The sequence below is a fragment of the Scyliorhinus torazame genome, chromosome 5, assembly GCF_047496885.1.
Source record: "Scyliorhinus torazame isolate Kashiwa2021f chromosome 5, sScyTor2.1, whole genome shotgun sequence".
Lineage (NCBI taxonomy): Eukaryota > Metazoa > Chordata > Chondrichthyes > Carcharhiniformes > Scyliorhinidae > Scyliorhinus > Scyliorhinus torazame.
The window spans coordinates 80,299,835-80,360,782 of NC_092711.1; the positions used below are offsets into that span (position 1 = coordinate 80,299,835).

Genomic DNA, 60,948 nt, shown 5'->3' on the forward strand with positions numbered 1-60,948 from the left:
CCCCTTCACCCCACGTAATCACCCCACCACTTTGTCCCAAACGTTCTTTTTCTTGCCCGCCTACTCCAGCTTCTCGTCCACAATAAATGTCCACGCCTCTTCTGCCGTCTCAAAGTAGTGGTGCTTCCCTTGGTGTGTGACCCACAATCTTGCTGGCTGCAACATTCCGAATTTGACCTTCCTTTTGTGAAGCACCGCCTTAGTCCGATTAAAACTTGCCCTCCTTCTCACCACCTCTGCACTCCAATCTTGATATATGCGGATCACCGCGTTCTCCCACCTACAGCTCCGAGTTTTCTTCGCCCATCTGAGGCCCATCTCTCTGTCATTATAGCGGAGAAATCTCACCACTATGGCTCGAGGTATTTCTCCAGCCCTCGGTCTTCGCGCCATAACTCGATACGCTCCCTCCACCTCCAACGGGCCCGTCGGTGCCTCCGATCCCATTAACGAGTGAAGCATCGTGCTCACATATGCCCTGACGTCCGCCACTTCTGCGCCTTCGCGAAGACCAAGAATCCTTAAATTCTTCCTCCTCGTATTATTCTCCAGCACCTCCAGCCTTTCCACACACCTTTTGTGTTGTGCCTCGTGCATCTCTGTCTTCACCACCAGGCCCTGTATTTCGTCTTCATTTTCAGCGGCCTTTGCCTTCACGACCCGAAGCTCCTGCTCCTGGGTCTTTTGCTCCTCCTTTAGCCCTTCAATCGCCTGTAATATCGGGGCCAGCAGCTCCTTCTTCATCTCCTTTTTTAGTTCTTCCACACAGCGCCGCAGGAACTCTTGTTGGTCAGGGCCCCATACCAAACGGCCACCTTCCGACGCCATCTTGCTTTGTGCTTGCCTTCCTTGCCGCTGCTCTAGAGGATCCTCCGCAATCCGGCCGCTTTCCTCTCCTTTTTCCATCCGTATCTAGGGAGGATTCCCTCCTGGTTTACCACACAGTGTTTTTAGCCGTTAAAATTGCCGTTAGGGCTCCTATTAAGAGCCCAAAAGTCTGTTCCACCGGGAGCTGCCGAAACGTGCGACTTAGCTGGTCATCGCCGCAGCCGGAAGTCTCCCCGGATGCCATCCTTAAACAACAAAGCTACACCACCGCCCTTACCGTCCATTGTATCCTTTCGTATAGTCTGATACCCTTGGATATTTAACTCCCAGTCGTGACCATCTTTTAACCATGTTTCAGTAATGGCCACTAAATCATAGTTATTCACGATGATTTGCGCCATCAACTCATTTACCTTATTTTGTATACTACGAGCATTCAGGGAAAGTACACTTATGCTGTTTTTTATGTCTTTGTTATGGATCCTAACACCTTGATCAGTAACTTCTCGCAATTTATTTTTCCTCTTACCCTTTCTCCTAATTTTCCTTGTCTTTGAACCCATATCTCGACAGAATAACCTCTACTATAATTAACCATTATACTGTCCATAGCTTTACATTTCCCTTCCCCCCCAACTTGCTAGTTTAAAGTCCTTGTGACCAACCTATTTATCCTATTCGCTCGAACACTGGTCCCAGAATGGTTCAGGTGAAGACCGTCCCAACAAAAAGGAAGGACGGTAAAAAGAGGGAAAATCGACCGTGGATATCTAAGGAAATAAGGGAGAGTATCAAATTGAAGGAAAAAACATACAAAGTAGCAAAGATCAGTGGGAGACTAGAGGACTGGGAAATCTTTAGGGGGCAACAGAAAGCTACTAAAAAAGCTATAAAGAAGAGCAAGATAGATTATGAGAGTAAACTTGCTCAGAATATAAAAACAGATAGTAAAAGTTTCTACAAATACATAAAACAAAAAAGAGTGGCTAAGGTAAATATTGGTCCTTTAGAGGATGAGAAGGGAGATTTAATAATGGGAGATGAGGAAATGGCTGAGGAACTGAACAGGTTTTTTGGGTCGGTCTTCACAGTGGAAGACACAAATAACATGCCAGTGACTGATGGAAATGAGGCTATGAGGACCTTGAGAGGATTGACATCACCAAGGACGTAGTGATGGGCAAGCTAATGGGGCTAAAGGTAGACAAGTCTCCTGGCCCTGATGGAATGCATCCCAGAGTGCTAAAAGAGATGGCTAGGGAAATTGCAAATGCACTAGTGATAATTTACCAAAATTCACTAGACTCTGGGGTGGTGCCAGCGGATTGGAAATTAGCAAACGTGACACCACTGTTTAAAAAAGGAGGTAGGCAGAAAGTGGGTAATTATAGGCCAGTGAGCTTAACTTCGGTAGTAGGGAAGATGCTGGAATCTATCATCAAGGAAGAAACGGTAGCACGGTAGCCTTGTGGATAGCACAATTGCTTCACAGATCCAGGGTCCCAGGTTCGATTCTGGCTTGGGTCACTGTCTGTGCGGAGTCTGCACATCCTCCCCGTGTGTGCGTGGGTTTCCTCCGGGTGCTCCGGTTTCCTCCCACAGTCCAAAGATGTGCGGGTTAGGTGGATTGGCCATGATAAATTGCCCTTAGTGTCCAAAATTGTCCTCAGTGTTGGGTGGGGTTACTGGGTTATGGGGATAGGGTGGCGGTGTTGACCTTGGGTAGGGTGCTCTTTCCAAGAGCCGGTGCAGACTCGATGGGCTGAATGGCCTCCTTCTGCTCTGTAAATTCTATGATAAATAGCGAGGCATCTGGATGGAAATTGTCCCATAGGACAGACGCAGCATGGGTTCATAAAGGGCAGGTCGTGCCTAACTAATTTAGTGGAATTTTTGAGGACATTAACAGTGCGGTAGATAACGGGGAGCCAATGGATGTGGTATATCTGGATTTCCAGAAAGCCTTTGACAAGGTGCCACACAAAAGGTTGTTGCATAAGATAAAGATGCATGGCATTAAGGGGAAAGTAGGAGCATAGATAGAGGATTGGTTAATTAATAGAAAGCAAAGAGTGGGGATTAATGGGTGTTTCTCTGGTTGGCAATCAGTAGCTATTGGTGTCCCTCAGGCATCAGTGTTGGGCCCACAACTGTTCACAATTAACATAGATGATTTGGAGTTGGGGACCAAGGGCAATGTGTCCAAGTTTGCAGACGACACCAAGATAAGTGGTAAAGCAAAAAGTGCAGAGGATACTGGAAGTCTGCAGAGGGATTTGGACAGGCTAAGTGAATGGGCTAGGGTCTGGCAGATGGAATACAATGTTGACAAATGTGAGGTTATCCATTTTGGTAAGAATAACGGCAAAAGGGATTATTATTTAAATGATAAAAAATTAAAACATGCTGCTGTGCAGAGAGATCTGGGTGTGCTAGTGCATGAGTCGCAGAAAGTTGGTTTTCAGGTGCAACAGGTGATTAAGAAGGCAAATGGAATTTTGTCCTTCATTGCTAGAGGGATGGAGTTTAAGACTAGGGAGGTTATGCTGCAATTGTATAAGGTGTTAGTGAGGCCACACCTGGAGTATTGTGTTCACTTTTGGTCTCCTTACTTGAGAAAGGACGTACTGGCACTGGAGGGTGTGCAGAGGAGATTCACTAGGTTAATCCCAGAGCTGAAGGGGTTGGATTACGAGGAGAGGTTGAGTAGACTGGGACTGTACTCGTTGGAATTTAGAAGGATGAGGGAGGATCTTATAGAAACATACAAGATTATGAAGGGAATAGATAGGATAGATGCGGGCAGGTTGTTTCCACTGGCGGGTGAAAGCAGAACTAGGGGGCATAGCCTCAAAATAAGGGGAAGTAGATTTAGGACTGAGTTTAGGAGGAGCTTCTTCACCCAAAGGGTTGTGAATCTATGGAATTCCTTGCCCAGTGAAGCAGTAGAGGCTCCTTCATTAAATGTTTTTAAGGTAAAGATAGATAGTTTTTTGAAGAATAAAGGGATTAAGGGTTATGGTGTTCGGGCCGGAAAGTGGAGCTGAGTCAACAAAAGATCAGCCATGATCTCATTGAATGGCGGAGCAGGCTCGAGGGGCCAGATGGCCTACTCCTGCTCCTAGTTCTTATGTTCTTATTTTCTTATGTAGGTCCCTCCTGCCCCAGTGCTGATGCCAATGCCCCATGAAATGGAATCCCTCTTTCTCGCACCACTCCTTTAGCCACGTCTTAACTTCTCTAATTTTCTCAACCCTATGCAAATTGGCACGTGGCTCGGATAGTAATCCAGAGATTATAGCCCTGGAGGACCTGTTCTTTAATTTAGTCCCTAGTGTTTGATAATCCCCAAACAGGTCCTCTTTCCTAGTCTTACCTATGTTGTTAGTCCCAACGTGGACCACAACAACTGGATCCTCCCCCTCCCTCTCCAAAATCCTTTCAAGCCGATCAGAGATGTCCCTCACCCTGGCACCGGGCAGGCAACATACCATGCGGGACTCTCGATCTGGCTTACAAAGGATGCCATCAATCCCCCTAATTATAGAATCCCCTACAACTACCACTTGTCTTTTTGCTCCCCCCTCTTGAATGGCTTCCTGTACCACGGTGCAGTGGTCAGTCAACGCATCCTCCCTACAGCCCACTTCCTGATCCACACAGGGAGCAAGTACCTCATACCTGTTGTACAAGGTCAAGGGCTGAGCCTCCTCAACCCCTAAACTCAGGATCCCCCTACCTGCCTCCCTTGCAGTCACACCACTCTGTCCCTGACCACTGTCCGAATTAACAGAACTTATTCTACCGGGTGTGACTGCCTCCTGAAACAAAGCGTCCAGGTAATGTTCCCCCTCCCTGATGTGTCGCAGTGTGTGCAGCTCGGTCTCCAGCTCATCAATTCTGAGCCGAAGTTCCTCGAGCAGCCAACACTTGCTGCAGATGTGGTCACTGACGGTCTCAATGGGATCCACCAGTTCCATCATCATACAGCAACAGCACATCACCTGTCCAGCCATATTCAACGAGTTAATTAATTTAAATATTTTTCTTTCTTTATAGAACCTCAAGGATAAACCCGAACACAGCCCTCTCTCGCCACTCACCCGAACTCAGTCACTCACCTAAACTCAGATGCACTCTGTTCCAATCAGCACTCAGTCACTCACCTAAACTCAGATGCACTCTGTTCCAATCAGCACTCAGTCACTCACCTAAACTCAGATGCACTCTGTTCCAATCAGCACTCCGTGACTAAAGGCACTCCTGCCACACCTTTTGTGCACTCACCTCTCCCAGCACTCTCCTCCCGCGCTTTTTAAATCTCCCGGCTCTCTCCTCCAGCGCTGTGTTCTCTGTCCCAGCTCTCTACTCCCGCACTTTTTAAATCTCCCGGCTCTCTCCTCCAGCGCTGTCTTCGCTGTCCCGGCTCTCTCCCCCCACACTTTTTAAATCTCCCGGCTCTCTCCTCCAGCACTGTTTTCGCTGTCCCAGATCTCTCCTCCCGTGCTTTTTAAATCTCCCGGCTCTCTCCTCCGGCGCTGTTTTCGGGGCATATACATTCACCAGTACCACCCACACCCCCTGCAACCTACCACTCACCATCACATATCGACCTCCATTATCCGCCACAATACTCAGCACCTCAAACGACACCCGCTTCCCCACCAGTATTGCACCCGCCAGTGGAAACAACCTGCCCGCATCTATCCTACCTATTCCCTTCATAATCTTATATGTTTCTATAAGATCCCCCCTCATCCTTCTAAATTCCAACGAGTACAGTCCCAGTCTACTCAACCTCTCCTCGTAATATAACCCTTTCAGCTCTGGGATTAATCTAGTGAATCTCCTCTGCACACCCTCCAGTGCTAATATGTCCTTTCTCAAGCCTGGAGACCAAAACTGAACACAATACCCCAGGTGTGGCCTCACTAACACCTTATACAATAGCAGCATTACCTCCCTAGCCTTAAACTCCATCCCTCTAGCAATGAAGGACAACATTCCATTTGCACTCTCTGTCCATAAATCGGTGGAAACTCACCGCTACAGCCCTTGGCGGCTCGTTGGCTTTGGGTCTCCTTGCCAGGACCCGATGAGCCCCATCCAGCTCCAGGGGCTCCGGGAAAGCTCCCGTTCCCATCAGCGAATTGAGCATCGTGCCCATATATGCCCCGGCATCCGACCCCTCCACTCCTTCAGGTAGACACAAAATCCGAAGATTCTTTCTCCTCGACCTATTCTCCAGGTCGTCAAATTGTTCCTGTCACCTCTTGTGCAGCCCCTCGTGCGCCTCCACCTTCACCACCAGGCCCAAGATCTCGTCCTCGTTCTCCAAGGCTTTTTGCCGCACGTCCCGGATCGCCGCCCCTTGGGCCCTCTGGGTCTCCACCAGCTTCTCAATCGACGCCTTCATTGGCGCCAGCATTTCTGCCTTCAGCTCCGCAAAACAGCGTTTGAGGAACTCCTGCTGCTCCTGCGACCACTGCGCCCACGCTGCTTGGTGTGCCCACTCTCCAACCGCCGCCATCTTGCTTCTCCTCCCTCGCACTTTCCGCTGCACCAAACTTACTTTCTTAACCGCTCCACTCCTGGTCCAATCCATACAGTGCTAGGGGAACTTTACTGTCACCTTCCCACACTGGGAGACGTCGAACAATTGCCATTGGGTCCCCTCTAAAGAGCCAAAAGTCCGTTCCTGGCGGGAGCTGCTGAACGTGCGACCTACCTCGGCAGAGCCGCAACCGGAAGTCGCTCAGTGCATTTCTGAACGTGACTGCACCTATTGGTTAAAGTAGAAAACACAGGCGGCATGTGGCACAGTGGTTAGCACTGCTGCCTACGGCCCTGAGGATTCGGGTTCGAATCCCGGCCCTGGGTCACTGTCCATGTGGAATTTGCACATTCTCCCCATGTCTGAGTGGGTTTCACAGATACAAAGGTAAAACGAAACATGGCCAGTACAATCGTTACAAAGACAAGACCTAGGGTAATAAAAGATGTTACACGGTTAAGTACAATGATAATTGAAGCAGAGCTCAGTGTAATACTGCAGAACACAATGTGTCATAAAATATAAATAAAGACGCAGTCTAACTACAGTAAAAACTCAAGTAGAGTAAATTACAGGGGGCACAGATGAATGATCTAGTGTATTAATAACTGTTATAATATCAAAAGATATAAACTCTGAGAGGGTATAATTTAGAGAGAAGTGAGAAAGGACCTATTTTATTTCAAACCGAGAAATGGGGGAGTGCGGTAATAAATGAAATGCAACCCATTGCACTCTTAATAATGGCATTGTCTCGCACAGTAATAACTAAAACAATCTGTGGCGCAACATTTACAGGCACAGAACTGGCATTAAATAAACAGAGCCGGAGGTGTACAGGAAGTACCATAACTGGGGGTTGGTTAATACAAGTGGAGACAGTGTAGTGCAGTGTATACCGACAAACCGGGATGCATTATAACTGGGAAAGTGTTCTAATGCAGTGGTTACGATTGCAGGGTGTATATTCATAATAACTGAGACAGTGTGTGCAGCAATGATTAATGGAGGGAAGTCCAGAATAAGGGGTACAGTCTAAGGATATCGGGCATACCATTTAGGACTGAGATGGGGAGAAATTCTCGATCACAGAAAGCAGTTGAGACCAAAACATTGTATGGTTACAAGAAGGAATTATATATAGCTCTTGTAGCTATATGGATCATAGGATATGGAGGGAAAGCGAGAACAGTATGTTGAGTTGGATGATCAGCCATGTGATCATAATGAATAGAAGAGGAGGCCGAATGGCCTACTCTCGCACCCATTGATTATGCTTCTATGTTTCTATGTAATGCCACAAATCCTAAAATATATCGAAACTGAAACAGGGACTAGTGCAGTAATTCCTCATACAGGGTCTACATTAATTTAAACTGAGACAGGGCCGAGTTCAGTGATTACTGATGGGGGAAGGGTAGATTTAGACAGGGGAATAATGCACTAATTGCTGGTACAGGGTCTAGATTAATATAAACTGAGTCAGGACTTGTTTCAGTGATTACTGATGGCGGTGGGAGGGGGGGGGTCTAGATTAATGTAAATTTAGACAGGGGTCTAATGCACTAATTGCTAATGCAGGGTCGAGATTAATACAAAGTGAGTCATATTCTATGTGGTAATTACTGCTACAGGATCAAGATTAACGAAAACCGAGATGAGGTCTAATGCAGTGATTACTGATTCCCGGTATAGATTCGCACAAAACGAGACATGGTTGATTCAAGTGTCGGCCCAAGATTAATGTTGATCAATATAAGGCTGAGTGTTGTGTTCACCCTTACAGGGTTGAGATTATATATATGAAAACATATGTCCGTCTTTTTCTGTGTGTTTGTGTGTGTGTGTGTGGACATTTTCACACCAAACCCCTGTACAAACACACAAATAATTCCTTTGTTTACACGCCAACTAATGGGACGGAGTATGGGGAAATTTACTCTCTACATAACCCCGCGTTTTCCTGCCCTGCACGTATCTGATGGTGCGGCAAAGAGGAAGCTTTACTATGTTCGTTACATGTACTTTACCTGTCCTTCACATGTTATATAGCGGATGTTGCGAAGAGTGCTTTCCTCTGTACTGTACCTGTTCTTCGCGTGTTTGAGGGGAGACTGTCAAGGACAGTTTGCTCGGTAACTAAATTTTTACTGTTGGTGCCCTGGGAGTGTATAATGGGACAGGTTTCAGGAAGCGTTATTTTTTTATCGAATCCTGTGATGTATCTGGCCTGAGAGTGTTTGCTGGTTCAGTGTGCAGGAAACTTTGCTCTGTATACAACCGCGTGCTGTACCTGACTTGCGAGAATTTGACGCGATATTTTAGACAAGAAAAGCGTTACTAAATCTGCCCTTGGAATTTTGATGGGCGCAGGAAGTGGAGAAGTCTGGGACCATTGCCTTAATGTCCGTGTCATATTTGAAAAGTGAGCAAAATTGATGTTCATGCGATTAAATGGGCAGTGGAAGAATATGTACAAAAGTGGCAGGTATCCAACTTCGGGCACAGCAGAAAAGAGGACAAGGTGAGAAGGGTCAACGCAGGACAGAAGGCGTTGTACCTAAATGTGTGCATCATATGGAATAAGGTAAATGAACTCATTGCACACATTGCAATTAGCTGGTACGGTGTTGTGGACATCACAGAGACGTGGCTGCGAGGGGATCAGGGCTGGGATCTAAATATACAAGGATAGGTGTCCAAACGAAAGAATAGGGAGACGGACAGAAGGAGCAGGTTGCATTGTTAGTATGGAATGAAATTAACTCAATAGCAAGAAGCAATATAGGGTCAGAAGGTATAGAATCTCTGTGAGTGGCGTTGAGGAATCGCAAAGGAAAAAATACCCTGTTAGGTGTTATGTACAGGTCCCCGAGCAGTAATCAGAATGTGGGGCAGAAAATAAATCAGGAGACAGAAAATGCATGTAAGAAAGGCAATATTACAATCATCATGGGGGACTTCAATATGCAGTTGGATTGGGGAAATTCAGGTCGGTAGCGGATCCCAAGGAAAGGAATTTTTGGAATGCGAAATAGATGGTTTTTTGGAGTAGCTTGAGACAGAGCCTACTAGGGAACAAGGAATTCTGGATTTGGCATTATGTAATGAGGCGGATTTTATTGGGGAACTTAAGGTGAATGAACCTTTCGGGACAGTGCCCACAATATGATAGAATCTACCCTCCGGTTTGAGAGGGAGAAGTTGGAATCAGATGATTAAAGGTAACTACGAAGTTCTGAGGGAGGAGCTGACCAGAGTTGATTGGAAAATGAGCCAAGCAGGGAAGACAGTTGAACAGCAATGAGAGGAGTTTGGGGGTATTATTAGCAAGGACAACATAAATTAATCCTAAAGCGGAGGAAACATGGCTGACGAGGGAAGTTAATGACAGCATGAAAGCAAACGAAAAAGCATGCAATGTGGCGAAGATTATTGGGAAGCCAGAGGATTGGGAAGCTTTTCAAAGCAAGCAGAGGACAACTAAAAATCAATAAGGGGGGTGCGGAGATTAAATATGAGTGTAAGCTAGCTAACAATATATAATAATATTGCTGAGAGATTTTTTTCCAATACATAAAAGGTAGAAGCGAGGCACGAATGGACCACTGAGGCTGCAGATGTAGTAATAGGGAAAAAATAAATGTCAGGGGAACTGACATATGTTTTAATGCAAGAAGTATTACGGGTAAGGCAGATGAACTTAGAGCTTGGATTAGTACTTGGAACTATGATGTTGTTGCCATTACAGAGACCTGGTTGAGGGAAGGGCAGGATTAGCAGCTAAACGTTCCAGGATTTAGATGTTTCAGACGGGATAGAGGGGGATGTAAAAGGGGAGGCGGAGTTGCGCTACTGGTTCGGGAGAATATCACAGCTGTACAGCGGTAGGACACCTCCGAGGGCAGTGAGGCTATATGGGTAGAGATCAGGAATAAGAAGGTTGCAGTCACAATGTTGGGGGTTTACTACAGGCCTCCCAACAGCCAGCGGGAGATAGAGGAGCAGATAGGTAGACAGATTTTGGAAAAGAGCAAAAACAACAGGGTTGTGGTGATGGGAGACTTCAACTTCCCCAATATTGACTGGGACTCACTTAGTGCCAGGGGCTTAGACGGGGCGGAGCTTGTAAGGAGCATCCAGGAGGGCTTCTTAAAACAATATGTAGACAGTCCAACTAGGGAAGGGGCGGTACTGGACCTGGTATTGGGGAATGAGCCCGGCCAGGTGGTAGATGTTTCAGTAGGGGAGCATTTCGGTAACAGTGACCACAATTCAGTAAGTTTTAAAGTACTGGTGGACAAGGATAAGAGTGGTCCGAGGATGAATGTGCTAAATTGGGGGAAGGCTAAATATAACAACATTCGGCGGGAACTGAAGAACATAGATTGGGGGCGGATGTTTGAGGGCAAATCAACATCTGACATGTGGGAGGCTTTCAAGTGGCAGTTGAAAGGAATTCAGGACCGGCATGTTCCTGTGAGGAAGAAGGATAAATACGGCAATTTTCGGGAACCTTGGATGACGAGAAATATTGTAGGCCTCGTCAAAAAGAAAAAGGAGGCATTTGTCAGGGTTAAAAGGCTGGGAACAGACGAAGCCTGCGTGGAATATCAGGAAAGGAGGAAGGAACTTAAGCAAGGAGTCAGGAGGGCAAGAAGAGGTCACGAAAAGTCATTGGCAAATAGGGTTAAGGAAAATCCCAAGGCTTTTTACACGTACATAAAAAGCAAGAGGGTAGCCAGGGAAAGGGTTGGCCCACTGAAGGATAGGCAAGGGAATCTATGTGTGGAGCCAGAGGAAATGGGTGAGGTACTAAATGAATACTTTGCATCAGTATTCACCAAAGAGAAGAAATTGGTAGATGTTGAGTCTGGAGAAGGGTGTGTAGATAGTCTGGGTCACATTGAGATCCAAAAAGACGAGGTGTTGGGTGTCTTAAAAAATATTAAGGTAGATAAGTCCCCAGGGCCTGATGGGATCTACCCCAGAATACTGAAGGAGGCTGGAGAGGAAATTGCTGAGGCCTTGACAGAAATCTTTGGATCCTCGCTGTCTTCAGGGGATGTCCCGGAGGACTGGAGAATAGCCAATGTTGTTCCTCTGTTTAAGAAGGGTAGCAAGGATAATCCCGGGAACTACAGGCCGGTGAGCCTTACTTCAGTGGTAGGGAAATTACTGGAGAAAATTCTTCGAGACAGGATCTACTCCCATTTGGAAGCAAATGGACATATTAGTGAGAGGCAGCACGGTTTTGTGAAGGGAAGGTCGTGTCTCACTAACTTGATAGAGTTTTTCGAGGAGGTCACTAAGATGATTGATGCAGGTAGGGCAGTGGATGTTGTCTATATGGACTTCAGTAAGGCATTTGACAAGGTCCCTCATGGTAGACTAGTACAAAAGGTGAAGTCACACGGGATCAGGGGTGAGCTGGCAAGGTGGATACAGAACTGGCTAGGCCATAGAAGGCAGAGAGTAGCAATGGAAGGATGCTTTTCTAATTGGAGGGCTGTGACCAGTGGTGTTCCACAGGGATCAGTGCTGGGACCTTTGCTGTTTGTAGTATATATAAATGATTTGGAGGAAAATGTAACTGGTCTGATTAGTAAGTTTGCAGACGACACAAAGGTTGGTGGAATTGCAGATAGCGATGAGGACTGTCGGAGGATACAGCAGGATTTAGATTGTTTGGAGACTTGGGCGGAGAGATGGCAGATGGAGTTTAATCCGGACAAATGTGAGGTAATGCATTTTGGGAGGTCTAATGCAGGTAGGGAATATACAGTGAATGGTAGAACCCTCAAGAGTATTGAAAGTCAAAGAGATCTAGGAGTACAGGTCCACAGGTCATTGAAAGGGGCAACACAGGTGGAGAAGGTAGTCAAGAAGGCATACGGCATGCTTGCCTTCATTGGCCGGGGCATTGAGTATAAGAATTGGCAAGTCATGTTGCAGCTGTATAGAACCTTAGTTAGGCCACACTTGGAGTATAGTGTTCAATTCTGGTCGCCACACTACCAGAAGGATGTGGAGGCTTTAGAGAGGGTGCAGAAGAGATTTACCAGAATGTTGCCTGGTATGGAGGGCATTAGCTATGAGGAGTGGTTGAATAAACTCGGTTTGTTCTCACTGGAACGAAGGAGGTTGAGGGGAGACCTGATAGAGGTATACAAAATTATGAGGGGCATAGACAGAGTGGATAGTCAGAGGCTTTTCCCCAGGGTAGAGGGGTCAATTACTAGGGGGCATAGGTTTAAGGTGAGAGGGGCAAGGTTTAGAGTAGATGTACGAGGCAAAGTTTTTAGGCTGAGGGTAGTGGGTGCCTGGAACTCGCTACCGCAGGAGGTGGTGGAAGCAGGGACGATAGTGACATTTCAGGGGCATCTTGACAAATACATGAATAGGATGGGAATAGAGGGATACGGACCCAGGAAGTGTAGAAGGTTGTAGTTTATTCGGGCAGTATGGTCGGCACGGGCTTGGAGGGCCGAAGGGCCTGTTCCTGTGCTGTACATTTCTTTGTTCTTTGTTCTTTGAATAGGTACTTTGCATTTTCCTTTACAGTGGAAGACACCAGTGGGATACCAGATCTTCAGCAGTCAGGAGACAGGGGTGAATGAAGGAGCCATCACTAAGGAGAAGGTGCTGGGGAACTGAAAGGTCTGAAAGTGGATACTTCACACCCACCGAATGGACTACTGCCCAGGGTTCTAAAATAGATCGCTGAGGACATCGTGGAGGCATTGGTGGTAAACTTTCAGGATTAACTGGCGGTAGGGATGGTCCCAGAGGATTAGAAAATGGTAATGTAACACCCCTGTTTAAGAAGGGAGGGAGGCAGGAGACAGGATATTATAGGATGGTTAGCTTGAGTTCGGTTGTTGGTAAGATTTTAGAGTCTATTATTAAGGATGAGAGTGGGGGAACCACTGTGGTGCAGTGGTTAGCACTGCTGTCTCACGGCACCAAGGACCCGTGTTCGATCCTGGCCCCGGGTTACAGTCCGCGTGGAGTTTGCACATACTCCCCATTTCTGTATGGGTCTCACCCCTATAAACCAAAGAGATGTGCACGGTAGGTGAATTGGCCAAGCTAAATTGCCACTCAATTGGAAAGAAGGAATTGATACTCTAAATTTATTATTTTTAAATATTAGGGATGAGATTTCGGAGCATTGTGAAATGCATGATAAAATATGATTGAGTGAGCATGGATTCTTCAATGGGAGATCATGCCTCACAAATCAATTAGAATTCTTTGATAGGTAACAAGGAAGATCAACAAAGGAGAACCAGTGGACGTGATCAATTGGGATTTCCAAAGGGCCTTTGACAATATGATACAGGAGACTGTTAAATAGGGTAAGAGCCCATAGTGTTATGGGAAAGATACTGGCATGGAGAGAGGGTTGGATGATGACAGAAGGTAGAGAGTGTGGATACAGGGGTCTTTTTCAAGGAGGGTCAGTGTTAGAACCACAGCTATTCATAGTATGCATTAATGATCTGGATAAATGAACAGGGCGACATGGTAGCACAGTGGTTAGCACTGTTGCTTCACAGCGCCAGGGAACCGGTTTCAATTCCCGGCTTGGGTCACTGTCTGAGCGGAGTCTGCACGTTCCCCGCATGTCTGCGTGGGTTTCCTCCGGCTGCTCCGGTTTCCTCCCGCAAGTTCTGAAAGATATCCTGTTAGGTGAATTGGACATTCTGAATTATCCCTCAGTGTATCCGAACAGGCGCCTTACTATGGCGACTAGAAGATTTGCACCATAACTTCATGTGTGAATGGAAACCTACTTGTAACACAAATAAATATTTTTATTATTATTGAACTGAGGTATGTAGAGGGACAGGTTGTGTTGAGGAAGCAGGGAGGCTGCAGAAGGACCTGGACGGGCTAAGAAAGTGGGCAAAGAACTGGCAGATGGAATGCAACGTAGAAAAGTGTGGGATTGAGGTTGTGCACTTTGGTTGGAAAAATAGGAGCATAGACTATTTTTCAATTGGGAAAAGGCTCAGCAAATCAGAAGCACAAAGGGACTTAGGAGTTCTAGGTCAGGATTCTCTAAGGTTTGCCAAAGAGTCATTGGGCTCGAAACGTTAGCTCTTTTCTCTCCCTACAGATGCTGCCAGACCTGCTGAGATTTTCCAGCATTTTCTCTTTCGTTTCAGATCCCAGCCTCCGCAGTAATTTGCTTTTAAATTCTTAAGGTTAACATGGAGGTTCAATTGGCAGTTTTAAAGGAAAATGCATGTTGGCATTCATGTTGAGTGGGCTAGAAAACAAGGGCAGGGATGCACTTCTGATGTATAAGGCTCGGGACACATCCCATTTGGAAGATTGTGAGCAGTTTTGGTCCCCGAATCTAAGGAAGGATGTGATGACCTTTGAGACGCTCCAGAGGAGATTCACAAGAATGATCCCCAAAAGAAGGACTTGTTATATGAGGAACGGCTGAGAACTCTGGGTCTGTACTGGATGGAGTTTCGAAGAATGAGGTTGATGACAGAAGGTAGAGAGTGTGGATACAGGGGTCTTTTGGGCGGGGGTGGGGGGAGGGGGGTGGCGTGGGGGGGTGGGGTGGAGGGCGGGGAGTGATCTGATTGAAACTTAGAGAATACCAAAATGTCTAGTAGGAGAAACGAGAACCCTAGGGCACGGCCTCAGAGTTAAGGGACGATCCTATAAACAGAGATGGGGATACATTTCTGCAGCCAGAATCTGTGAAACTCATTCCCGCAGAAGGCCGTGGAGGCCAAATCACTGAGTGTCTTTAAGACAAAGATAGATAGGTTCTTGATCAGTAAGGGGATCAGCGGCTCTGGGAAGAAGGCAGGAGAATGGGGATTAAAAACGTAACAATCATGATTGAATGCCGAGCAGACTCGACGGGCCGAATGGCCTAGTTCAGTTCCTATGTCTTATGGTTTTATGGTAGGAATACCATAACTGGATGATCTTAGAACAGATAGATGCTTGATTGCCATTGCAGATACGGTGGGTGGAAGGGCATCTTTCTGTACTGTAAAACTCTAAGAATCCATGACTCTCTGACAGGGTCTAAAGCAATGATAACTAATGCAGGGTGTAGATTAACCTAAACTAAGATTGGATCTAGTGCAGTGATTACTGATAAGTGGTCTCTATTAACATAAACTGAGACAGGTTCCAGTGCAGCGATTACTGATACAAAGTTTGATTAACCTGAAATGAGATAGGATCGAGAGCAGTGATTATTGTTGCAGGGTCTAGAATATTATAAACTGAGGCAGGGTCTATTACAGTCATTCCTGCTGCAGAGTCTCGATTAATGTATGTGTACAGAGTTATTAGAACAGATGATTAAAAACGTAGTCGACGAGGCAGGTTATGGAATGATTTTAATAAGGGAATTGAGCTAAAGAGGAGTAGGGAGAGAATACTAGAGCTTAGGACCGAGACATATGAAGACATCGCAAAGTGAAACAAATAATTCTGAACATAACATTACGTCTTGATCGATTACAGTTGCAAACATTTAGAACAATGTTTTGTATATACACCTACACGAACGGTCAATGCGTTTTTGCAGTGATTTTAGTTCTTCTTAACCAGATGATGTTTTATAGTTGGGCGGACATATATCCTATGTGTGCCCATCTGGCGATACTGTGAGAGCACTGTTCTGTCTAACACTGCCAGTGCATCAGGTGTTTGGTTAACATAAAACGAGGCAGGAAAAAATCTTCACCGTGAAAAAAACTTTCCAATTGATAGTGTATAACATAAGAGTAAATTTTTAATTTTGAACAAAACAGAGATTTCCATTAACGTTTGGAAATTGCAGTGCACCGGTGTTCCCATGTAGACATGTCCCTCAAGCCCAGTTCATTACTAGGACGTTGGTAAAATATTCAACTCAATATTGTCCACATGATAGCAGAGCAAATACAAATGTCATACAACTGATTATCAAGAATTAACATAATCTCCAAATCAACAATGATTGTCCTTGCACAAACAAGCAAATATATACAATCATTTATAATATCGAGACCGGCAACAGAAACATGGTCCGGTGTAATATAAACAGAGACAGGCCCTGGTGTTTCTTTAAAAGTATTTGATGTATTAAATGTATTTAAAAGTTTCTTTAAATACATTAAAAACACACGGGAGGCAAAAGTTGACATTGGGCCGCTCCAAAATGACGCTGGTAATTTTGTGATGGGAGACAAGGAAATAGCTGAGGAACTGAATAAGTACTTTGCGTCAGTCTTCACAGTAGAAGACATGAGTAATATCCCAACAATTCCGGAGAGTCAGGGGCAGAGTTGAATATGGTAGCCATCACAAAGGAGAAAGTGCTAGAGAAACTAAGAGGTCTAAAAATTGATAAATCCCCGGGCCCAGATGGGCTACGTCCTAGAGTTCTAAAGGAGATAGCTGAAGAAATAGTGGAGGCGGTAGTTATGATCTTTCAAAAGTCACTGGAGTCAGGGAAAGTCCCTGAGGATTGGAAAATCGCTGTTGTAACCCCCCTGTTCAAGAAGGGAACAAGGAAAAAGATGGAAAATTATAAGCCAATTAGCCTAACCTCGGTGTTGGCAAGATTCTAGAATCCATTGTTAAGGATGAGATTTCTAAATTCTTGGAAGTGCAGGGTCGGACTAGGACAAGTCAGCATGGATTTAGTAAGGGGAGGTCGTGCCTGACAAACCTGTTAGAGTTCTTTGAAGAGATAACAAATAGGTTAGACCAAGGAGAGCCAATGGATGTTATCTATCATGACTTCCAAAAGGCCTTTGATAAGGTGCCTCAGGGGAGACTGCTGAGTAAAATAAGGGCCCATGGTATTCGAGGCAAGGTACTAACATGGATTGACGATTGGCTGTCAGGCAGAAGGCAGAGAGTTGGGATAAAAGGTTATTTTTCGGAATGGCAACCAGTGACGAGTGGTGTCCCGCAGGGTTCAGTGTTGGGGCCACAGCTGTTCTCTTTATATATTAACGAACTAGATGACGGGACTGGGGGCATTCTGACAAATCTTGCCGATGATACAAAGATAGGTGGAGGGACAGGTAGTATGGAGGAGGTGGAGAGGGTGCAGAAAGATTTAGACAGTTTAGGAGAGTGGTCCAAGAAATGGCTGATGAAATTCAACGTGGGCAAGTGCGAGGTCTTGCACTTTGGAAAAAAGAATAGAGGCATGACAAAATTCATCATGCTGAAGTGCAAAGGGACTTGTGAGTCCTAGTCCAGGATTCTCTAAAGGTAAACTTGCAGGTTGAGTCCGTAATTAAGAAAGCAAATGCAATGTTGTCATTCATCTCAAGAGGCTTGGAATATAAAAGCAGGGATGTACTTCTGAAGCTTTATAAAGCATTAGTTAGGCCCCATTTAGAATACTGTGAGCATTTTGGGCCCCACACCTCAGGAAGGACATACTGGCACTGGAGCGGGTCCAGCGGAGATTCACACGGATGATCCCAGGAATGGTAGGCCTAACATATGATGAACGTCTGAGGATCCTGGGATTATATTCATTGGAGTTTAGGAGGTTGAGGGGAGATCTAATAGAAACTTACAAGATAATGAATGGCTTAGATAGGGTGGATGTAGGGAAGTTGTTTCAATTAGCAGGGGAGACTAGGACCCGGAGGCACAGCCTTAGAATAAAAGGGAGTCACTTTAGAACAGGATGTGGAGATGCCGGCGTTGGACTGGGGTGAGCACAGTACGAAGTCTTACAACACCAGGTTGAAGTCCAACAGGTTTGTTTCGATGTCACTAGGTTTTGGAGCGCTGCTCCTTCCTTAGGTGAATGAAGAGGTCTGTTCCAGAAACACATATATAGACAAATTCAAAGTTGCCAAACAATGCTAGGAATGCGAGCATTAGCAGGTGATTAAATCTTTACAGATCCAGAGATGGGGTAACCCCAGGCTAAAGAGGTGTGAATTGTCTCAAGCCAGGACAGTTGGTAGGATTTTGCAGGCCAGATGGTGGGGGATGAATGTAATGTGACATGAATCCCAGGTCCCGGTTGAGGCCACACTCATGTGTGCGGAACTTGGCTATAAGTTTCTGCTCGGCGATTCTGCGTTGTCGCGGGTCCTGAAGGCCGCCTTGGAGGACGCTTACCCGGAGATCAGAGGCTGAATGCCCTTGACTGCTGAAGTGTTCCCCGACTGGAAGGGAACATTCCTGCCTGGTGATTGTTGCGCGATGTCCGTTCATTCGTTGTCGCAGCATCTGCATGGTCTCGCCAATGTACCACGCTTCGGGGCATCCTTTCCTGCAGCGTATGAGGTAGACAACGTTGGCCGAGTCGCACGAGTATGTACCGCGTACCTGGTGGGTGGTGTTCTCACGTGTAACGTCAGGAGTCGCGTCAATGCCAGATTCATCAGTCGCATTCACAAGACAACCCAGAACGTCACCCAAGCACAACGCAATGCCATCCGCGCTCTCAAGACCAACCACAGCATCGTCATCAAACCAGCAGACAAAGGGGGGGCCACTGTCGTACTGAACAGAACGGACTATTGCAAAGAAGTATACCGACAACTGAACAACCAAGAACACTACAGACAGTTACCCGCAGATCCGACCAAGGAACACATCCGCCAACTTAACAGACTGATCAAGACCTTGGATCCAGATCTTCAGAGCACCCTACGTGCTCTCATACCACGTACTCCCCGCATTGGAGATCTCTACTGCCTCCCAAAAATACATAAGGCCAACACACCAGGCCGCCCTATCGTTTCAGGCAATGGGACCCTGTGTGAGAACCTCTCTGACTACATCGAGGGCATCTTGAAACCCATCGTACAAGGTACACCCAGCTTATGTCGCGACACGACGGACTTCCTACAGAAACTCAGCACCCATGGACCAGTTGAACCAGGAACATTCCTCGTCACAATGGACGTCTCAACCAGCATCCCCCATGACAACGGCATTGCTGCAACAGCCTCAGTACTCAACACCGACAACTGCCAATCTCCAGATGCAATTCTGCAACTCATCCGCTTCATTCTGGATCACAACGTCTTCACCTTCGACAACAAGTTCTTCATTCAGACGCACGGAACAGCCATGGGGACCAAATTCGCACCCCAATACGCCAACATCTTCATGCACAAGTGTGAACAGGACCTACTCACCGCACAGGACCTTCAACCGATGTTATACACCAGATACATCGATGACATTTTTTTCCTTTGGACCCACGGCGAAGAATCACTGAAACGACTACACAATGACATTAATAAGTTCCATCCAACCATCAGACTCACCATGGACTACTCTCCAAAATCAGTTGCATTCTTGGACACACTCGTCTCCATCAAGGAAGGTCACCTCAGCACTTCGCTTTACCGCAAACCCACGGATAACCTCATGATGCTCCACTTCTCCAGCTTCCACCCTAAACACATTAAAGAAGCCATCCCCTATGGACAAGCGCTCCGTATACACAGGATCTGCTCAGACGAGGAGGAGCGTAACAGACATCTACAGACGTTGAAAGATGCCCTCGTACGAATGGGATATGGCACTCGACTCATCGATCGACAGTTCCAACGCGCCACAGCGAAAAACCGGACCGACTTCCTCAGAAGACAAACATGGGACACAACCGACAGAATACCCTTCGTCGTCCAGTACTTCCCCGGAGCGGAGAAACTACGTCATCTTCTTCACAGCCTTCAACACGCCATTGATGACGATGAACATCTTGCCAAGGTCATCCCCACACCCCCACTACTTGCCTTCAAACAACCGCGCAACCTCAAACGAACCATTGTTTGCAGCAAACTACCCAGTCTCAGAACAGTGACCACAACACCACACAACCCTGTCATGGTAATCTCTGCAAGACGTGCCAGATCATCGACATGGATACCACTATTACACGTGAGAACACCACCCACCAGGTACGCGTTACATACTCGTGCGACTCGGCCAATGTTGTCTACCTCATCCGCTGCAGGAAAGGATGTCCCGAAGCGTGGTACATTGGCGAGACCATGCAGACGCTGCGACAACGAATGAACGGACATCGTGCAACAACCACCAGGCAGGAATGTTCCCTTCCAGTCGGGGAACACTTCAGCAGTCAAGGGCATTCAGCCTCTGATCTCCGGGTAAGCGTTCTCCAAGGCGGCCTTCAGGACCCGCGACAACGCAGAATCGCCGAGCAGAAACTTCCAGCCAAGTTCCACACACATGAGTGCGGCCTCAACCGGGACCTGGGATTCATGTCACATTACATTCACCCCCCACCATCTGGCCTGCGAAATCCTACCAACTGTCCTGGCTTGAGACAATTCACACCTCTTTAACCTGGGGTTACCCCATCACTGGATCTGTAAAGATTTAATCACCTGCTGATGCTCGCATTCCTAGCATTGTTTGGCATCTTTGAATTTGTCTATATATGTGTCTCTGGAACAGACCTCTTCATTCACCTGAGGAAGGAGCAGCGCTCCGAAAGCTAGTGACATCGAAACAACCCTGTTGGACTTTAACCTGGTGTTGTAAGGCTTCGTACTTTAGAACAGAGATGAGGAGAAATTTCTTCAGCCAGAGAGTGGTGGGTCTGTGGAATTCATTGCCACAGAGGGCGGTGGAGGCCGGGACGTTGAGTGTCTTTAAGACAGAAGTTGATAAATTCTTGATTTCTCAAGGAATTAAGGGCTATGGAGAGAGAGCGGGTAAATGGAGTTGAAATCAGCCATGATTGAATGGCGGAGTGGACTCTATGGGCCGAATGGCCTTACTTCCACTCCTATGTCTTATGGTCTTATGGTCTTATAATGCAAAGAGACAAATTCCTGTGGTATATAAAAGAGGTGGAACTTAATGTAATATAATCCTATGTATGGTCTTAATGTAGTTTTAATTGAGTGCAGCACAAACAGCGCAGTGTAGCATAATTAGGGACAGGGTTTACTTACATATAAATAAAGACAGGGTCTCGTTCAACATGGGAAGAAACAGATTTGATGTAATTCAGTGACATAGAAAATAAAGCAGGAGTAGACCATTCTGCCCTTCGAGCCTGCTCCGCTATTCATTATGATCAGGGCTGATCATCCACCTCAGTAACCTGTTCCCACTTTCCCCAATATCGTTTGGTCCCTTCAGAATTTTGATCCCCAAGAGCTTTATCTAACTCCTTCTTGAAAACTTACAATACTTTGGACATAACTTTGTTCTGTGTTGGAGAATTCCACAGGTTCACAACTCCCAGGGTGAAGATATTGCTCCTCATCTCAGTCCTAAATGTTTTACCCGTATCCTCAGACTGTGACCTCGGGTTCTAGCTTCCCCCACCATCGGGAACATCGTTTCTGCATCCGCTCTGTCTCGTCCTGTTACAATTTGATAGGGTTATAATCAGAGGGGGAAATTAATATTTCATAAATTAGTGTCTTCTGATTTCTGCCCCTCCTGCCAGTGAATGAAGTTTCTTCCGAATTAATCAAACAAAACCCTTCATAATTTTGAACATTGTTACCACGCCTGCTCATAACCTGCTCCATTCTTAGGAAAATAATCCCAGCTTCCAACCGCTCTGACCGGAAGGCCCAGTTGTACATATGCTTCTGCCTTGCTTGTGTTCAGATGCAATTTTTGGAACTACTGACATTTTATATGGAGCCAGTGGAATCCCCATTCACCATTACCATTGTGTCAGAACAAGACTAATTAAAGACCAGCCTCTGAAAACTAAATTAAAGAGTTTGAACTTTAGATACACGGAGCAATATTTCAGAATGTAATGTCAAAATGCAAACCATTATAGGTTAACAATGTTGCTTTGGTAGAATCAATATCACCTTCCACAACAGATACCTGAGCCCATGATCCAGACCTGTGATCCAATGCAGAAGGAGTGTTTTATGTTCAGTTGCTCCATCTGTTGGATGTGATGATATCACAATCTTAGTGGTGTTTTGCAACATTATTACTAGACTGGTAACCCGGAGACCTGAACTATTACTCCAGAGGCAGGAGTACAAATTCCAGCAGGTCGTATTGAAATGATGTGAGCAGTTTTGGACTCCTTACCGAAAGATAGATATATTGGAGGCAGTCCAGTGAAGGTTCATTGGGCTAATCTCGGGTTTGTATGGATTTTCATAGGTAGCTGGAATTTCACAGCATAGAAAGAAGTCCTTCGGCCCATCGTTACTGCGCCTGTCATCAAATAGAGAAGAATCCGGCCCTAGATCGTCTTGAACCACAGACTTTTCGGTTTACAGCCAAACACGTTGACCAATTGCACCAGAGACTGACAGGAGGAGAGGTTAAGTAGGTTAGGCCTACACGCATTGCAATTTTGAAGAATGAGAGGCAAACCTACTGAGATATGTAGTATTTTCAAGGAAGCTTGACAGTGTGGATGCTAGAGGTTGTTTCTGCTTGTGGGAGAGTCTCGGACCATAGGGCACAATCTCAGAATGAGGTGTGGCTCATTTCAGACGAGGATGAAGAGGAATGTCTTCTCCCAGAGGGGAGTGATTCTATGGAATTCCTTGCTGCTGAGAATTGGAGAGACCGGGTCAATAAATATGTTCAAGGCTGAGACAGACAGAATTTTCATCAGTGAGGCAATCAAGGGTTATGGGGATAAGGCGGAAAAGTGGAGTTGAGGATTTTATCAGATCAGCCACGATCTCATTGAACGGCAGATCATATTCCATGGGCCGAATGGCCAACGTCTGCTCCGACATCTTATGGTTTTATGGCAGCTGTGGGGACTTTCAATTGAATGAATTAATAAATCAGAAATAAAAATTGTCGTGTCATTCATAATACTCCTCAAGTTATCGAAATTTCCCAAAGCTCAGCAGGTTCACCAACATCCTTCAGGAGAAGAAATCTTCCCTCCTTACCCTGTCTGGCCTATATGTGACTCTCTTTCAACAGTGATGTGGTTGACTCCTAACTACCTCTGATATTGCTGAGCAAGCAGGTTAGTTCAACAGAAGCTGCTACAGAAAGTCAAATGTGAATTAAATCGTCTGAAGTGCACCTTATCAAAAAGGTGGTTCACATCCGGCTCCTCAGGATGGACAGTTAATTCTGACTTTGCCAGTGAGGGTCATAGGCCAAGAATGAATGTTAAAAACTGTGCAAAGTGCTGCAGATTCCGGAAATCTAAAACAAAACCAACAAAAAAGGCTGCTCAGCAGGTCAGTGAGCATCGGCAGAGAGAGAAACAGATTCACATTTCAGGTGGATTACCACATTGACAAAATTCTAACGAGCAGAGCTGCTTTTCCCAGTATGCTAGACCAATGTCCATTGTTCAACTAAAATCACAGATTAGCTGGTCACTTATCACATCTCAGTTTGTGGGAGCTTGCTGTGGACACATTCTCTGCTCTGTTTCCAACATATCAGCAGTGACTGAATTCAGCAAAAAGTTATCAGTGAGATTTAAGGGCGTTGGGATGTCCTGAGGTCGGGTAAAGCATTTTACAAAGGCAAGCTCTTTTCAAATGTTAACATTTTAAAATGCATGTTGTAATATGTCGAAAGATCTGAGATTACTGTGACTTTCGGTCACTCCTCTGCCTGATGTTTTAATTTATCTAGTTTAAATCGGTTAAAATTTCAACCAAATTGACATTCAGTGGAATAACAGCATGGTTAAAGATGATTTATTAATTGAGGCATCAGAACTTTCAGAATGAATACTTAATTCAACTGTATTCTTTATTTCAATTAAGTAACATCTGTTCTAATGGAGGTTTCTATACATTTTAACCAACTGTCAATATTCTTAAAATAAACCCCTATTTTGAGTAGAAACTAATCAATGAGTGACGGTGTTTGTCTCGTTTTGCTGACATGAACATTTCATTGTGACTAGTGAGGTGTTTATTTAAATAAACACAGAAATAGAAGTCTCAGATTAGATTATAGACTGACAAGAGCAAAACAACTATTTCCCCACCGACACAGCACAGAAATAGAGATAAAGATGTAAATAGATCAACGGATTCCAGTAGTGATTGTTTTTGGACATTTGTTTCTTCATCAATTACATGAGAAGAATGTCATCATGAGATCCATGTTCAGAATGAGGAAAGTTTTCCTTTTAATCTCGAAATATAATGACATGCGGAATGTGTTCGTTGAGATTTTCTGTATCCGATTTCTGTGCCTTTCTCCCAATTGGTTCTGTCTTATGTCTCTCCACAATGGGTCATTGTCTTTAATCGATAACATGAAGTCAACATGTGTCAAGTATATTCTCTCAGCCCGATCTCACCCCGTTGGCACCCAACTAAATGGATCTAATCCAATGAATTGGAATACGTAGAGGGGGGTTTACTCTAAAATGTGGTTGGAGTATTCAATTACCTTGTAGTATTTAATGAGAACTGTAGAGAAAGATTTACTCTGTATCTCACCTGAGCTGCGCAGACTGGTGAGGATTTGATGTGACAGTGCCGAAGGATCTTTCCCTATATCTAACCAGGCTGACAGAGATAGATAGTTTCTTGATTAATAAGGGGATCAGGGGTTATGGGGAGAAGGCAGGATGATAGGCGATTAGAAACATAACAGTCATGATTGAATGAGGAGGGGCAGCACGGTGGCGCAGTAGTTAGCACAGCTTCCTCACGGCACCGAGGTCAATCCCGGACTTGGGTCACTGTCCATGTGGAGTTTGCACATTCTCCCTGTGTTTGCGCGGGTTTTGCCCCACAACCTATAAGGTGTGCAGGATAGGTGGATTGGCCACGCTAAATTGCCCCTTAATTGGAAAAACTGAATTGCTGACTCTAAATTTATTTAAAAAAATGATTGAATGAGGGGCACACTCGATTGGCCTAATGGTCTAGCTCTGCTCCTGTGTCTTATGGTTTTATGGTACGAAGACCATCTGTGGACGATCTTAGAATAGACAGGTACCTGATTGCCATCGCAGATACGATGGGTGGAAGTGCATCTTTCAGTATTGTAAACCTCTAACTCTCCATGACTCTCTGATAAGGTCTAAAACGATTATCACTCACATAGGGTGGAGATTAACCTAAACTAATCCAATAATCTTTTTTGCCACAAGTAGGCTTCCATTAACACTGCAATGAAGTTACTGTCAAAAGCTACTAGTCGCAACATTCAGGCGCCTGTTCGGGTACACAGAAGGAGAATTCAGTGAGTCCAAATTACCTAACAGCACGTCTTTTCGGGGCATGTGGGAGGAAACCGGAGCAGCCGGAGGACTGTCAGAGGATAAAGCAGGATTTAGATCATTTGGAGACTTGGGTGGAGAGATGGAGTTTGATCCGGACAAATGTGAGGTAATGCATTTTGGAAGGTCAAAAGCAGGTAGGGAATATACAGTGAATGGCAGAACCCTCAAGAGCATTGACAGTCAGAGAGACATACGTGTACAGGTCCACAGGCCACGAAAAGGGGCAATATAGGTGGAGAAGGTAGCCAAGTAGGTATACGGCATACGTCCCTTAATTGGTCGGAGAATTGAGTTCAAAAATTGGCAAGTAATGTTGCAGCTGCATAGAACCTTAGTTTGGCCACACTTGGAGTACAGTGTTCAATTCTGGTCGCCACACTACCAGAAGACAGTCCGCACAGAACACAGGGAGAACGTGTAGACTCTGCACAAACATTGACACAAGTCGGGAATCAAACCTGGGACCACGGTGCTGTGAAGCAATAGTGCTACTGAGATTGGATCTATCGCAGTGATTACTAATACAGGGTCTACATTAAAATAAGGCGAGACAGGTTCTAGTGCAGCGATTGCTCATACAAAGTTTGATTAACCTTAAATGATATAGGATATAGAGCAGTGATTGTTGATTCAGGGTCTGGAATATTATAAACTGGGGTAGGGTCTATTACAGTCATTCCTGCTGCAGGGTCTGGATTAATATATGTGTAAAGACTTATTAGGTCAGATGATTAAAAACTTGGTTGACGAGGCAGGTTATATGGGATGATTTTATTAAGGGAATTGAGGAAAAGAGGAGTATGGAATGCATACCAGAGCTTAGGGCCGAGACGCATGAAAACAACGCAAAGTGAAACAATTAATTCTGAAGGTAGCATTACGTCTTGATGGATTATATTGCAAACATTTAGAACACTATATATACACCTACACGAACGGCCAATACGTTTTTGCAGAGATTTCAATTGCTCTCCTTAACCAGATGAGAGTTCTATGATTGGGTGGATATTTATCCTGTGGGTGCCAATCTGGTGATACTGTGAGACACGGTTCTGTCTAACACTGCCAGTGCACAGGTTCTGACTATCCACTCTGTCTATGCCCCTCATAATTTTGTAGACATCTATCAGGTCAGGTCGCCCCTCAACTTCCGTCGTTCCAGTGAGAACAAACCAAGTTTATTCAACATCTCCTCATAGCTAATGCCCTCCATACCAGGCAACATTCTAGTAAATCTCTTCTGCACCCTCTCTAAAGCCTCCACATCCTTCTGGTAGTGTGGCGACCAGAATTGAACACTATACTCCAAGTGTGGCCTAACTAATGTTCTATACAGCTGCAACATGACTTGCCAATTCTTATACTCAATGCACCGGCCAATGAAGGCAAGCATGCCGTATGCCTTCTAGACTACCTTCTCCAACTGTATTGCCCTTTTCAGTGACCTGTGGACCTGTACACCTGGGTCTCTCTGACTGTCAATACTCTTGAGGGTTCTACCATTCACTGTATATTCCCTACCAGTATTAGACCTTCCAAAATGCATTACCTCACATTTGTCCGGATTAAACTCCATCTGCCATCTATCCACCCATGCCTCCAAATGATCTAATTGCTGCTGTATCCTCTGACAGTCCTCATCGCTACCCGCAATTCCACCAACCTTTGTGAGAGAGAGTAATTGGACTTGAAACGTTAACATTTTTCTCTCCCTACAAATGCTGCCAGACCTGCTGAGATTTTTCCAGCATTATCTCTTCCGTCCCACCAACCTTTGTGTCATCTGCAAAGTTACTAATCAGACCAGTTACATTTTCTTCCAAATCATTTATATATACTACGAACAGCAAAGGTCCCAGCACTGATCCCTGAGGAACACCACTAGTCACAAACAAGCAAATATATACAACAATTTATAATATCGAGTCAGACAACAGGAACATGGTCCGGTATAATATTAACAGAGACAGGCCCTGGTGTGCTGTAAAGAGTCACATTCCTGTGGAAAATAGAAGAGGTGGACTTAATGTAATATAATCATATGCATGGTCGAGTGTAATATTAATTGAGTGTGGCACAAACAGAACCGTGTAGTATAGACAGGGACAGGGTCGACTTTAATATAAATACAGGGTCTCATTCAACCTGAGAAGAAATAGATTTGACGTAATACAGTCACATAGAAAATAGAGGAGGAGGACACCATTCTGCCCTTCGAGCCTGCTCCGCTATTCATTATGATCATGGCTGATCATCCACCTCAGTAAGCTGTTCCCACTTTCCCCCGTATCATTTGGTCCCTTTAGAGCTTTGATCCCTAAGAGCTTTCTCAAACTCCTTCTTGAAAACATAGGATACTTTGGACTCAACTTCGTTCTGTGGTATAGAATTCCACAGATTCACAAATCTCAGGGTGAAGACATTGTTCCTCATCTCAGTCCTAAATGGTTTCCCCCGTATTCTTAGATTGTGACCCCTGGTTCTATCTTCCCCCGCCATTGGGCACATCCTTTCTGCATATGCCCTGTCTCATCCTGTTGCAATTTGATAGGTTTATAATTAGAGGGGAGAAGTAATATCTAATCAATCAGTGTCCTCTGTTTTCTGACCCTCCTGCCAGTGAATCAAGTTTCTTCCTAATTAATCAAACAAAACCATTCATAATTTTGACCATTTTTACCACGCCTGCCCGTAACCTGCTCGGTTCTAAGGAAAACAATCCCAGCTTCCAATCGCTCTGACTGTGCAGGTCATGCAGTGGGAAGATCAAGTTGTACATATGTTTCTCCCTTGCTTGTGTTCAGATGCTATTTTTGGAATTATTGATATTTTATATGGAGCCAGTGGAATTCCCATTCACCATTACCTTTGTGTCAGAATAAGACCAAGACTAATAAAAGACCAGTCTCTGAAAATTAAATTGACCCATGTAAGACTGGACCCAGTGTTTGAACTTTAAGTACACTGAAAAATATTTCAGAATGTCAAAATGCAAACCAGGATAGGTTAACAGTTTGTCTCAGTGGAATCCATATCACCTCCCACAACAGAAACCTGAGCCCGTGGTCCAGACCTGTGATACAATGGAGGAGTGTTTTATGCTCAGTTGTTCCACCTTTTAGATGTGATGATTTCAGTCTTCGGGGTAGTTGCGCAATGTTATTACTAGACTGGATATCTGGAGGCCTGAGCTATTACTGCAGAGACAGGTGTGCAAACACCACCAGGGCATATTGCAATGCTGTGAATAATTTTAGTCTCCTTATATAAGGATAGATATTTTGAAGGCAGTCCAGCGCAGGTTCTTCAGGTTAATCCCGGGCATGGAGGGATTTTCAAAGGTAGGTCGAATTTCACAGCACAGAAAGTGACCTTTCGGCCCATCGTTACTCTGCCTGTCAGCAAATAAAGAAGAATCCGGCCAAAAATCACAGACATTTCGGTTAACAGCCAAACACGCTGACCACCCACACCACAGAAACTGACATGAGGAGAGGTTAAGTAGGTTAGGCTTACATGCATTGGAGTTGAGAAGAATGAGAGGCGAACTTACTGAGATATTTGGTATTCTCAGGGCGCTTGACAGTGTAGATGTCAGAGGTTGTTTCTGCTTGTGGGAGAGTCTAGGACCATGGGGCACAATCTCAGAGTGAGGTGTCGCTTATTTCAGACGAGGATGAGGAGTGATTTATTCTCTCAGAGGGTAACGATTCTATGGAATTCGTTGCCGAAGAGAGTGGGAGAGGCTTGGTCAATAAATATGTTCAAGGCTCAGACAGACAGATTTTCCATCAGTAAGGGAGTCATGGGTTATGCGGATGAGGCGGAAAAGTGGAGTTGAGGATTTTATCAGATCAGCCACGATCTCATTGAACGGCAGATCAGACATTCAATTGAATTAATTAATAAATCAGAAATAAAAATCGTCGTGTCATTCATAATACTCATGAAGCTATCAAAATTGCGCAAAGCTCAGCAGGTTCACTAACATCCTTCAGAAGAAGAAATCTTCCCTCCTTACCCTTTCTGGCCTATATCTGACTAGTTCAACAGTGATGTGAATAAAGCCGCCCGAAGTGAACCTTATCTAAAAGGTGGTTCACATCCGGCTTCTCAGGATGGACAGTTAATGCTGACTTTGCCAGTGAGGGTCATAGGCCGAGAATGAATGTTAAAAACTGTGCAAAGTGCTACAGATTCTGGAAATCTAAAACAAAAAACAAAAAAGGCTGCTCAGCAGGTCAGTGAGCATCAGCAGAGAGAGAAACAGATTCACATTTCAGGTGGACCACCTCATTGACATAATTCTAAAGAGTAGAGCTGTATTTCCCAGTATGCTACACCAATGTCCGTTGTTCAACTGAAATCACAGATTAGTTGGTCATGTATCACATCTCAGTTTGTGGGAGCTTGCTGTGCACAAATATTCTGGTCTGTTTCCAACATTACAGCAGTGACTAAATTCAGCTAAAATATATGAGTGAGTTTTCAGGTCGTTGGGATGGCCTGAGGTCGAGTAAAGCGTTTTACAAAAGCAAGCTCTTTCCAAATGCTAACATTTTTGAATGCAAGTTGAAAGATCTGAGATTAATGTGACTGTCGGTCACTCGTCTGTCTGATGTTTTAATTTATCTAGTTTAAAACGGTTAATATTTCAATCAAATTAACATTCAGTGGAATAACAGCATGGTTAAAGATGATTTATTAATTGAGGCATCAGAACTTTCAGAATGAATACTTAATTCAACTGTATTCTTTATTTCAATTAAGTAACATCTGTTCTCATGAAAGTTTCTATTCATTTTAACCAACTGACAATATTCTTAAATTAAACCGCTATTTTGAGTTGAAACTAATCAATGTGACTGTGTTTATCTCGTTTTGCTGACATGAACATTTCATTGTGACCAGTGAGGTGTTTATGTAAATAAGTACAGAAAGATAAGTCCCAGATTAGATTGTGGACTGACATAAACACAACAACTATTTCCCCACCAACACAGCACAGAAATAGAGACAAAGATGCAAATAGAACAACGGATTCAGGTAGTGTTTGTTTTTGGACATTTTTTATTCATCAGTTATCTGAGAAAAATTTCATCATGATATCCATGTTCTGAATTAGGAAGGATTCCCTCTAATCTCAAAATATAATGACAGGCCAAATGTGCCCGTAGAGTTTGCCTGTACCCCATCTCCCTCTCTGTCTTTCCCCTAACTGGTTCTGTCCCATGTCTCTCCACGATGGGTCATTGTCTTTATTCGACAACATGAAGTCAACATGTGTCCAATATATACTGCCAGCCCGATCTCACGACGTTGACTTCCAAGTACATAGATTGAATCCAATTAATTGGAATACGTAAAGGGTGTTTTACTCTAAAATGTGGTTGGAGCATTCAATGACCTTGGAGTGTTTAATGAGAACTGCAGAGACAATTTTACTCTCTAGCTGACCTGGGCTGCACATGGTGGCGAGCATTTGATGTGGCCGGGCCGATTTTTCCTTGTATCTAACCAAGCTGCCGTGCTCTTGGAGCGCTTGATTGGACAGTGTAGAGAAAGCTTTACTTGATCTAACCTGCACTGAACCTGCCCTGCTAGTGTTTGATATGACTGTGCATAGGGAGATTTACTCCGTATCTGAACTGTGCTGTACCTGACCTGGGTGAGTCAGATGGGACAGTGCTGAGCCTTACCTTACCCTGTAACTAACATCACAGTCAATCTGTCTTCGGAATCTCTGAAGGGTGTGCAGAAGAGGTTTTATCTGGTATAGAGCCCTTGTTTCCAGGCCTTTAATGTGATTGAGCGAGATATGTGGAAGGAATTCCATTCTGTATCCAAACAATCTGCAGCTGCTCTGGGAATGTTTGATGCGGACAGTGTAGAGGAAGTTTCTCTTTGTCTCCAACCCGTGGTGCACCTGTCCTGCGAGTGTTTGAAGGGACAGTAGGTCCTGCCTCTGTGTTGCACCAGGCCATGACCCGGTCTCTGTTTATGTCACACTACCTCGTACCTGTGTTGTTTTATATTAAATAAGGATCTGTTGCTGTTTATATTACACTCGTCCCAATCTCTGTTCATATTAATGAAGGCCACCAGCTGGAGGATATATCTTGATCAATAAGGGGATCAGGGGTTATTGGGAGGAGGCAGGAGAATGGGGATTAGGAAAATATCACCATAATTGAACGGCGGAGCAGTCAAGATGGGCCGAATGGTCTAATTCTGCTCCTTTTCTGATGGTCTGATGGACCCTGTTTGTCTCTGTTTACATTAACCTAGAACCTGACTCTTTTGATATTAATTTAGACATGCCTCTGTTTGTATTACATTAGATACTGCGTCTGTTCTGGTGCAAATTGTGAAGGTAAAAAAACCTGAAGGAACAGCGATAATGTAAAATTCTTCAGCGAGCAAAGCTGATCTATGCCCAGATAAACATCAGAATCTGTCCTGTCAGCACCCGAGCTGTGTGTACATACAACCGCAGATCTCCCTGATCTTCTTGCAGCCATTTCAAATTGTACAACTGAACTTCTATTGCCTGGGCCTAGTGCAATAGACCAAGGGAATGGAATAGTTGGAATTGTGTAATATAAACAGAGGAGCATTAGATAAATAACTGAGACAGAACCTAATGTTACAGCAACATTCATTCCGTGCACAACGGACACACCGTAACTGCATTGTGTCACATCGATGGGATGCACTGCAGCAACTCGCCAAGACTTATTCAAGAGCATCTTCCAGACCGGAGATTTCCGAGGCCACAATCTCAGACTAAAGGGACAGTCCTTTAAAACAAAGATGAGGAGGAATTTCTTCAGCCAGAGGATGGTGAACCTGTGGAACTCTTTGCCGCAGAAGGCTGTGGAGGACAAATCCCTGATTGTCTTTAAGTCAGAGATGGATAGGTTCTTGATTACTAAGGGGACCAAGGGTTATGGTGAGAAGGCAGGAGAATGGGGATGAGAAACATGTCAGCCATGATTGAATGGCGGGGCAGACTCGATGGGCCGAGTGGCCTAATTCGGCTCCTATGCCTTATGGTCTTAATACTCTGCATCCACCTAGTCCTACAGCTCTATGGAGTCGATGTTGGTCTTTAGCAATGGCACAGAAGAAGTGATAACTGAAATCTAATTCTTCTGAGTGCACTGAAAATGGATATCAAGTGCTGCACAGCATACACTGTATACACTATACACCCGTTTCAGGCTGTTGCCAGGTGTCGGTTTTTGTCCAAAACATGTATTTATTATATTACCTTTCCATCTCAAAGACATGTGGAATAATGCGCCCACAATTCAAACAGAGGCATCGTCTGGTGTATTAATAAAAGTGAGCAGGTCTTAGAATATATGGGCAGATTCAGGATCAAATATAGAATCCCTATAGGGCAGAAGGCCACTCGGACCACAGCATCTGCCCGACTTCTGAAAGATCACCCTCCCCAATTCCCCGCCGTTGCGCCATGACCTGTGCATCTCTGGACACTAAGGGGCAATTCAAAATGCCCAATCCACCTAACCTGCACATATTTCAACTATGGGAGGAAACCGGAGCACACGTAGGAATGCCACGCAGACACAGGGAGAAAGTACAAACTCCTGACAGACAGTCAAGTATTGAACCCTGGAGCGAGGAAGCAGCGGTGCTAACCACTGTGCCACCGTGCCGCCGATCGCATATGCAGAGACTGGGTCTAGTGCAATATAATCTGAGTTCTGGTTGAGGGGAGTGTCGACTGATACAAATTGAGACATGAACCGTGCAGCAATAAGAGGGATATCGTACAGTACAAGAATAGCAGAGATGTGGAGATGCCGGCGTTGGACTGGGGTGAGCACAGTACGAAGTCTTACAACACCAGGTTAAAGTCCAACAGGTTTGTTTCGATGTCACTAGCTTTCGGAGCGCTGCTCCTTCCTCAGGTGAATGAAAGGGTATGTTCCAGAAACACATATATAGACAAATTCAAAGATGACAAACAATGCTTGGAATGCGACCATTAGCAGGTGATTAAATTTTTACAGATCCAGAGTAACAGTACAAGAATAACAGAGGCAGGGCCGAGTGTTATAAAACAGGGGCATGGACTGTTACAGCATTACCTAAGGTAGGATTGACTTTATTAGAATCTAATGATCTAGTAGAGTAATAACTGAGACAGAACCACATGTGATGTAAACAGAATGTTGTTCCAGTTTACGTTTCACAGATAAACGTTCTGATGCAGTAACCATTGTGACGTGTTTCTTACCAGACTAACCGAGGCTTGGTTCAGTGCCGTCATAATTGAGGATTTGTAATATAAACAGGATGTGGGCTCCTATATTAACAACCGATATTCAGCCGAGTGCAGGAAAACTGAGAGAGGGCCTGTTGTAATGTGATGGAGACATGGCCGAGTGTCATATGGGCAAAGGCGGGGACGAGGTGAATATAAACATAGAGATGATATGTTTAAAAGTATTTAGTGGGATCTTGGCGTCCCCAGTAACGTCAGCATTTGATGTCAATTCCTAATTGCTCTTGAGAATGTGATGTTGAGCCCTCTTATTGAACCATTGCATCCCATCATGAGCAAGTCCACCCACAGAGCTGATAGGAAGGGAGTTCCAGGATTTTGACCAGTGTCAGTGAAGGAACAGAAATATAGTTCCCATCGGGATGGTATGTGGCTTGGCGGGGAGCTTGCAGGTCCTGCGTATACAATGCACCTGCTGTCTTTCTCCTTTTAGTATCAGTGTTCATGGATGTGGAAGGTGCTACAGAAGTCGGCTGCAGTAGATCCTTGTATATCGTTCACGCTGCTAGAATTGTACACCCGTGATTCAGGGAGTGAATGTTTCAGCGGGTGGATGGGGTGTTCCTCGAGCCGGCTGCTTTGTCCTGGATAGCGTCGAGATTCTCAAGTGTTGCTTGGGGGGGCACACGTGAGACAAATGTGGAATATTCAGTCACACTACTGACTTCTGCCCTCTAGATGATGGATAGGGTTTGGGAAGTCAGGAGGTGAGTTACTCACCGCAGAATTTACAGCCACTGACCTGCTCATGTAGTCACATTATTTAAATGGTGCTTCCAGTTCAGTCTATCATCAATGATAATCCCGAGGATGTTGATAGTGGGGGATTCAATCACGGTAGTGCCATTTAAAATCAAGGGGAGGTGGTTAGAAGCTTACTTTTTGAGATGGTCATTGTCTGCCACTTGTCAGCCCAAGCCTGAATGTTGTACAAGTCTTGCTGCACATGAAGACAGACTGCTTCAGTATTAGAGGAGTCGAATATGGTGCAGAACATTGGGTCTACATCAGCAAAATCCTCAGTTCTGACCTTACGGTGAATGGTGAAGCTTGGGCCTAAGACATTGTACGTGACAGGGTGACACTTTCCATCAAGTTACTGAGATCGCCTGCGGACTGATGGGTCAATAATTAGCCGGATTGGATTGATAATGCCTTTTGTGGACGAGGCATGTTTGGCAAAGTTACACATTATTGGGTACATGCTAGTGCTATACTTGTACTGGAGCAACTTGCCTGAGGCGCAACCAGTTTTAGAGCACAAATCTTTAGTATGTTGCGAGAATGTTGCCAGGATAATCACATTTTCAGCGCCTGCAGACGTTTCTTGATGTCGTGTGGACTGAATCAAATTGCCTGATGACTGACATCTCTGAACATAAAGACCACCAGAGGAGGCCGAGGTGGACCATGCTCTTGGCACGTCCGGCAGAAGATGGTACCAAAGTTTCAGTCTTTTTTTTTACACTGACGTGTTGGTCTCCCCCATCATTGAGGAGGGGAATTTTATTGAGGTTGCTGCTCCGGCTACTTGTCCGAGTACAAGTGCACTATTCAGGACTGTCTCTGGCAGAACTGCAAAGCTAGATCCTACCAATTGAAAATGGGATCACAGTGACTTTGTGATATAAACATTGACATGTACTGGTGCAGTATTAATTGAAACAGAGTGTCGCTTAATATAAACAAAGACAGAGTCTAGTCTAACAAAAATACAGATGGAGCCCCGAAACACGTGCTGTTAGGAGAATTGGAGATTCTGAATTCTCCCTCTGTGTACCCGAACAGCCGCCCGAGTGTAACAAATAGGGGATTTTCACAGTAACTTCACTGCAGTGTTAATGTCAGCCTACTTGTTACAATAATAAAGATTATTGACAATAATGAAGGTTATTATTTAAAAATTAACAGAGTCGGGGATCAATGCAGTAATTATTGAGTTAATGTCTGCTTCATGTAATGTGAGGCATCTCGATTTAAGTTCCATCTGCTGGCCAAACTTTGCAGTTGCAGTTACTGTGAAAATGTTGTTGTCAGGTATGATCCATGATGTTGATGTATTCATAATCCATTACCACAAATGTAATATCACATCGCCTTCTGCGGGAGGTTCCAAAATTTAAGGTGTAACTAATTGCAGGTGTCGCTGACTGATTCTCCCACATTGAGATCAGCACCAGAGCAAAGCGGCTCAATTCCTGGTCAGGCATTTTTGTTCACCTTTGTTAAATGGAGGAACGTTTACCTGTATGGAGTCCATGGGAAATGTAATATTCACCTTAACAAACATGGTGTTGGGGAGGGTTTATTGGTTCATTATACCACCTGAAAGATGTTTTTTGTCGTTGTCTCCAAAGCCTCCAAGGAAGTTAAAATGGCATCTTAAGTTGAAAGGGAAAATGTGGGTGTGCGTGTAAGACAGAGAGAATGCGTGTGTGAAAAACTGTGTGTGTGTGCATCTATGTACATGTGTGTTTATTGAGGTCCCTCGTGTACGTGTGCAAGCGAATTTGTGCGTGTGTTTGTGTGAAACACATCGTGTTGTGTACAACTGAATTTCACAAAGGCCACGGCATCCTTCTATTTCCAATAGATACACAGCAAATATTTCCACAAATGTTGCACATGAAGTTCCCAATTGTCATTCTGGGTTGTCATTTTATCGGTTTGTGTCTATTTCAAAGCTGCTAAATCCACTGGTCCTGGTAGTTCACACCAGCCCACCGGAAGTGTCGCCATTTTTTGAATTTGCTGCTGGTAACCCCCAATTGCAATGATCAATGATGATGAAGGTTTAAGACCTTCACGTCACACTTAGAAGAATCCCTGAAGCGGAATATCGGGCTTTCCATTGGGATGTGGAAGTTCCTTGGGCATGTGACCATCTTTCATTTAGGGACCATACTAGAACTGTGGAAACCATCTATTTTTGATTATTTTGAAGAGACTTGGAAGTTCTGTCCTTGGGAAAACTGCTGCATTTCTGATTTTGTCCGGCTAGTAAATATCCAAAATGCATTGCGGACAACAAAGATGACATTGGCTGAGCTATTTTTCTTGACAGCTGTAAGTGTTCCTTGTTTCACAGACATACAACAAGGTTCTGAGAATTCAGGCCTTATAAACCATCAGCTTGTTCCAAAGGGTCAGCTTTATGTTATTCCATGGACATATAATGAGTCAAACAAAGGCCGTATCTGCTGTCCCCATGTCAGCATCACATTCTACATCAAGGAAGTCTCTCACCGTGGAAACCCGGGAGCAGAATTTGCTGACCGGCTCTTATTTAGTGTGACCATTAGCGAAAGTGCAACACCTTGTCCCACGGCCACGGTTTTCCTCATGCTTATAAGGAAGAACAAGTTACAGGCACAGGGGACAGAGTCCATTAGTCTCTGTAGATGATGTTTTGTGTGGATGATCAGCGTAGAGGAATTCTCTGATGAGGATGTATTGTGATTATGTCTCCGTTTTGATGACTGGAAGGTAGCAGAGTTTGCAGCCTGGCCGAGTGCGCAAGTAGACTTCATCCATATCTTCAGGCACGGCGAAGATCAGCAGCATGGAGAGGAAGCTGCCGAATATAGTTGGGTGTGGGACACGGTCCTGTTTCATTCAATTATTCACTTAGAATCTGTCAGAAGTGGAATCATCAATCTGTACGGTGCAGTGCATTTTGCCATGGAAGGAGTGAATGAGACAGGGGAGCTTTAGCAGGCAGCCAATTATCCCCAAATCATATAGTCTCTGCTCTGTTGATGGTGCCGTATGTTTATTGAGATTAATGAAAGGAAGGTGATGAGGTAGACATGTGGCAGAGGGAGCAGATCATGTCCAGAGTAAATCTAGCGACACAAACACCGCACCTTGCTTCCAGCTGCATTTGGCCTGCAAGCAGCTGAAGTGTTTAAAGTATGAAGCCAGTAATGGCTTTCCCAGTGCTGCTATGAGTGAGATATGTCAATAATTGCTGCAGTTTCCACTGTCCACTTTGTTTTCCGATATTGGTTATGATTTTGCATCATGAATCTCCTGTGGGATGGGTTATATCTTCGAGCAGAGAAGTAGCGGGCCACAAATGTTCAGAAACATAGCAATTATATTCGCCAATTTTCATTCATTTATGAATATAAATAATTATACTCAACAATTACCATCGTTTCACAAAGATTAGTACAGTGTTAAATTAAGTTATACGGTGTGGGCGTCGCCGGCTAGGCCATGATATATTGTGCATCGCTAATTGCCCTTCACAAAGTGGCGGTGAACTGCGTGTTTGAAACTCTGCAGTCACTCTGGTGCAGGTACATCGACGATGCTGTTAGGGGGGGGTGGGGGGGGGGGGGGGAGAGTTCCAAGCTTTTGAACCAGCGACAGCGAAGATTCGGCGATATATTTCCAAGTTAGGATAGCGAGTGATTTGGAGGGGAATTTCCAGGTGGTGATCTTCCCATGTGTCAGCTGCCTTGTCCTTCTGGGTACAGAAGGTGTTTCAAAGGAGACTTGCTGCATTCCTGCAGTGCATCTTGTGGATGGTACATTATTGTCATTGTTCGTCGCTGATGGATGGAATGCGCGTTCACACATAATGTGACAATCAATCGGTTTGCTTTGGTTTGGATGGTGTCGAGATTCTTAAATGTTGTAGGAGCTGTGCCAGCCAGGCAACTGCAGACTATTTAATCTCACCCCTGACTTGTGTCTTGTAGACGGTGAACAGGCTTTGGGATTCACGAGGTGAGATACTGTCCGCAGGTTTCCTAGCCCCTGACCGGATCTTGTAGCGTCAGCATTGATATGGCCAGTCCAGTACAATTTCTGGTCAATGGTAACCCCAATGTATTGATCATGCGGGATTCAGCTATGGCAATATTAGTAGATTTCAAGTGATGGTTAGATTCTATTTTGCTAGAGATGGTCATTGTTTAGCACTTCCATGCCGAATATTCCCAATTTCACAATTCACAAAGTTAAATAATTATATAACTCAATTATCATCAACTCACAAAAATAAAGAATTATGTTCACAAATTGTCATCAATCCACAACATAAATAGTTATATTCACCAGCTATAATCGGCATTTGGTTTTTTACAACTGTAAATGCAATTCATTCAAGGGAGGTGGATTTGAGACGAGGAAGTGATCAGCCATGGTGATTAAATGGCGGTGTGGTCTCGAATGGCTGAATTCCCAACTTCTGCTCCTAATTCCTATGTTCCTATGCTTAACATACTTTATTGAGATAAAAATTTAGTTCAGATAGCATTGACCATTCTGTCACCAAGATGTCACATCTATCCCAGAATTCAATGTAAAATGGGATTAAACCACACCGAGGATAATGTGCAGCTCCCCAGCAGCCACTGCGCTGTTTTGGCAAGTAATCTCCTCCTCGTCATACAGAAACTCCAGACTGGAGTGTGAGATGATTTTTTAAAGTGTCGGTAGAAATTAAAATACCTGTACCTAATGTGACGTCAATGAATCTTTCAATCCCAGTTTGTATTACACTGTTTTGGGAAGTAATTCATCGTCTGCAGCTGTCCACTGTGTTTCACAGTATTTCTCTTTTCACATTAATATGTTTTTAGTCTGGTGTCTTCATTAATTTGGGTAGGGACATCTTGAGTGACTTATTGCACATGAAATGACCTCAAGCTCCAAATATTACAACCGTCCCTCCTCAATGTTCCTGCTTTCTGTCTTTGAGATGAAGCTTCGCCATCAGCGGAGAAGAATCACTAGCACCACAGAAATATCTCCAGTTTCCTCTTAGTGACGTCCAGCTCGTCACTTCCCGATAGTCTCGGGATGGAATTCACCCAGGAAAGCTTCAGCCACCGAATATATTAGACTGACACAAATTATAATAGACCTGCTTTAATTTGTGAAGTCATCAAGTGCAAAACCGAGAATGTAGAACTGCATCTTTCAGGACCATCTATCCATCCATCCATCAACCCCATTCACTGATTCCACAATCAAAATGTTCAGGCATCCAGCCAACATCTATCCCTACATCAATGCAGTTACCCCTTTATCTTTTGGGTGGATGGTGGGGAGTGTTAATGCCATTGAGCCAATAATCCAAAGGCCCAAGCTAATTCTGTGGGGACTTGGGTGAAAATCCCACCATGGCCGGTGGTGGAATTTGAGTTCAATTAATAAATCTGGAATACACATTAATGGTGACCATGAAATCCCCTCTGCTTCACCAATGAAGGAAATCTGATATCCCTCCCTGGTCTCATCTACATGTGGCTCCAGTCGGAGAGCAACATGTCTGATTCTTCAGTTCCTTCTGAGCTGGTCCAGCAAACCACTCAGTTCAAGAGCAATTAGGGACAGGGATCACACGGTGATCATTCCATGGAAGAATAAAGGGGAAAACACATAGATGTGCATGTTTATCAATTACAAAATGTACCCTCTGTCCGATTGTCTACTTGTATTTCTATCCATCATCACAATGTTATGAGATGCGGGAGAGATCCTCCAGCGGGATATTGCTGCTAAGAGGGGTCAGAGAAGCTGGATAACTCTCCTTTCCATAGAGATGGGAACAGATCAAATAGACTCACAATTTAAAACAGAAAATGATCTCCAGTACTGTTGCTGGGTAGATTTGTTTATAATTAGTCCTCATTGACAATGTTAAGAGTTTGAAGTTGGATTGCAGCCAAGCGGTCAGTATTGAGCAAACAGATCTTTGAAAAAATAAATCCAGATGTTTCCTGTAAACAACATTGAACATTCGAGCCTGCCTGCTGCAGGTGGCTGGATTGCTGCCAAATACTGTGTGGGGCAGATTAACCTGAATATGAATGGACAAAATGAGATTTATCCATTCAAACAATAAATGTTTCAGTCTCACATGAAGTAAACTTTTTAAATGATGATCCATCTAAATAAATATATTCAGTAAATGCTTTGTTCACTCTGAGATTAAACATGATCGGAATATAGTAAACTGACCAGATGCTATTTAATTTATATTAGTTCCGAGTAAAGGTCACTCTAGTTATTAGTTATTGGTTTGTTAAGAACCTAATGAAGTGAGAGTGAGTGGTGTTGATGGACCCAATCCACAAGCCCAATAAGATGAGGGGAATTGTAAAAAATAAAATAAAATGAATTGAAAGGAAAAAAACTGCCTAAAACCCGGCGGAATTCCTGGAATATTCTCGGAGCTGTTCACTTCATTTAAACGGAGACGTCTCTTATACCTGATCAGCACCGTGTTTCAGTGGAAGAGAAAACATTTATTCTTGTGATATTGTGTATTATGCCACAAAGTCCGGATATCCTGTGTTCCCAACACCGGTGAATGTTAGACAGCCGGTGATCAGTAAAATTAGCGGCAATCATTTGGATGCTGAAGGATAACTTTGCGAATCGCCGAGTCCGTTCTAATTCATTAACATCTCTGTCAAAAGCTGGTGTGAATTTTATGTTTCTCTGTCAACTCACTGCTGTATTATCAGGCAAGCGGCTTCTTTTACCGCTAATGTTCACAGGACTATCTGAGGCTCAGGGACAGTTCGAGAAATATAAGGAGAGACATTGTGTAATGTGAGAGTTTCTTCTTGTCGACAGACCCACATTGAACAATGATAGCCACCCGCACTGTAAATGTAATCACACCATTCATTCCCTCATTTAGTTACATTTCGTCTGATAAATTGTACTTTATTGTTGTAATGGGATAGAGTCCCGGAGTGCTGTAAATCTGACTGACAGACGATTTATTCCCTGATAATGTAATTTAATCTGTTTATGTTCATCCATTTATATTGGAGTGTAGAAATAAAGAGACTTAATATACAATGGAATTAGATTTTACTTAGAGATGCTCAAATATAATTTTCCATTCGGATGAGGATAGACATTACAATAAATCCATTCAGCCAAACAAATATACCGATCTAATGTATTTTTAAAAAATAATCTCCTATAGTAAATCTCTGAGTCCATTCTGTTGGGGGTGTGGAAGGTGGGACGTGGATCCAGTCGCCGCCTCCACCAGGGACTCAACAGGCGGCGCCTGGAAACCCGCCCCTTCTGCCGGGTATTTAAATACCGCTCACTGGGACCCGAATCCAACTGTCCGGGAGCTGGTTTGTTCACTGAGTTCCTGACACAACCATTTCCCCCAAATGACCAGAAGGATGAGGTGGGCCATTTCTCTCAGTTTGTTGCTGACTTTCTTATCCCGTGAGTAGTTTTTATTGCCCAAGTCTCTCACTGTTACTGTCTCAGTGTTAGTCTCTCTCTGGAATGTTCCAGAGTCACCAATCATTTCACCAGCATTAATCCTCGGGCTTTTTGATATATTTTTACAGGTGTCCAGTCGGATGTTGTGTTGACTCAGCCGGAGGCAGAGAGCGGGCGTCCCGGAGGCTCCCTGAGGCTGACCTGTAAAACCAGCGGCTTCGATCTTAGCACCGCTTACATGCACTGGGTCCGACAGGTTCCCGGGCAGGGGCTGGAGTGGCTGCTTCAGTACTATGGTTCATCCAGCAACAACTACGCTCCAGGAATTCAGAATCGATTTACTCCTTCCAAAGACACTTCAAACAACATCTTCTCTTTGGCCATGACGAGCCTGAAGACCGAAGACACCGCCATCTATTACTGTGCAAGAGACCACAGCGAGAGGAACCAGGGCTGGACCCGCACAAGAACAGCTCGAGAGGGAATTCAGCAACTTGCAGCTTAACCTGAAGGTTAGCACTTGATCCAAATGTAATATTAATGTCAGTGATCAAAGTCAAAACACAAGCTGCTTCTTACATAACTGACACAGAGAAAATTAAACTGTAAAACCAAACAAACCAATCGATCAAAAAGGAGGAGCTTTTGTCTGTTGATGTTTACTGTTAGCAGTTTCAGCAAATACAGACTTAGATACTCCTCGTTGTATTATTTCTGATACTTGGAGAAAGTGTATGTACATTGCATTTTATAAACTGCCGTTAAATTGTAAATTAGATCAGAAGTAAACGTCTATTTGAAGTGAATATTGAGCGGCAGGACTGATCAGAGAGTGAGTGCAGTTTTTGTGCGGGTGTCTGTCACTGTGACTTCAGTGGGCCACAGTGCTGTGCACAGCGACATCCTCATACAAAAACCTCAGTGAAAGAGTTTGCTCAAATTGGTGATCAGGGCCACAGCAGGATTGTCAATGTAAATGAACTTTAAATAAAACAAAGTATTAGTTTATAAAAAGGTGTAAAAATCTTCCACTTTATCTCTGTTGACCGACACGCTAAATCTGCACAGAGGGTTTAAAAGTGTTGAGATCCTCTTTATAAATTTAATGAACAGGACAAGCTGAAATAACTCACCCATTCGCTCTTGGAAGAGACAGAGTTAGTTTTTTGAACGCGCAGTGAAATTAAATCTCTGTATTTTACAGTTAACAGTCTGCCGCAGTATTTGACACGCTGTGTCTCACTGTGATAACTGGGACACAGCAGTTACTGTCAATACAAAAAGCCCCTCAGCACTAATTAACTGAAGCTGGCTCTGTGCTCGCTTTTACAATCCATCTTTATTCACAGTGAAGCATTATTTATGTCCAGCTCTGACAAAATAATAAGAATTAATGTGGAAAATTGGTGGTCGTAATTGAGTCACAGTTGGTGTTTTCAATAACATTTCCATGTCTGTGAAATATAAAACATTCGGTCATTTATGAAGAGAGAACTGTATCCACAAATATTAATATAATTTCCTGAAAATAAATCGTGAATTTTCTTTGCCGCTGGTTTGTGAATATTTAAAATAATGGCGGATTTATATCTATTTTGTGCAGGTGCGGTTATTGTATGGAGCTGCCCAGGGAATGTGACACTGTGACTACTTCGACTACTGGGGACAAGGCACCATGGTGACGGTGACTGCAGGTAAGAACCATTCCGTCATTTACCAACTGTTTTATATTTTTCTGCCTTTTCAAAATCCATTCGTTCACTGAAATGTGTTTTGGTGGATCATGTATTGCGATGTTGTTGCAATGATTCATTTGATTCTGCTGAAAAGGGGTTATAGAATCCCGCGGTTTCTTGACAGAAAGATGCTGCTGAGGCATTCAGTCCCTGGTTGCTGTGATTTGGTGTTTATTTGCTGAGGATACTGTGTGGCTGGGTTACTTTAAATACAAAACGTCTGTTTTTACGATGTTTATTCTTGGTTCTATCTAAGTGGCTGCAGTTTGTACCGTCTTCTGCCCAAGTGTTTGAGATCTAACCCAACATTGTCAAAATGTGCTAAAGTTTCTGTATTATCTTATTGAACATGTTCTGCTTACTTGAAGTGCTGATGATATTATTCAAGTTTTCTGATTAGTTTACCTGTTCATTCATTTGATGACATGAGGGTTGGTGCATTCTAAATTGAGATTTTCTTGCAATATTACATTTGATACTTTTGGAAATGTTTGCAGAATTGAGCTGCTTCTCCATGATGTTTCATTCCTTCAGTGATGTGATTTGGTATTTTTCTGCTGAGGAATATTTTTGGGTGACTTTGAGTAGGAAAGTTTGTGAAACGGTTTGGCGTGTCTGTATTGTATCAACTCGGTGACACTGAGCGGTTCCACGTTTTGTGATTGAATGCAAAGAGTTTACGTGTTTGAAACTGCTTGTCGCAGGATTGTAGACAGAGAACAGGGAGGCTGTTACTGCATCGTGAAAAAAAGTGAAAATTGTAGATTAAACTAAGCAACGTGTTATACAAATCCTTTCCGAGCACAAGTAGTTGCTGGAATCAGTTTGCCGTTTGTGCAATGTTTAATCTCGGTGGCATCTGATGGTTGCAGCTTTTACCGTCTACTGCAAACATGAAAAACATTTAAATGTGTTTGAAAAATGTCTCAATATGAAAAAAATTGTTAACGTTTCAATATTTATTTGTTGTTAATATTCCAGTACCTCGCAATGCTATTGCTGTTATTCCAGGTTTCTGTGTAGTTTAGTAATTCATACATGTGGTTACAAGCTGGTTTGCTGGGTTCGATATTGATATTTTCTTGCAATATAAAGTTTGATTCTGTTCAATGTAGAGTTAAGTTGCTTCTCCATGAAACGGGTTTACGTCCTTCATTGGTGTGATTTAGTGTTTTGTTCAGCTAAGGAGATTGTGTATCTGAGTGACTTTAAATGATTAAGATCTGTGAAACGGTTTAGCGTTTCTGCATTGTTTAAACTCGGCGACACTGAGCGGTTACACGTTTTCTGGTTGAATGCAAACAGTCTAGGCGTTTGAAAATGCTTGAAGGGCGATTGTACGGAGAAAACAGCCAGTTTTAAGAAAATAATCCAATAAAGATATGTTGATGCCTTTTGTAATTTCAACTGATGCTTCCAGATTGAACGAAATAATGACTGAAACGCCCATGCAGAACATAATAACATTTATATAATTCAAACAATTGCAATGCGGTGATACAACTCCAAATTAACCAAAAGTTATTTTATATTAATATAATTAATCATTAATCACCTTTCACAATCCTGCTGTGATCTGCACGAGGTTGACATGACCGGACAGGTTTCTAGGCTGGAAATACTTTGTAATTCCAGTTATTCTATTATTTCTGTGCCGCTGCAACCATATTATTCCTTCACTGTAATTTGTAGTTGGATAGCGAGGTAATTATCACTAATCTAACCTTAAATAGTTTTCTGTGATGTGGAAGTCGTTGCCAATCAAGGAATTGTTCCGATGATTTTATTTGTATTGTAGGAAAGTTCAGATTGCATATGGCAAGAGATTGAAAATTAAAAGCTTGAATGTCAAACCGATGTATTTATTTACAAAAGGTTAACAGTAGCTTTGCATTTTATAATGACATCCTGTCTCCCACGGCTGTGCTTTTCACACAATAGAATTACAGGAATAACAGATGATAGGAAAGAAAGAATGATTCTATCTTAGCTTTAGGCTTAAATTTTATTAAATGCTAAATTCAACAACAAATTCTCGACTCCATTTGCACATAATGGGTCAGTTTTGCAAATGATTTGAATAAATATTACTGAGCTGTTCTCGTTACATTCGTTACTGTCTGAGAACAGATGGAATTTATGATTTATCAATGCGTTCAGAAAGGCGCTTATTTTACACATTTGTAGGTCGAATAGGGCAATTGGAGTAAAAAAATTAAAATGTGAATATAGTCAATTAAATGTTAAGATGTTTCCATCCAGTAATTTGGAGTTTATTGTTCAACATTGTTTTAATGTCAGGTTGTTTTAATTAAATCTCAATTTTTTCATAAAGCTCTGGGTAAAAACAAATTGAAGATTATTGAATGCTATTTTTATTATATTTATTATATAGTACAGATAATCTAATAAAAAAATTAGCTGACAATTAACAATAACGTACAATACAATATCAATGAGAATTAATTCAACATAAATGACCTCCTAGAATTGAATTGTATACTGGCGTGCAATATCTCAAAGGTTTTAGAGAATTTTAATAATATCTGAAATGAATTTAGGAAACAATACATGTCTATACACTGCTGTGTTCAGCTCAATTATTTTGCTGATTACATTCTTTTGCCCTGATTCTTTTGCTGATTACATTTAATTGTGTTTTTAGATCATATCAGTGGGTAATGTGAATATTTCCTGGTTTGTTTAATTATCGCCCTGACACTGAGTCTCTGTTATGTCATTAATCTACCCTGAATCTGTATTATTTAATCTGCTCATTTTCAGCAAAACTACTTTCTGCCCAATTATCGAGATTTGAGACAGAGAGAAATAGTTAAAAGGCGAATGCAGTTTTGAAATTAATGTCAGTTTAATTTAAAATAAGTCACTAAATTATTGTTGTCGGAGGTTGACCATTGATAAATCAGAATTAAATAGTTTCATGAAATTGACAGGTTGAACAGATCGATCTGCTGGAACTCGATTGTTGCCATTTATGTCTGTTCAGTTTCTGTGCGCGGGGTCACTGTGCTGGGACCAGGAATCTTCCTGACTGGTTGTAAATCTTCTGCTTCATTTTCCAGTATTTCAGGGAGTGCAATTTGATCAAGTCTTTCAATAAAACTTGTATCTGTGTGAAATGTGGAAATTGTACTTGATGTTTGACTAGGCGACTCAGGAAGGGGATTCCAAACCCAGATTGTGACAGTCAGAAAGAATTCAGCAGCGCCAGACAAACTGTAGGTGGAGATTTGGTTGATTTTTAAGCAGTGATATATCGGTCTTGGGAATTTTCGATTAGGCAATGCAGAGAGCGATTTATTGGGTTACATTCCATGCAGTCCTTGATCTATTTAATGGGTCAGTGCAGCGGAGAAATCCCTTTGCATTTTATTTTTAATCCTATCCTAGGATTTTGGAGGCGCTGGCAAGGCCAGAATTTATTATATGTGCCTAATTGTCCCCTGGGAAAGTTTAGATGTGAGGCATCCTTGAATAGCTGCAGTCCATGTGGCGGAGGTATATCTGCAATATTGTCAGGGAGGGAGTTCCAGAATTTTGACTCAGCGACAGTGAAGGAATGGCGGTATATTTCCAAATCAGGATGGTGAGTGTCTTGGAAGGGAACTTGCAGGTTTTGGTGCACCCATACATCATCACAAACACATATACACTCTCACTCTCTCACGCACACATTCTCTCACATCCTCACACAAACTCATTCTCTCACACACATAATCACAATACTTCTTTCAAACAAACACACTGTCTCACACACAATCACACTCTCTCAATCTCACTCTCAGACACACTGTGACGATCTCGCTCACGCACACACATTCGCTCACACGCTCTCTCGCTCACACACGCGCTATCTCACATGCACTTTCTTTCACCAAATCTCTCTCATGTACCTTGCCTCTCACTCACACACACTCTCAAACACACAGACCCTCTCTCCCCCTCACATACATGTATAATCGCTCTTCAAACGTAGCATTTTTTTCTTTCAGGCTCTCTCTCACACACATTCCCTCGTACACACATACACAATATCTCAGGCGCACAATCAACTCGCCAACACATTATTACTCTCACAGGTGCACCCTGGCACATGCCCCGCATTTACAAAGTCTCGCACCCACCCTCTTTCACACGTCTTCACTCACAGATCCTCACCCTTCCTCGCTCACACACCCTCACTCACCCACATTCCCTCATACACCCTTACTCAGCCACCCTCACCAGACGCACCCACTCTCTGTCACCCACTATCACTCACCCTCATTTACTCCCTCACCCTCACTCACCCACGCTCACTGACTCCCCCTCATTCATTCACCCACTACACTCACTCACCAGCAATCAACCCCCGGACTCACCCCGGGAGCCGAGGAAAGTGCAGAGAGCCGTGGAAAGACTCCGGAGCCGAGAGAAAGCGCCGAGGCGGTGGAAAAGAGCAAAGAGGCGGCGAAAAGGCAGAGTTGGGAGGAAAGCACAGAGATGCAGGGGAAAGGACAGAAATGCAGGGGAAAAGACCGAGATGCAGCGGAACACACAGAGAGTCGTAGAAAAGGACAAAGAGTTGGAAAGAAGTGGAGAGAGCAAGGGAAAGGTGCAGAGAGCAGGGTGGGGGGTGGGGGGGGGGGGGTGCGAGGGGCGGGGGGGGGGGGGCGAGTGCGGGGAGCCGGGGGAACTGCAGAGAGCCAAGGGGGGAGGGGGTGCAGGGTACCGGGGGAAGTGCAGAGAGCCGGGGGCGGGGTGGGGGGGGGGGTAGTGTAGGGAGCCGGGGAGTGGGGGGGAGGTGCAGGGAGCCGGGGGAAGGTGCAGAGAGCCGGGGGAAGACGCAGAGAGCTGGGGAAGACGCAGAGAGTCGGGGAAAGATGCAGGGAGCCGGGGAAAGATGCAGGGAGTAGGGTGAAGGAGCACAGAGCCGGGGGAAGTGCAGAGAGCCGGAAGAAAGTCCATGGAGTCGGCGATAAGCGATAAGAATCGGGGTAAAGCGCACAGTGCTGGCAAAAGGCTCAAAAAGCCCGCACAAAGTGCCAGGGACCGGGAAAAGCACAAAGAACTGGGAAAAGTGCAGCACACCTGGTCAAAGCACAAAGAGCAGGAAGAAAATGCAAAGTCGAGAGAAAGTGCAGAGATGCGGAGGAAAGCGCAGAGAGCCGTGGAAAAGAGCAGAGCTAAACGAAAGTGAAGGGACCAGGAGAAAGGTACAGAAATCCAGCGGGAACCGCAGAGAGATGGGGGACGCACAGGGAGCGCGGGGCGGGGTGCGGAGGGATTGCAGACAGCCCGGTCTCAGTGACAGGCGGAATGTGGAGTTAACACCACAATCAGCACAGCCAGGAGCTTATTGAATGGGGGAGGAGGCTCGACGGACTGAATGGCCGACTCCCCCATGGTCCTAAAATTAGAGAATGTTGCAACTACTCAAATGTAGAACCTTATTGTAATTATATAAAGGTGCATTCAGAAGATATTTTTGAAGCAAAGCCACTATTCTCTGGTTTGGGGAATGGGGGTAGTGAAATGGAGAGAGGAGGGGGGATCAGTCAGTTTGAACAAAGGGAATTTCCCAAACTGCAAAGATACAAATGAAGAGACAACATTTTTAACACAAATTGATTGTGACGTACACAGCCCAGTTAGCTGGATTGTGACGTACGCAGCTCAGTTAGCTGGATTGTGACGTACGCAGCTCAGTGAGCTGGATTGTGACGTACACAGCTCAGTTAGCTGGATTGTGACGTACGCAGCTCAGTGAGCTGGATTGTCACGTACACAGTTCAGTTAGCTGCATTGTGACAGATACAGCTCAGTTAGCTGGATTGTGATGTACGCAGCATTGTTTGCTGGACTGTGACCTACGCAGCTCAGTTGGCTGGATTGTGACGTACACACCTCAGTTAGCTGGATTGTGACGTACACAGTTAGCTAGAATGTGACTTCCACAGCTCAGTTAGCTGCATTGTGACGTACACAGCTCAGTTAGCTGCATTGTGACGTACACAGTTCAGTTAGCTCCATTGTGACGTACACAGCTCAGTTAGCTCCATTGTGACGTACACAGTTCAGTTAGCTGGATTGTGACGTACATAGCTCAGTTAGCTGCATTGTGACGTACACAGCTCAGTTAGCTGCATTGTGACGTACACCTCGTTCAGTTTGCTGCATTGTGACGTATACAGCTCAGTTAGCTGGATTGTGACATACGCAGCTCAGTTAGCTGGATTGTGACGTACACAGCATTGTTTGCTGGATTCTGACCTACGCAGCTCAGTTAGCTGGATTGTGACGTACACAGCTCAGTTAGCTGGATGGCTGGTTTGTGATGAAGAGCGATCCCAACAGCGCGGGTTCAATTGCTGCACCGGCTGAGGTTATTCATAAAGACCCCCATTCTCAACCTTGCCCCTCGCCTGATGTGTGGTGACCCTCAGGTTAAATCACCACCAGTCAGCTCTCAGAAGGAGAGAGCAATCTCCGGGACTATGGCCTCATTTACATTTTATATCACATGGTGGCTGAAATAATGGGGGAAACCCTCTGCTCCTCTCGTTCAATCCAATCAAAGTTACACCATTCAGATTACATCAAACTGTGTTTTTTTCGATAGAGACGGAGAAAGAGATGTGAGTTTCTAAAGATGGGACAAAACGTAGGTGATTCTCAATGATATAACTGATAGAATATTCAATGTGGATGTAGGATTTAATTGGTAAATGTTAGGATAAACTCATAGTTCTTGTCAAATTATGAAATGTTTGGTTACTTATAAATCACAAATACCAGTGTCTAACTTGTTGGATCGGCCATTCTCTCCCAGCAACACCGTCTCCGCCCACTCTCTACAGCCTGGTCTCCTCCTGTCAGCAACACAACGCCGATGGCTCCGTGACCTTCGGCTGTTTGGCGATGGACTACTCCCCAGAAATCTCCAGCCTGACCTGGAAGAAAGATGGGCAGCTGATCACCACTGGAGTTAAGAAATACCCGTCAGTGAGAAACAAGAAGGGAACCTACACCCTGAGCAGCCAGTTAACCATCACCGAGCCAGGATGCAGCAAAATCAGCTGTGAGGTTCGACACAGCGGCTCAGACAAGAGCATTGGAATGGAATGTAAGTGTTGTGGAATCTGTGAGAAATAGAAAACCTATGATTATCTTCTATAGGGTATTGGAGTTAACTCATTTGTAATACTCTGCATATTCCTGATCCCTGGGAAATCCAGCTTAGTGTCTATTGACCACAAACATTTTTTAAAGCATATGAACTCATTTTGTTTATCAATTTCTTCTGCAAGAAATGTCTAATTGTGTTTCTTGAAGGTACCAGAATTTATGCTCCAAATGTTCTCCTCACCGTGAGTTCCAGTGAAGAAATCACAAGACAGAAATTTGCAACCATTGTCTGTTCAATCAACGATTTCCATCCAAAGTCAATGACGGTGAAGTGGCTGAAGAATGGACAACCCATGGGTTCAGGATTTGTCACCTCGCCCCCCTGTGAAGTGAACGGGAACTTCTCGGCGAGCAGTCGGCTGACAGTCTCCGCTGGGGAATGGTTCAGCAAAGCGGTCTATACTTGCCAGGTCACTCATCAAGAGGTCACCCAAAGTCGCAACATCACCGCGTCTGGTAAGAGACACAAACAGAGGAAAAAATAAATCATCCTGCACTCTGATGTTAATCAAAATCAGGAATTTACTTAAGTTAGTACAAAGCACAGAATAATTTCTAATTTACTGCCATGTAGTTTATGTTTCATTCTGATGTAAGAGCTGCATTTGGATTGCTCACCATTCAGGACTTGATCAGGATAGAAATAAATGTTTCCCTCAAATTTGAAGTAATTTAGTGAGTGAGGTGGACTCGATGTCAGCTTTATCCTGAGACAGCTGATTATATTTGAGCGGCAGTGGGTGTCTGAAACACTTAACTGATAACAGCTCCGGGGGAAAGTGTTGGAAGGTTCATCCAACCTATTTATGGATCAGCCTTCAGTACTGCGTTCCTGAGATCAGGAATGGAATATTGGCATTGGGAATGCTGCAACACTGGTTCGTTAGCATGGTATCGGGACTGACCATATTTCACAATGAGAGTAGTTTTCACAGACCCAACTGGTTTTCCATTGTGTACAGAAGATTAAAGGCGATCATTAGACGTTGTTATTTCGAATTGATTTAGTCCCATGTAGAGTTCAGGCTGAATACCGCTGTCCTGATTCTGAAGATCAAACTTGGGTTGATTTCTACTTTTTTCATTCGCAGATCCTTCCTGTTGCACTGTTGCCTCAGTAACAATACTGCCACCACCAATAGAACAGGTCTTATTGGAGGCGACTGTAACCTTAACCTGCGTCATTTCGAATGCTCCTTATGGAGTCAACGTGTCCTGGAGTGAAGCGAAGAAGCCGCTGAAATCAGAGATTGCCGACCAGCCTGGGGCAGATACTGAGAGTGTTGTCAGCAAATTAAACATTTCGACACAAGCCTGGCTGAGTGGGGCTGTGTTTGACTGTGTGGCGAGCCACCAGGACCTGCCAACTCCTTTAAGAATTTCAATCCACAAAAAAATAGGTGAGCGGTGAGACTGAAGCAATAAGTGAGTCATTGTGTCTATTTCTAGTGTCAGTGCAGCGGTCAGTATTTACCATTCAGTGTATTTATGGTCCATTCTGATTGGATATCCACTAACTAAATACTCGGGGCATTTAGAGTTTAAGGGGGAAATTGATATGCAGATGAACGAACAATGAATTGAAAACAGTGGTATTGGGTTTAGATAGAGCGAGACCATAGACCACAAGACTTAGGAGCAGACGTAGGCCATTGGGCCCATCAACACCGGTCCAGCCTGCAGTGAGGTCATGACTGATCTGATGTGATAATCTTCAACGCCTCTTTCCCGACTTATCCCCATATCTCTTGACGCCTTTACTGATTTAAAATCTGTCTCTCTCAACCTTGAACATACTGAACAACCCAGAATCTACAGCCCCCGGGTTAAATAATTCCACAGCTTCACTACTCTCTGAGAGAGGAAATTCCTTCTCATCTCTATTAAATAGGCAAACCCTTACATTGTGATCCTGCTCGCTGCTCCTAGACGCTCTCAAGGGAGAAGAACCCCTCAGCGTCTATCCTACGAAGGTCCCTGAGAATCATTCATGTCTCGATTAGGTCGTCTTCATTCCTCTAAACTCCAATAAGTAAAACCCAGCCTACTTAACTTCAGCTCATAAGAAAATCCCTCCATACTCGGGTTCAACTTCGTGATCCTTCTCTGGACTGCCTTCAAAACCAATCTGTCTTCCTTAGATAAGGGTGCCAAAACTATTCAAAGCATATCAGGTATAGTCTCACTAAATAATAATAATCGCTTATTGTCACAAGTAGGTTTGAATGAAGTTACTGAAAATTGCCCGTAGTCGCCACATTCCGGCGCCTGTTTGGGGAGGCCGCTACGGGAATGCCTTGTATAGTTTTAGCCAGACTTCCCCATGTTTATATTCGATTCCCATTGAAATAAATGTCAACATTCAATTTGTCTCCATGTTACCTGCAGAACTTGCTTTTTGTGGTTACTGCACGAGGACCCCCAATTCCCCCGTTACTTCAGCTTTCTCCATCTAAATAATATTCCGTTTTGTTCCTCCTCCTACCAAAGTGTCTAACCTCACATTTTCCAACATTCTGTTCCATCTGCCAAGTTTTTACTCCAGATTAAAGTCCAACAGGTTTGTTCTGAATCACTAGCTTTCGGAGCTTTAACCTGGTGTTGTAAGACTTCTTACTGTGCTCACCCCAGTCCAACGCCGGCATCTCCACATCAAGTTTTTACTCAGTAACTAAAGCTGTCTCTGTCCCTCTGTGGATTTTCTGTGATCCTCACCACTTGCCTTTCTACCTATTTTTTGTCATCTGCAAACGTGGGTATAGAACATTCATTTATTAAACACAGTTTTGAAATTCATGTAAATTACATGTACTGGCCCCCCCTCTCTCTCGCCTTCTCGTTATCACCTCAAATTAGGGCAATACATTTGTCAGGCAATGATTCCCCCTTCACGAAGCCGTGCTGACTCTGTTTGATTATATTAAGTATGTTTAAATGTTCAGCGATTGAATGCGTTATAATGGACTCTAACCGTTTCCCACTGACAGATGTTAAGGTCACTGGCCTATAGTTACCTGTTTTTGTCTCCCTCCCTTTTGAATAAGGGTGTTACATTGGCAGTTTTCCAATCCTCTTGGGGTAAGGTGGGGGGAGTCTGGTGTGGAGTTTATACACCAGCACAGAACAGGCGGGCCGAATGGCCTGTTTCACTGCTGTACACTTTCTGAAACCATCATATCCAACATCCATAAATTCTCAGGGAAAAGGCTTGTGTCCACCTCAGCTCCGAGCTCGGAAACCGGACAGATCCCAAAGTGGGAAATGGAAACCTTTAAAATCCAACACAAAACACATTTCTCTCACATCTAACCCGCGGTTCCATTGTCTCCGGAATTCCCCATTTTACTGACATTTTTGTACATTTTCTGCAGATCCCAATCCGCGGGAACCGTCCGTCTCTGTCCTACTGCCCTCGGCTGAAGACGTCTCCGCTCAGAGATTCGTCTCCCTCAGCTGCTTAGTGAGAGGTTTCTCCCCCCGAGAGATCTTCGTCAAGTGGACCGTCAATGACAAGCAGGTGAATCCCGGGAACTACAAGAACACCGAGGTGATGGCCGAGAACGGCAATAGCTCCTTCTTCATGTACAGCCTGTTATCCATTGCAGCGGAGGAGTGGGCCAGCGGCGCTTCTTACTCCTGTGTGGTGGGACATGAAGCCATCCCCTTGAAGATCATCAACAGAACGGTTGATAAATCCAGCGGTAAACCCAGTTTTGTGAACATTTCCCTCGCTCTGATGGACACCGTTAATTCATGTCAATGAGAATCTATGGGTTACATGTCTAACTGAAATAAAAATAAAGTATTTTTCCTCCAATTGTGATTTAAATGCACAGCCGCTTAATTAATGGAGCTTCCACTTTGCTGATATCAGATTGGTTTAATGAGACCCGGATTTCTAGAGGTCTCGGTCCCAAGTCTGATACAACCAGTGCTCCCAGCTCAGAAACACCCTGGGTTAGAGACAGAGCACAACTTATTCATAACAGAAGTCAGCAAAATATCTTCACTGACTTTCCCCCCTCTGAGAAGAAATCGGACAATTTCCCATTTCAGACAAACAAACACATCATATTTAGTCCTCAGTGTTCCTGCTTCTCCCATTGTCCGTTCCTTTAAAATTGATGTCAGATTTCATTATCATAGAATTTACAGTGCAGAAGGAGGCCATTCAGCCCATCAAGTCTGCACCGGCTCTTGGAAAGAGCACCCCGCCCAAGGTCAACACCGCCACCCTATCCCCATAACCCAGTAACCCCACCCAACACTAAGGGCAATTTTGGACACTAAGGGCAATTTAGCATGGCCAATACACCTAACCCGCACATCTTTGGACTGTGGGAGGAAACCGGAGCACCCGGAGGAAACCCACGCACACATGGGGAGGATGTGCAGACTCCGCACAGACAGTGACCCAAGCCAGAATCGAACCTGGGACCCTGGAACTGTGAAGCAATTGTGCTATCCACAAGGCTACCGTGCTGCCCCTAATTAATTTAAGATTTAAGTTGCTGTATCATACCCACTGGGAACTGAATTGAGGGTCACACAGAAACATGGACCAACAATCCTCAGTGAAAGAGAGGGGAAAGTGAAATTGTTAATCCACTATACCCCCACTTCACCAGCAGAGAGAGGGGGAGGGGAATTAGTTAATCCACTATACCCCCACTTCACCAGCAGAGAGGGGGGAGGGGCTTTAGTTAATCCTCTGTACCCCCACCTCCCCAATAGAGGGAGGGGGAGGGGCTTTACTTAATACACTCTCTCCCCACTTCCCCAACAAAGAGAGGGGGAGAGGCATTAGTCTCCCCACTTCCCCAGACAAAGAGAGGGGGAGGGGCATTAGTCAATCCACTGTCTCCCCACTTCCCCAACAGAGAGCGAGGGGGGCATTAGTTAACCCACTGTCTCCCCACTTCCCCAACAAAGAGAGGGGGAGGGGCATTAGTCAATCCACTGTCTCCCCACTTCCCCAGACAAAGAGAGGGGGAGGGGCATTAGTTAACCCACTGTCTCCCTACTTCCCCAACAGAGAGAGGGGGAGGGGCATTAGTCAATCCACTGTCTCCCCACTACCCCAAACAAAGATAGGGGGAGGGGCATTAGTTAACCCACTGTCTCCCCACCTCCCCAACAGAGAGAGGGGGAGGGGCATTAGTCAATCCACTGTCTCCCCACTTCCCCAACAGAGAGAGTGGGAGGGGCATTAGTTAACCCACTGCCCCCCCCCACTTCCCCAACAGAGAGAGGGGGAGAGGCATTAGTCAATCCACTGTCTCCCCACTTCCCCAACAGAGAGAGGGAGAGGTGCATTAGTTAACCCACTGTACCCCCCACTTCCCCAGCAGAGAGAGGGGGGCATTAGTTAATCCACTGTCTCCCCACTTCCCCAACAAAGAGAGGGGGAGGGGCATTAGTTAATCCACTGTCTCCCCACTTCCCCAACAAAGAGAGGGGGAGGGGCATTAGTTAATCCACCGTAACCCAATTCCACGACAAAGAGAGGAAGAGGGGCATCACTTAATGCACCGTGCCCCCACTTCCCCAGCAAAGAGAGGTGGAGGGGTATTAGTTAACACACTGTGCCCCCACTTCCCCAACAAAGAGACGGTGGGGGCTGAGTTAACCCACTGTACACATGCTTCCAACAATGAGTGGAGCGGCATTATTTAATCCACTGCACCCATACTTCCCCAACAAAGAGAGCAAAGGGGCAATACTGACCCATTTTACCTCCACATTCCCGACCAAAAGAGGAGGAAGGTGATGAGTGAACTCTCTGTATCTCCACCTCCAGCAGGGAGATCCCAAAGGCAATTTGCTGAGCTGACCAGAGAGAGGGAGATTATTAACTCAATATCTTCACAGTCTCCAAGCAGGGAGTTTGGAAGTAAACGGATCTCTAGACTAAGAACTCAGTTACTGACATTACAAGACGTCATGTAGCTTACTGGCTGAAGGGTTTGAAAGATCATCATGATAACGATGTATTTTTCAGCACCCTTGTTCCTCTTATCCATCTGCTAAAACCGATTCCCCAAAATCCAAATCCAGATGGTGATTGAATTCTCCCTGGGTTTTCAGTGTTCTCTCCTGAGGCACCTCCTTGTATTTTTGCATTCGGTCAATGATGTCAGCTTGCAACTCACAGAAAACACAGTTAGAAGCAGAAAGTTCAACATATTCTACATCGGTATCAATAATACCCACAACTGGAAAAGCTGCAGGCAGCTGATACAAACACACAGACAGATAAAGACACAGACACTACACACACATGCACACAGACCCAAACATACACACGCTTACACGTAGACACAAACACACACATAGACACACACATAGAAACACATGCATAAACATACACCCAGGCACAACGAACCACACATATTTTGACACAAAAACACACGCAAACGTGCGCAACAATTCACAAACATGCACATAAACACAAGAAAGCACATGTTTATACACACGCAGACACACGTGCACATACACACACAAATCCACACACAAGCGGCTACACAAATGTACACAAACAGACACATACAACCACATGTCCACACAGGTACACAAACATATGAAACGAGACAAGCAGGCGGACTGAATAATATGAAACACAAATGTAACCAATAACATGAACATTAGCACAATTTCACGATGACATAAATAATTCCACTCAAACAGAGACAATAATCCACACTAACACACTTATGGTCTCACGTGGACACATATTAGCAGACTCGTACGCACATTAACACGAACACACATGAATACACATGGAGTCATCAATACACAGCAATAGATAGTTATAAACAATCATCTACGCATAAATAGCACTGCTGCCTCACAGCACCAGAAACCCGGGTTCAATTCCAGCCTCGGGTGATTGTCGGTGTGGAGTTTACAGGTTCTCCCGTGTTTGTTCCTGTTTCCTCCGTGAGCTCCAGTTTCCTCTCACAGTCCAAAGATGTGCAGGTGAGGTGGATTGGTCATGCTATATTACCCCTTAGTGCCACAACGTTAGGTGGGGGTACGAGGTTCTGGAGATAGGGCAGGGGCATGCGTCCAGGTAGAGTGCTCTTTCGGAGGGTCGGTGCAGACTCAATGGGCCAAATGGCCTCGTTCGGCACAGTAGGGATTATACGATGATGATTCTATGATGAAATACACGGATCAACAAACACACAAACGCACTTATCCAGACACAAACATTAAGACACTGACATGCATGTTGAACGTATAAAGACACATTAACACTTTTATTACTGGGCAGGGAAGTATAAACTTATATTGACACAGGCATTAATATATAAACATAGACTTCAACAGACAAACACACACAATCAAACACTCATATTTACACATTGACAGAAGATAAACAAAGTTCACATACAGACGCTGACACACAAATACACAGATCAATACTCATTGACACATGAACACACACAATGACACTTATAAAGACATCGGGACACACGAATTTCGCATCTACACAGGCACAAAAGATAAAGAACAAACACAAACTTCAGGCAAGGGCGGCACGGTGTCATAGTGGTTAGCACTGCTGCCTCACAGCGCCAAGGACCTGGGTTGGATCCCACTCCTGTGTCTCTGTCCCAGTGGAGTTTGCACATTCTCCCCGTGACCCGTGGGTCTCACCACCGCAACCCAAAGATGTGCGGGGTAGGTGGATTGGCCACGCCAAATTGCCCCTTAATTGGAAAAATTAAGTAACACAGATCGATTTCTGAGTGTCACGAACGCAACAGTAGATATGCAATGAAAAATATTTTAAAGAATGAATTAGCAGCAGGAGAAAATGAAACGGGAATATTAAAAATATATCCTGGATTAATAAACAATCTAATTATATTTATTCGGCTCTATCCTCATAGATACCACAGACCACACCTGGACTGAAGACGATGAGGATGATAACGGGAACATCTGGACAACCGCTTCCACATTCATCACCCTATTCTTTCTGAGCATTTCCTACAGCGCTGCAGTCACTCTGGTGAAGGTGAGAAGATTCAATCCACTCACACTTCAAACTGACAGAAGCCGTTTCAAAAATCAATAAATGTTTGATTGATTAAAAACTCTAACATCAATGTCCCCGATCATAAACATCTGCTTCATCATTTTCTCTCTCTTTTACAGATCAAGTGATCGGTTGACTTTCGGACGCTGTAGATTTTCCTCAGCTGTTTATTATGATCTGTGTGTGACACAAATACAATATCTCCTCTTGGTGACTCTAACAGTAAAATCCTCTCAGTTTATTATTCTGCATCTGTAACTGAGACAATCATGGGCAGTATTTCTGTTTTCAGTTTAAAATGTACGAGATAATTTTGGCTGTAATGTCATTGTAGCTAATCATGTCCCGAAATGTTATGTCTAAATAAGTAACCTATCTCGTACCTTTATGTTGAGCTCCTGTTCTCTCTTTATGGTGTCTGTTACAGTTGTACATACATTTGGCAGCTCAGAGGGCATGTGTTCTGTTCTCACTGTGACGCTCAATCGTTATGTTCCCTTTTGTTAACTTCAGAATAAATTTTTGTGTAATATGTTCTCTGAAATGTTAATAAATATTGAATGAAAAATGAAGAAAGTAAGGCTTTGCTGAAGTCCTTTCTCTCAGGTCCATCGGCACCGCTCCATTTCCCCGATTACAGTTTTCTCCCCTTTCCCAGACAGATATTTCTCACCAGTCCTATCTGGGATGTGTCTGAACTCAAGGCCCCTCAGCGAAAAAAACACTGCGCCACCAGGCGGCCCATCCGGGTTAAGACACCTTTAGCTTTGCCATGTTTTTGGTAAACTCCAGACAGAACGCCAGCTAAAGAATTCCACAGATTCACTACCCTCTGAGAAAAGAAATGTCTCCTCATCTCTGTCCTAAATTTGAGACCCCTTATGCTGAGATTATGCCCTCTGGTCCTAGGGTCTCTCACAAGAGGAAACAAGATGATTTTTCAGGCTGTGTAACTGGTTAAAGCTCTTTCCACAGTCAGTTCACTGGAACACTCTCACTCGGGTGTGTGTGTGTCTCGGGGCTTTTCCAGTCACACTGATGTTTCCACAGTCAGTTCACTGGAACACACTCACTCAGGTGTGTGTGTGTCTCGGGGCTTTTCCAGTCACACTGATGTTTCCACAGTCAGTTCACTGGAACACTCACTCAGGTGTGTGTGTGTCTCGGGGCTTTTCCAGTCACACTGATGTTTGAAATCTCTTCCCACAGTCAGAACAGACAAGCACATTGACAGTTTGTGATATTTAGATCCTAATGAATTGAGTGACTGTCAGATCTCGATGTTATATTTGGCTCGAGTTGCCAGGCTGCCAATCTTCCCGTTCTAATGCCTGAAAAAGAAGTTTACAAAAATGACCACTGTAAGAATAGGATAGAAATTCACAACAGATCATTCTAGTTTCTATCGAACCTTCTTTCCTCTGTTGCTTTCCCCAAGCATGTGGTCCAGTCAAAATAAAAGACCAAAATCAGCGAGTCCCAACAAAAGTGTCACTGCCTGTGCGGAGTTTGCCCGTTCTCCCCGTGTCTGCGTGGGCTTCCTCCGGGTGCTCCGGTTTCCTCCCACAGTCCAAAGATGCGCAGGTTCGGTGGATTGGCCATGCTAAATTGCCCTTACGTTAGATGGGGTTGCTGGGTTACAGGGATAGGGTGGAGGTGTGGGCTTAAGTAGGCTTAAGTAGGGTGCTCTTTCCAAGAGCCGTTGCAGACTCGATGGGCCAAATGGCCTCCTTCTGCACTATAAATTCTATGATTGTACCTCTATGATTATTTTTTTTTAAAATATATATTTATTAAAGTTTTTCAACGCAATTTTTCTCCCTTACAAACAATAACCCCCCCCCCCCCCCC

The 60,948-nt window shown here is 44.3% G+C and overlaps 1 gene segment (V, D, J or C); it reads left to right on the forward strand.

Annotated features, from left to right (window-relative positions):
* Positions 1-43,729: 43,729 nt before the first annotated feature.
* On the forward strand, positions 43,730-54,867 carry LOC140418592 (Ig heavy chain C region-like). The segment is given in 5 exon segments: positions 43,730-43,820; positions 50,695-50,988; positions 51,198-51,506; positions 52,142-52,450; positions 54,422-54,867. Coding segments are annotated over 5 exon segments (1,323 nt in total).
* The last annotated feature ends 6,081 nt before the right edge of the window (positions 54,868-60,948 follow it).